We start from the raw sequence: 72,089 nt of genomic DNA, 5'->3' as shown, positions 1-72,089 counted from the left end.
TCAATACTCCATCATCAATCTTCATCTTTTGCAACTATTTTCGAATCGTGGATTCGTAATGGTACGGAAAACCATTTTTACACAAATAGACATAGACCCTTGGCCCAGCTGCGTGAACAGCAATAGCGGAGGAAATGTCTTGACATGACCAGTGGACGTTCTTTTGCGGATCTATAATTTTTCGGATTTGTCCCTCCGTAAAAATTAACGATTCATTCGTTTTAAGTTTTTCGAACTCTTTAACTCGCGCTCGCAATTCTTCAATTTTGATTTGAAGACCTGCCACATGACAATCTTCATAAGACCTAAAGCAAAAGATTAGCTACAAGGGATTTTTGTTATCTAATTAATATTTACTCAGTTTGAGTTCAGGCATCGACAAATTTCTAAGGAGTTACATGAGTTTCATCCCATTCAGATAGAGTTTCAACTGCTATCGGTAACGCATCTAACCTAACCCTTTTTGCATCTGTCCCACATATATAGTCCATAGCTGAAAAATGCAAAGAGCAAATTTTCGAATATGGATTTAAATTGACGCCGCACGATTTCGACCATATTTTTCTTTTTATTACGTTCGTTGGAACGTGGAACATCTTGATAGCTTCTTGAGTCCATGTTTTGAGACACAAGGCGCAACTTGCTTTTGGCATAGCCTTATTTAAATATTTCAACAAAAAGTTAAAATTGTTCAATCGAAGCGAATTATTAACAAAAAATACTTATAATATAATTGTTCTCCAAAAAGTATTAGAAATAGTTAACTTACAAATACAATATTAGAACTGACGTGTATTTGAGGATACAAAATGCATGCTATTATTCCCACAGGTGCAAGTGCTGCAATGCTGAAAAATCTGCAAATCAAAAGTATTAGAAATAGATAACTTACAAATATAATATTAGAACTTATGGGTATTTACAGCTATACAGGCGCTGGAATAATGCACTTGGGCGTCTATGAACACCTGCAAATAAAAGCTTTTAAAACAATTTATTTACAATTTACGTGTTTACTTACTCGAATGTTTCCAATTAAATGAACGGTTTTTAACGAGTATGAATAAAGCAACATGTCAAAATGGAAACAGAGTTGCCGACCAAATAATTTGTACCAAAAGTTTAGGTTTTACTGCAATTCAAAACTTTTTTTATGAAACATATACTTTTTTTGTAAAGAAACAACACGTTTTCGAACAAGGGAGCCGATTTGTCAAGAGGGAGCGGGAAAGCTGCTTACTTACCTAACCTTCTATAATTGAATCATGGACCACGGCACTTCACGGCGTAGCGACAGCCGAATTTTTCTTGTCTGCGAGTGTCGTCGTAAAGTCAGCTTCATAAATATTTTGAAAGCGACAAGCAAAACAAATGCGTTTTTCTTCATTTGAAATTTATTTGGCTATCATTTGTGTTTGGATAAGAAGAAATTAAATATGGTACGAACGAGCAGGAACTTCTTATCGCATGCCACATAACGAAATTTCTTTCCAAAAAAGAGAAAATTGCTTCAAGTAAAATTGTTTATTACTAAAAAGGAAATAATGGCCCTTATTATGAGCAACATTCGATCCTCGACTGTAGACGAAAGTGCTGATCGAACGAATTTTCATTTGGTATTATGGTGCTCATTCGTTGAAGAATAGGACTATTGTGAATTTCGATCGCTCGACGCATTTACAATAGATAATTTTTTCTCAGCTGATACAGCAAATCAAAATTTGTTGAAATTCTTTGCTAACTACATTTTAAAAAGTTAAAAAATGTATTTTTTGTGAAAATGAGTACAACGGAGTTGTGGTTCGACGATTCATCGGACGATGAAAGATTAGTGGAACTAGCTAGAAGTTGAAAACAGTAGAGGGGCGCATCCAACCCCCTAGAAATGGCTTCCACTGAGTAAGTTTAGAATTTTCAAAATGTGTTGACGTACTTAATATTACAGAAATTTCTTTACAGATTTTTAAAGAACTTTAGATTATCTAAAGAGGCGCTTATGAACCTACTGTCCAGTACAGAAAACCAGTTGCAGCAGTGCACCCGAGGCAAATCCATTCCAAATATTTTAAAGCTAGCCACAGTTCTGCGACTTTATGCTCAGGGATCGTACCAATTGAGCATTGGTAATGAAGGAATGCTAGGACTTGTTCAACCTACAGTGTCTGTTGTGCTATCGGAAGTAATAGATGTCCTGGAAAATTATATTTGCCAAAGATGGATACAATTTAGTAGTACAGAGGCTGATCGGCAACAAAGAAAAGCACATTTTTATAGCAAATACCGGTTTCCAGGAATAATTGGCTGTGTTGATGGCGCGCATGTTAAAATTGTCGCACCCAGGAAAGAAGTTCAGTATTTGTATTACAACATAAGAAATTAAATTCTTAGAATATTATAGAAAAATCTAAAAAGTATTAAATAGAAACCTTTACGCCACAGTTTGTGTTTTATTTTTGTTATAATTTTTCTTTATTCAATTATTCGTCATTCGAAAAAAAATATGTATTTCAGTTCCTCTACGTATTTCAGTCCATACCTGCCAAGGGAAAATAAAAATATATTTCTATAAACATCACAAAAAAAAAAAAAAACATTATTAACCTTAATCCATTTTGCTGCCGTTCTAACTGGTGGTCCCAAGCAATTCAGCTCCGTTGTAAATTCCTCCCATTTTTTTGCTGCTTGAACTTTGGTGCAAATCCCTTTTGCGAATTGTGGATTCTCTTCCATTAATGCAGCCAGCCTTTCTAATTGCTGTTTGGTACTCACGCCTTTCGACCTGCATAAAATTATCAAAATTAGTATATATTTATTATTTGGTTACTATAAAACCATAAATAATCGCAAACAACTTACACTTTAACAAGTTTTCCCACAATACGCTACACAATCGAAAGCAAAATTGCATTCGACTCTAAATTCGGTAAACAACGAAAATTTCGATAGGGTTGCACCGCTCATAATACCAAATTGGCATTCGATTTTCGATCTTCGACAACCAACGAATATCGAAGATCGCATCCAACTCATAATAGGGGCCAATATAGGTATATATTTATATGTTTAGAATTAACGGGCACTATTATCTACATTTGGCGCCTGCCGTAGCCGAATGGGTTGGTGTGTGACTACCATTCGGAGTGCAGAGAGAACGTAGTTTCGAATCTCGGAGAAACACCAAAATGAAGAAAAAGTTGTTTCTAATAGCGGTCGCCCCTCGGCAGGCAAAAGCAAACCCCCGAGTGTATTTCTGACATGAAAAAGCTCCTCATAAAGCTCCAATAATTGATGGCAGTAAATAACGGTATGGTTAATACTACGGTTAAGGTTATGGCGTTATGGTTTGACACCTCTGCTTTGATCTTTAATTTGGCAACAATCACAATTTGCAGTTTTGTAGCTTGAAGACGTGCCGTCAAAATAATTGAATTCATAAGAATGTGCGTACTTTAATGTTTGACAGGTATTGCCTGTCGTCTGCCGTCGTCCAACGGTTTATGTATACTATTACAGTGAACATATTTAAAGGTTAGTGATAAAAATTGCACTTTACAATTTCAATAATTACCCTCCGATTGACTAAGTCTGTAGCCTGGCCAGATGAAATAGTTTCAGCGATAGCTTTGCTACTCCCTGTTCCATGGCAAAAGCTTTGGTGATTTTTCAAATATAATAGGTAATAAGTAAGAGATCCCAAAAAAAACAAAAACGTTAACAATTAGTAAGTATTACAATAAAGTCCGAGCAACAGTTCTCCGTATTACATACAAATGTATCCCAAATTGTATAGCTCACCGACAATTCCGTCACTACAAGAATGATAGCTTACCACGAATGACTTCCGTGGAGAAAAGAATTGAAAAGGTGTCGAGGGTGATAGATACCAGGTTTGCTCGTTATGTATGGTGAAAAAAAAAATGTGTTTATGGGAACTTTGGATTCTACGCCATTCGTTTTGTGTTTCATAAAATTTAGCTTTAGCTTAGTGAAACACAAAGCGAATGTCGTCGGCATATCTGTCAAATTCGCTCAGACCCGAATAGCGGTCTGCTAGTTAGTACACCTTTAAAAATCTTTTCACCATGAGAAGGTGTGGCGAATAACAGACCGTTATCCTGATCTCTCTAATAGACTGACGTAACTGCGGTCACAATGGTAAATTGTTTTAGTAATATCCAAAAAAAAACATCAATACAGCCTACACTCATGTCGCCTCGTTGCCATCTGAACAACGACTGATTGGACAAGTGTGTGAAATGAGCGGGCCGAGTTCCCAGTGACGTGACAGCCGAAGTCATTCAAAATTCTGCCCGCTTCACACAATTGCCCAATCAGTCATTGATCCGACGGCAACAGAGTGATGATTGCGTATACTCGTATCACCAACACAATCTCAGTTTTTTCGTAAACAAATAACTATCATGACCCCAGCTACCTCCGCCAATCAACTGATTCCTTCAAATTCGCTGAGAGCTGATTAACGGTCCTATATTGGACACACCTTCTGAATTTTTTTCATCAAGACTTCACTACTTTTACCCTATGTAGAAATAATCATCCGTATGAATCGACAATTCAAAGGTTGATGAAAAAAGTTCAAGAAAATGGTTCTATTGAGGATGGACAAAAGACTGGCAGACCAAAAACTGAACGTTGAGAATATTGCTGCTGTAAATCAACGTATTGCTGAAGAACCTTCAACATCGATATTTCGACGTTCCCAACAGTTAGGCATTCATAAATCGACTGTTTGGCGAATTTTAAATTACGTAATTTTTCACGCATAATTGTTAGGAGTCGTATTTTGAATAAAAGCATGATTCAATTATAGAAGGTTAGCAGCTTTCTCGCTCCCTCTTGGCATATCGGCTCCCTTATTTGAAAACGTGTTGCTTCTTTACAAAAAAAAGTACATATTTCACAAAAAAATTTTTGAATTGTAGTAAAAACTAAACTTTTGGTGCAAATTATTTGGTCGGCAACACTGTTTCCATTTTTGACACGTTGCTTTATTCATATTCGTTAAAAACCGTTTATTTAATTGGAAACATTCAAGAAAGTAAATTCGTAAATCGTAAATAAATTGTTTTTAAAAGCTTTTATTTGCAGGTGTTCATATACGCGCAAGTGCAGTATTTCAAAATAACAAATATAGAATTCCAGCATCGTTTTCCTGTAAATATAAGTAATTTATAAATTGTATTTGCAAGTTATCTATTTCTAATACTTTTGATTTGAAGATTTCTTTGATTTGAAGAGGTGTTATTTTGATATTCAAATAAAAATGATATTTTTTAATGTAAATGATTGGATGTTTATTAAAGAGGAAAACCCTTTATTATATGTAGTTTTTGTTAATAATTCGCGCAAAAACACATTCAATTAAAAATATTTAAATAAGATGATGCATTAAGATTTTGTAGTCAGTATAGAAATACTAATAAAACATGAAATAAAATAGAAAACTCGATGCGCATTATAAATATTTTTTCTTACATCATTTAATTAAAAATATTAATTGCAACGATTTTAACTTTTTGTTGAAATATTTAAATAAGGCTATGCCAAAAGCAAGTTGCGCCTTGTGTCATAAAACATGGACTCAAGAAGCTATCAAGATGTTCCACGTTCCAACGAACGTAATAAAAAGAAAAATATGGTCGAAATCGTGCGGCGTCGATTTAAACCCATATTCGAAAATTTGCTCTTTGCATTTTTCATCTATGGACTATACATCTGGTTCAGACGCAAAAAGGGTTAGGTTGTCAGGAGATGCGTTACCGATAGCAGAGGAAACCCTATCTGAATGGGATGAAACTCAAGTAACTGCTTCCAAATTTGTCGATGCCTCGACCCAAGCCGAGTAAATATTAATTATATAATAAAAACCTCTTGAAGCTAATCTTTTGCTTTAGGTCTTATGAAGATTGTCGTGTGGCAGATCTTCAAATGAAAATTGAAGAATCGCGAACGCGAATCAAAGAGTTCGAAAAACTTAAAACGAACTTATCATTAATTTTTACGGAGGGACAAACCCGAAAAATTGTAGATCCGCAAAAGAGCGTCCACTGGTCATGGCAAGACATTTCCTCCGCGATTGCTCTTCACGCACCTGGGCCAAGGGTCTATGTCCACTTGTGTAAAAATGGTTTTCCGTACCCTTGCGAATCCACGATTCGAAAATGGTTGCAAAAGTTGAAGATTGATGATGGAGTACTGAGAATGTCATGCGAGCCGCGAGTGGCATACCCGTCGCAGATAGACTCTGCATAATGTGCTTCGACGAAATGAAAGTGCAATCCGTTTATGAATACGACCAGTCAAGCGACACTATTCGCAAACCAGGCAACTACGTGCAATTAGCCATTGTACGTGTACTTAAGTCTTCATGGAAGCAGCCGGTTTTCTGTGCGTACGACTGCAAAATGACGAAGGCAATTTGGGACAACCTCATTATTAAAATTCAGGAATCCGGGCTTACAGTGGTCGGTATTTTGTCAGATATGGGAGCAGGAAATCAGTCCTTGTGGAAGGAGTTAAAATTATCGAATGGTATGCGAACCTGTTTTGAAAATTTGTCATATCGTTTTGTAACCATATATTTTTTCTTAGAGCAAACGTGGTTTTCAAATCCAGTAGTGGATGGGAAAATATTTGTGTTTGCGGACGTTCCGCACTTACTTAAACTGCTTCGAAATCACTTCCTCGACACTGGATATACATACATATGTATAAAGGTAAACTGCTGACTTCAAGAACCATTGCTCAGTTGCTCACCTTAACGTCGGTGTCAGACGCTTCCATAACTCACAAACTTAGTGAGGAACATCTCACAGTTCATCATGCTGGGCGTCAAAAGGTGAAATTGGCTGCCCAATTGTTCTCACACAGCACTTCAAGCGCAATACGACGGGTTTATTCGCTAGGTCATGAAATGTATAACGCTGTAGAAACAGCGGAGTTTGTGGAATTTGTCAACGACTGGTTCGATATTTTTAATTCGAAATTTTCAACAATTCAGTCAGTGCCAACGAAAAAACCTTTTGGGATGGATTTGTTAAATCAAAACGAATTCATCGACAAAGTTGACGTGTGTATGAGAAATACAAGGGCCTTTGGACGCCAATCACTTTTACCCTTTCAAAAGGGAATCCTGATGAGCAATAATTCGCTCAAAGGTTTACATCGCTATGTTCAGGAAAGGTATGGCGTGGAGTACATCTTGACATACCGATTAAATCAAGATATAATTGAGCACTTTTTTGGAGCGATGTGAGCGAAAGGGGGTATGTTCGAGTGGCTTCGCCTCAATGACGTTTCAACGGAACGCTTAAAGACTTTCCTGAGTGATGATGAGGTGGTTTCTGAGGAATTTTTGTTTTCCACTGAGCTGGCATTTCCTAATGAAGTAGGACAAGAAGAAAATTTTAATGGCTTGCACGAAGACGCCTTAGAATATATAGCAGGCTATATCGTACGTAAACTAGGCTTAACAGAATATGTTTCCAATGAGCCTACGTTTACATGGATCGACGAATTATCGAGGGGTGCTTTAACAAAGCCAACAACAAATTTCCTAAATTTGATAAAACAGATGGAATCTGTATTTCGTAACTTGAATGGCGACCAAATTTCAAATATTCCAAATTATTTGGAGAAACTTTTAAAACTGTCTTCACACATAAGTGCCAGCATGGACATAAAAAAACTTTTTTTCAAAATGCGTATGTACCAAAGAATAAAAAAACTTAACAAATCATTAAGAAAATAGGAGCGCAGGTGAATAGCAGTGCAAAATATAACATATAAAAGATGCTAAAAATCAGTATTTATTTCAGGAATAAAAGTGTGTGAAAACAGTTATGAAATGTACATTTAGGTTCGTATAGATGACTTCTGTGCGTCGTATTCTTTTTAATAATTCGCAACCAACGAAATTTGTTATACATTTGGGAGAAGGCGTAAAAAATATACTCGCAAACCTACACAAAAGCGTATTTTGTTTACTAGCATTGTCATATGTATGTGGTTCTTCGGACAATTTCATGGACGATATTGAGCGTGCTTTGGTGATGGTGACGGTCGTTATGTGTCTGGTGCTGGTGCCACTGAAATCGACTTGGTTTCCGAACTGGCTGTCTCCGCCGATACCATACCGGGTCTAGAACAGTACGCTGTACGTAATATAGATCTACGATCAAATCTTCGCACTTTCCGTCTACAAGGGACGTAAGTCGTTGTTATATACATATGTATTAGAAGTTAACAATTTTTAAGACTTCTGGTTTACAGGTTTTCGGTTTCTGCGCAAGTTCAACGTCCCTATATCTGCTCGAATCAGAGCAGCGTTCCAACACCCATACGAGCCACTTTCCGCAATTTTTCTCATTGCATTTGATTAACGTAAATTTATGAATTATATCAGCAATATATCGCACCCTAAATACAAAAGGGTCACAACTCAAAATGAGCAGAAGCTCAAATATGAACGAGACGTTATCAATAAAACGGTTCGCGGATGACATATGGCAAACATAAATTTTTTGTTTTTTGGTAGGACTGTTATTAGCTTACATGGCAAATTTCAGCGTGATATGTCACATAGTTTGTTTTCTGTGCTACTGTAAACAAGTCAAGCTCGAGTGTGGAAAATTTTGAGTTGTGCCCCTTTTGTATTTAGGGTGCGATATGAAATATTTGTTTTACACCATATGAATACATTTTCCCAACACTTACTAATACTAGGGCCAAACTTTAAACTATAAACTGCTAAACTTGTAATAAAAAATATACTAATGTTTGTTTTAAAACTACGTACTAACTTAAAACACATACTTAAGTAACAAAACATAGTTCTGCGTGCTCTTGTGTTGTTAGATAAACATCGAAAATATTCAAAATAAATATTAAATTTGCTTTAAAAGAAAACAACAATTGTTTTATTGTTTTGTTTTAATATAGTTTAAATACCCAATATTCTTAGTTTTTCTCTATTTACAGGACTAATTAGCTACTTTACCTACTTTTTTACTACGTTTAGGCAAGAAGGGGAAAACATTTTTCACACTTTCTCCATCCTTCGTAAATGCAGCCCTAAAATGCGGGAGTGTCAAAGCGCCCTTGCCACTACTTACCTAACCTTCTATAATTGAATCATGGAATAAAAGTAGTGAAACCTAATAAAAATCTAGGCGTTTTATTGTAATGAAGTGATAGTTTGAATATACTATGAAACACAAAAATTTAAATTTCTGCTGTGCAATCATAGTACACGGCGCCTTTTTTTCGAAATTCAAATTTAAAAAATTTTTAAAAACTAAGCAGGCGAAGAATGAACATTTGTAAATATGATTCAATAATAAAGTGTTTGCTCACTTGTGCCATTCGAATTTTGACATTCCCTTACAAAAGGTAAAAATTGTAGCAAAAATGTATTTTTGAAACAAATTGCGAACGGCTTAAAACATAATTTAAAATAATTATTTCAATGAAATTCATTGTTCATGGACAATGTAAATCTATTTCATATGTAAGTATATAAGTAAACTAACAAACCCGGCCCGCTTCGCTGGGCACACTAAAATAGAATAGATATGGTTTAGAACAGAAAAGATATGGTTTTCATATTATTTATTTCTTTATTCTTTATTCAAGCGATTCCACTTCCAGTGTTAACGGCACGCATGATTGTATCGTATACACGCTTTTGTTCAGTATTTAAAAATGGTTCATTTGCTTGAACTTAGTTGACCATGGGTGAATACTGGTTCTTCTAAATTCACTCCGCATATTCCTAAAGTTTGCACATATGTATGTCATTCCATCTTGTGCATATTCATGCATGTGTCTCGGGCAACCTATATAAGACGAAGGTAATATAACCGCTTGTCCAACGTTTTTAGCGCTACCATCATTTTGAATGGCATCACGCAGATGAATGTATTCTTCAGAACGCAATTTACTTTGATTGAATCTCAAATAACTTAATCGTTCTGTTTCGATTTTGGCGTACATGTCTACCAAGTACCTACTGATGTAATAGTTGTCGACATTTCAAAATCGTATTCTCATCGTCGTCACGGACCATTAAACGATATGAATAAAAACTCATTGCGCTGACTTTTTAGTTGTTTCTTGACCTGTTAAACGAACGAAATATGTATATTAGCTAAAGTCAATAAAAAAATATTAAAATCGCTCGCCAGTTGATGGATTTAACATTCTGTAGTTGAAATGATAACCGTCATCACCATATGGGAACATTAATGGGTATTGTAAAGCATCATACGATCTATGGGTTTCAGAAACTGATTGCAATTGATGGTTTCTTCGATGAAGAATGATATCACGAGGTTGAGTCCGATCGCCAACAATGATTACAGCTATTTCATCGATGGTAGGTGCATTATATCTTCTTTGATGTTGACCTGTAGTTGTTTTGTCCGCTTGAATTTTTATTATATGATTGTCGCTAGACATACTTTCGATTGCAGTCGTAAATAATTGAATTAATGCCTTATTTTGGTGCAACGTCAGTTCTAACTCCCTAACCAAATTCCGATCCAAACTTCTTTCGACAGCTACAGATATTAGGTGCCCAGCAGTATCACCACCCATAAAATATATTTGGAAAAATTGACATTTATCATCATTGAATGGTATTAGAGTGCCAATTTTATGGTAAACTTGGTCTTGTATCTGTTTGGTAAAAAGTCATCAAAATGATTGTCATTGCTCAAAAAGTCATTGATATCAAATGATGAATTTACCTTAAAAGTTGGCATAAAATTATCTCTAATAATCTTCGTTGCAGCCAATGAAGTCATATGGTAACATGTATTATAGTTCCTAATTTTTTTCAGGAAATGTTGTGATTGTGCTGTTTTTCCGGATAATAATGTAAACAATGGCTCAGGTGGTACATTTAACGCTCGCAATTTTACTATGCCGCTCAAACAACACATTCCAACAGTTTCGTTTTTAAATTTCTTAGCATGGCAATGTTGACACATTTGATTCATTGGGCCAATTCGAACAAAGTTATGGTCACTGTAGTTAACTGTGTGATTGTATGCAAAAGCAGCTCTGTTCAAATTGATGTCTCTTGGTCGATTTGATCTGGACCGTGCCATTCGTTGCCGATTTGCGATTTTGTGAATTTGGTGTTGAATATGTCGAACCAGTCGTTCACAACAGGTATGAACTCGACTGTTTCAATCGCATTGTAAATAGCATGCCCTCATGCACAACAACTCCTGATTGCACTTGCAGTACTATTCGAAAAGAATTTAGCAGCCAACTTGACCTTCTGACGACTAGCACGGCGCACCTGAGAAGCTCCTCCGATATTTTATAGACTATTGAAGCGTTTGAAGCTGATGTTAATGTGAGCAACTGTGCTATTGTTCAGAAATTTATCTTTATAACTATATCCAGTGTCAAGGAAGTGATTTCGAATCAGCTTAAGTAAATGTGGCATGTCCACAAACACGAAAATTTTACCGCCGGTTGCTATATTTGAAAACCACGTTTGCTCTCAATAAGAGATATAAAGTACAATAACTATAGAGCATTATAATAAATATTGATGAACTCTCGCATACCACGTCACATTCAACTCTTTCAGTAACGATTGGTTACTTGCACCCATATCTGACACCATACCTACGACAGTGAACCCAGACTCGTGAATTGTTTATATTAAATTCTCCAAGATGCACTTTGTAATTGAGCAGTCGTACTGGTTGCTTCCAAGAGGATTTAAGTCCACGTGCGATCACAACTTGAACGTAGTTACACGCGCTGCGAATGGTATCGTTCACCGGATCGTATTCGTATATAGCTTCGACTTTCATTTCGTCGAAACAAATTATGCACAGACTATCCTCAACAAGTGCTTCTTTTGCTCTCCGCATTGTGTTTCAGGAAAAGTTGAAGACTTTATCGTCTACCTTTACCTTCGGTAGCCATCTTCAAATGGTCGGTTCTTGTAATAGTGCACATATGCTCTTGGTCCGGCTGCGTGTAGAGCAATAGCGTAAGAAATGTCGTTCCAAGTCCAGTGAAGGTTTTTGACGTGATAACGTCTTATAATTCGATTTAGCCGGCTGCACGCACGAAAAAATGTGTCGTTACCTTGCTCATTGTCGTTACCTTGAATGAACTGCAAGCGAGAGCGCGGAACGAACGACAAAGAGCACAATCGGCCCCCGGGTTCGGCAACGTTTCATTTTTCACGTTTGTGTAAATGTAACTTGACCTATCCCATTGCAATTCCATTTACCTCCTCCTCTATATCCATACAAAATATCTATCAAACAAATAAAATTAAAATTTTGTTTTGAAAATTGCAACCATTCCATCAATATTTTCTTATGACGTTGTCATGTTAAACTATCGTCAGTAAACCGACTTTACAGACAACCTCTTTTTTTTCTCCATCTCTTAGTTTACGCACTTGCCATTTTGTAAAAATGGACCGCACACTGGTTTCGAGCTTCTGATATTCAGCGAGTTTTTTTTAAGTTTCTCCACTTCTACTTCAACAAATGCTACTCGACAATCTTCATATGATCTAGAGCACAACCTTCATTTATAAAAAAAAGGCATGCTGTTAAATTAAATTATATTAATATTTACACGGTTTTGGAAGAATTTGGAAGAATTATTATTTAATTAATTCCAATTGCAAATGCTTTCAATAGCAATAGTAGAGTGTAGCGAGCAAAGTTTTGAAACAGGCTCCAATTCAACACCGCAGGACTCGGGCCATTTTTTCGTCTTGCATAACATGAAACATACAGATGTTTCCTTTTGCCCATGTCTTATGGCTTAATTTGCAACTGGCTTTTGACATATTTGGTTTACTAAATAAGAAACGGCCGTCGTAGCCGAATGGGTTGGTGCGTGACTACCATTCGGAATTCACAGAGAGAACGTAGGTTCGAATCTTGGTGAAACACCAAATTAAGAAAAACGTTTTTCTAATAGCGGTCGCACCTCGGCAGGCAATGGCAGGCCCCTCCATTTGTGGAACAACATCAAGACCATCACCACAAATATGGGGAGGAGCTCGGCCAAACACCCAAAAAGGGTGTACGCGCCAATTATGTATATATATATATATATATATTGAAATAATTTCTGTACTCTATGGTTTATATTTTGAAAATACAATTTTTTTTACTTTTACTTTAGAGAGTTCTGAACCTAGTTCACAAATCGAGTCGTCAGAAACAAGTTCTTTCAGTCAACGAAGTCTTCAGAGAGATCCCATTTTTGTAATGGAATTAGATGAATCGCCACCGTTGAAAAAATCCCGTGGAACAATCGATATTTTCACTCCCAAATTATGTACAATGTTGGATAAATATAAAATCAGCGATCGTAATTTGACTGGTTTAATGATAAGCTTTCTTCAAGCTGTTCATCTGGATGCTAGCCAATATGTTGTAAATAGAAATTCAATAAAACATAAGCGTGAAAAATTTCGGGAAAGAAGAGCTGCGGAAATTCAGCGGAGGTTTAAAAATTCAGAACTCAGCAGATTAATAATCCACTGGGACGGCAAACATTTACATGACATTACTGGTAGAAATTTTGTAAGGGTTGGGTACGTAGTGCTGTATGATACAATATTCTGTTTACAAAATGCTGTCTACAAAATTCTGTATTTCAGAATTCTGTATTATAGAATTCTGTTTACGAAATTCTGTATTTCGAAATTCTGTAAAAAGTATTCTGTATTGCCGAAATGCTGTATTGACGAAATTCTGTATTGACGAAATTTTGTATTGACAAAATTCTGTATTGACGAAATGCTGTAAGTAAATGATAAGAAATTCAACAAATTTTATAAAAACGTGTGCACTTTTTTTCTTCAGTTTCGATAGAATCCACCGTATTTTTGCGTAGAACTTCTTTTCGCGTGGGCGGCCTTCGGCCGCGCTTCAAAAAAAACCCTCATCAGTCCGACTCCGGCTACGCAATCCACCGTATTTTTGCGTAGAACTTCTTTTCGCGTGGGTGGCCTTCGGTTGCTCTTCAAAAAATTAACCCTCATCAGTCCGACTCCGGCTACGCAATCTACAGTATTTTTGCGTAGAACTCCTTTTTTCGTTGACTTTTGTCAACACAAAATTTTTTCAATACAGAATTTTGTTAATACAGAATTTCGTCAGTACAGAATTTCGTCAATACACAATTTTATCAATACAGACTTTTTTAAGGCAGTACATAATTTTGTTTTTACAGAATTTTATAAATACAGAATTCTGTAAATACAGAATTTTGTCACTGCAGAATTTTGTTACGTTAATTTACAGTATTTCGTACGGAAAGATTTTTGATATACAGCATTTTGTAGGGATCCCATTTTGTAAAGCGTCTTCCCATTATAATTTCAGCAGAAAAAGAAACTAAAATATTATCGATACCCAAAATCGAAAATTCCACCTGTCGTGCGATGGCCGATGCAGTTTTCGATGCTTTACAAGAATGCGGAATTAGTGAATTCGTAGTTGGTTTGTGTTGTGATACGACAGCTTCAAACACGGGACAATTCAACGGTGCAGCAGTGTTGATTGAACAATCATTGGAATGAAATCTCATTCTATTACCATGTCGACACCATATATTTGAAGTAATATTGAAGAAAGCTGTATTCGATTGTCAAATTTTCAATTCATCTGGGCCAAACGTACCTTTGTTTGTAAGATTCAAGAAAGAATTCGAATCTGGAATAAATGATCCGACGATCCATAATATGTTGCAAAATGATATTCTCGACATTCGTGAGTTTGTAGAGACTCAGTTAACTCTGAATCATAATAGGTTTATTTAGAATTTCTAAATTGACATTGATATTCATTGGAGTAGTATCCGATAATTTTACGTTTCATGTTCCTGGAGCTATGCATCAAGCAAGATGAATGGCAAAGGCTATTTACTCTCTAAAAAATTTTCTTTTACGATCTACGTTTAAGCTGAATTCAAACGAAAAAAAGTAATACTCGTAATATGGTTTATCGCATCATCATCGGTCAAAGCTCCCAATGTTGATTTTAAATTGCAATTTCCAATTAATTGACAAAAAAACGTCCTCTGCTGCTTTGAAAAAATTTTGAATCATTTATGGTACCTAGCTCCAGAAAATTGTTTAATGGCATTATTTGATGACGACGTTGATAAAGAAACGAAAAAAAATGGTTCAAAATTTGTTCGATACTTCTAATAAAGAAATTAATTATTGCTGCAAAAGATGTAATAGGACTATGAATAAGTTCGTGCGGTTTTACAACAGATGGCGTAACTTGATTATTATTCCATCGATCCACATTTCCAAACATTCATTGGAGAGCTACTGTCGTAAGGCACAAACGTCAGTATAAGTTTTTTATTTGAAGCGTAAACAACAATATTTTTACCACACTTGAAAATGTCGAATTTCGTGCCAAATAATGTGTTTTTGCGGGGAATTCTTCTTCATTATTTTAATATGAAGAAAAAAGCAGCCGAAAGTCATCGTATCTTGGTGGAAGTTTATGGTGAGCATGCTCTATCTGAGCGAACGTGCCAGAAGTGGTTTGCACGCTTTAAAAGTGGTGATTTTGGCTTGGAAGACGAAGAACGCGAGGGTGCGCCGCCAAAGTTCATGGATACCGAATTGGAGGAATTGCTCGATCAAGATCCGGCTCAAACGCAAGAAGAGGTTGCAAAAACTTTGGGAGTTGATCAATCAACCATTTCCAAACGTTTAAAAGCCATGGGAATGATCCGAAAGGTAGGCCATTGGGTGCCGTATGAATTGAAGCCAAGAGACGTTGAACGCCGTTTTATGGCATGCGAACAACTGCTTCAACGGCACAAAAGAAAGGGTTTTTTGCATCGAATTGTGACTGGCGATGAAAAGTGGGTCCATTACGACAATCCAAAACGTCGGGCAACGTATGGATACCCTGGCCATGCTTCAACATCGACGTCGGCGCAGAATATTCATGGCCTGAAGGTTATGCTGTGTATCTGGTGGGACCAGCTGGGTGTTGTGTATTATGAGCTACTGAAACCGAATGAAACGATTACGGGGGATGTCTACCGACGACAATTGATGCGTTTGAGCCGAGCACTGCGAGAAAAACGGCCGCAATACGCCGATAGACACGACAAAGTTATTTTGCAACATGACAATGCTCGGCCACATGTTGCACAAGTGGTCAAAACATACTTAGAAACGCTCAAATGGGATGTCCTACCCCACCCGCCGTATAGTCCAGACCTTGCGCCATCCGATTACTATCTCTTCCGATCGATGCAACATGGCCTGGCTGACCAGCACTTCCGTAATTACGATGAAGTCAAAAAATGGATCGATTCGTGGATTGCGGCAAAACCGACCGAATTTTTCACAAAGGGAATCCGTGAATTGCCAGAAAGATGGGAAAAAGTAGTAGTAAGCGATGGACAATATTTTGAATATTAAATTTGTAACCATTTTACGTCAATAAAGTTTCAAATTTCGAAAAAAAACCGCACGAACTTATTCATAGTCCTATTACCAAAATTATTCGAACAAGGATTAGAACAGTTTATTAACAATTTATGAACAAAGTTTTTTTACAGATTATTAAACGTGAGCATTGTGCGCTTAATCTGACTGTAATATTGTCCATTTAGAGCGTGAAGAACGCAAAAATAATTGCGATTTTTCATAAAAATTATTGATAAAAATTAATGTTTCAACAAATACAAAGTCTTTGAACGTTAAATCGGTAGAGTAAATATTTTTCGGTAACCGAAATAAATTTCATCAAATTATCAGTTGTAGTTTCAGAGATATTGATTTTACAAGAATATCATGCAAAAAAATTCAATTGTTAATAACATAAACAAAAAGCGAAATAAAAAAAATTATTCACAGCAATTATTATGTGACAAATTCTCTATCCAAAAATGCATTTGATTTTAAAATCGGGAATTTGATGGAAAATTCGGGGCCCACTTGACGTGGTTTGACTCTAATATCAAATATAACTTCATTAACTAATGTATTTAAATCAATACTTGTGAACAGAAGTTAGAAAATTGTTCATATTTTAGGAAGAGCAAAATTTTTAGCTCTAAATATGGTGATAAAAAGAACATTTTTGTAGAGAAATTAATTTCCTACAATGATTTTTTACGCAAATTTAATTACTGTGACGAATTAAAAAAAAAAAACTATAGTTTTATCGAAAAACTAACTTCAATTGGCCGTCGGCACGTGTTCTTTTTGTATTAAATATCAAATATATAAAATATATAAATATTTAATATATAAAACAAAACTAACATATATAACTTTTAAGCTAAAGAAAACAGACAAAATACTTACAAAGCTAACATTGTTAAGTACGGAATGAGTGGCGCTGTAAACAAAAAGGTCTACTCGTTAAATGGTTACACAGTCTACAGTTATTGGCCACTGGTTTGAACTTACGTGTTTGTGTCTGCATGACGCACTTGCAAAAGGGTTGCGCTGCCCTGGGAGGGAAAAAGGGTCAAATCAGCACGGAAATAACCTAATCAATATAAAAGTATAATTTATTTATGAAATAGGTCGAATTTACTAAAATACTTACTCAAATTCACGAATTCACAAATTCAAATGTTAGCGAATATGAAAAAATCAAATAGCAATGATGTCAACGATTATGTTTTTATTTATTTTATTATTATAAATTTTACTTTTGTTCCATTTTTACTTAAAATTTCTAGAGTTAGCAACACAGTTTCTTGCTAAAGGATTCGATTCGTCAAGAGAGAAGAGAAAACACGTCGTCCTTTGATAGTTTTCCAATCTGTTTCTGCCTGTGCTACGCTTGCACCCGTTGGCAAATATGGAGTCAATATCGGCATCAGCATTTCCGCATTTACATCTTGCAATCTGGTGATCGATTCGGCTTTCGCGATACTTGTCTTAAATTGCAGTTTTTGCAACACTTCCTTCAATTATGTAACTGTTAAGTGGTTTAGGTGCATCCCACTTCTGAGTTCTATCACCACGGGCAGATTCAGTACAACTAGCTTTATTCAATTCAATTTAACGGCTGCTTGTACGAGCACATTTCCATACATAAAATGAGTTCATATACTAATACATACAAAGAATGAACAGTGTGAAATAGCATGAAGAATAAATGAAAAACAAATAATATAAAATGAATATACAGAGAATATAATATAGATTTAGGGATGACACTATGCTTTCCGTCTTCACCATTTTTGCATTTCAATGTTTGATAATTTCAAAAAAATCTTAATTTTTTAATTTTTGCTTATTTGTGTATTTTGTACTTGTGCTTATACCGCCGTAGCCGAATGGGTTGGTGCGTGACTACCATTCGGAATTCACAGAGAGAACGTCGGTTCGAATCTCGGTGAAAACACCAACATTAAGAAAAACATTTTTTCGCGGTCGCCACTCGGTAGGCAATGGCAAACCTCCGAGTGTATTTCTGCCATGAAAAAGCTCCTCATAAAAAGATCTCCCGTTTGGAGTCGGCTTGAAACTGTAGGTCTCTCCATTTGTGGAACAAAATCAAGGCGCTCACCACAAATACGAGGAGGAGCTCGGCCAAACACCCAAAAAGGGTGTCAGGTTTCAAAAGGATATTTAATAAATAACCCCATTTTGTAAGTGGTATTAAAAGGCTCGAATTTGTGCTCTACAATTTCAATGCGCTGGACACAGCTTATTGCAAAAACATCCGTCAGCACTTGGTTGAAAGGAGCGCGGCTTAACCTCCGCGCGGTTAACTTTTCCAGAAGATATAAAACGGTTTTTTTCCCAATGTAGGGGTTTCTCGCGTCTTATGAACGGTGTAGATTCATGAGGGGAGTAGTGGTGGGCCTGTTTTTCGAATGAACGAAATTTGCGCGAAATTTTTATCATGTTTTCATTTAGTTTATCGTTTTCTAATGTACTCGAAAAGAATTTTGTTTAATACATATATTTTATGTTTTCGTTTGTCATTTCAAAACTAAGAAAACAGTAAAAAATGTAATAGTTGAAATCTGGTGAAATGTTGTGAAATGTTGTGGTAAGCGATATGTGGTGTTTTGAATATCTGTGCGGGGCAAAATTTAGTGGGATGTGTATTGCTGAAAACAGTGAACGACGTAAACGCAGTCCCCTGTCAGCTGTTACGATCAAACTAATGAGAACCCCATGTAAATGAAAAATTCCTTCCTTCCGTATCGTAGTATCGTAGATTTTATATCACGATATTTAAAAATTCCCGTAATACCCTGTCAGCTGATTGCTCTCTCACCACACAGTGTTGCCAACCAGTAAATTTCGAAATCATTTACAAAATAAACTTAGAAAAATTATAATTTTTGTTAAAATAGCTTAAAAATACTGTTGAATAATGTTAAATATAGATAAATGAACTTATGCTTTTGTTGGTTTTCGGCTTTGGTTTATTAAACAATGAAAAATTGTAATTGATAAGGCGGATGTGTGAAAAAGTGTGTAAGCAAAAATATTAATGGCAACATTGTGTAGATACAACCAAACACATTCACACACAAACCGATGTATTGTGTAAATATGTAATTAAAAGAACGCAGTTGTCCTCAGGGAATGAGTTTTTGTGTTCGTTAGGGGCTGCGGTAAGGGATTGCCTACGTTTTTCACTGTTTTCAGCATATCGCACTTGTTATGTTAAAGCGTAATAACTCAAAATCTGAACATTTTCAGTAGAGACGAAAAACTGTTTCCGTAAATATTAATAATATATTACAAGGAAAAAAATATGTAATTGCACGAAAATATCATTAAAAACAATATAACGGTTGTTTCATTCTTATTTGTTTAGTAGTTGCGCTAAAATAATAAATTTTTGAGTTGTTACTCTTTTCCTGAAATTTTTTTATACACTTAGTGGTGTTATTTTGAGTTGTCTCTGTTTAACTGAAAAAATAACACGTAACTTAAACAAACTTAGACAAACCGTTTGGTTGTAAACAGGCACAATTCAAAATGTTACACTTTATGTGACACAAATTTGTTCAAACACTTGGAGACAACTAAAAATGTAACTCTTTAGTTGAGACAAAAGAAGTCATTCTGAAAACAAAGAGAGAGTCATAACGGTTTTTTTAACGAAAGACTAGACAAACCACTGAACGATTTTTACAGTGGGTAGAGATGACCACTGTACATTGTTTTCTTGCAAAAAACTAAAATTTGGAAATTTTGAGTTGTTACGCTTTAACGTAACAAGTGCAATACGTCGTCGCTGTTCTAAAATCCCTTGCTACAAACCTTTCAAATCTCTGTACTAAAAATAGTTAACAGTAACATTTGCGCCTTCTCATCTCATTAACATTCTCTGCTCATATTGCCATTGGCAGTGTTTGTTGTCGCGCGGGCTCCACCTGTTGAGCGATAGCAATACTGCACATTGCCTGATTTTCTTGTTATGTCAGTTCGAGCACTGCCTTACCTACTTGAACAGCTGTTAGATAAAGTAAATCTGTCACTCCTTGTGTTGAGTATAATAAATTATGGCTTCAATTCAGAAATTTGGATCGCTATTATGCAGGAATATTCGATTCCCCAACAATATACAAGTAAGTTCTTATATTAATATATTCAATTTTATAATTAAGCGCCATTTCCCATTCAAGTCTGTGTCTGCTACCAACGCCATTCGACGCTCTAGCTACCTATCTTCACAAGAAGTAGGTCTCCGCGAGCAGTACCCTGAAATAGAAATTGTACATAATGCACCCGAATGGAAATATGTTGAGCGGTTGCTGCCACCAAAGACAGTTCCAAAACCTATTGCAAAATCCGAGTACCCCTCCGGCTGGAAGCCACAAACCGCTGCTACACTGCCAGATCTAAAGTATTTTGTGGCTCGTACTAAAAACCACATGGTACCGGTATATCTGCAGACAACCTTCCGTGGTCAGCGACGGATTACAGTGGTAAGACGCATTCAGGGTGACATATGGGAATTGGAAAAGGAGCTACGTATTGTAGTGGAGAAAGCGCGTAATGGGAAATTGTGTGCCAGTCGAGTAAATGAAATGAGTGGACAAATACACTTTCATGGCGATTATGTTGACGTCATCCGGGAACACCTCAAAGAGAAAGGATTCTAAACTATTTTGGTGCCTGGCGTTGCACATTAAATAAAACATTGTGTTTCTATAGAAGCGCAGTTGCACATGCCTTTACTGTCTTTAATTTATCATTCATTTTCTATAATATGTTAGTACTTAAATTAGAATTTCACTTATACACTAAGCATTAATTCAGGATAACTAAAATAGTAAAGAGCATCGATATTTCTTCGATTATACTAGTTTAATTATTATGCCCTGAGTAATTTCAACACGCCATACAACTTTGACATGGCTTTCTGGATGAACTACAACAATTCACTTTGATGAAAACGTATTGGAAACAGAAAAATTAAACTACTATATATAGTGTATCAGTGCGTTTTTTTAAATTATCATATGGGCGCAGCAGTACCTGTATGTGTTGACCGATTGAGGGATTTTCGGATTATGGTCCAGTCCTCCATGATTTCTTCTTCCCGTAGCATATATACAATGTAAGGACCGGTAACTGTGACCGGTTTTTTTCTACCAGGCCCACGAACTTTACTTGCACGTTTGTCAACAGCCCAGTCCGTCCAAGATATGTCGACATTGTTCCGGTCTTCTTCCAGACGTCTTATCTTGTCTACAATGTCTTCATCTAACTGATCCCGAAGGAGTTGTTTTTCGCTCTGAAATGAAAAATTATATTTGATACAAATTTTTCCATCAAAATATGTTGGAACAAAATTTCTGCAATTTTTTAAGAATTCTAGACTAAGTAATTTACACGAACCGATTGGAACATTTTCTAGGTCATATAACTGTATAGGCCTGTAAAGCAAACAGGGTCTGGTCACGTCGAAATATACGCGCGCACCTATGTCGTTTCAGCGAAGTTGCATTAAAGCAAATAATGTCGATCTTAATACATAATTTCACGAATATCACGTAAGTTCAACAGGTCAACTGTATTTTGGAACAGTTATTCTGAATTCGCTAGCATATTTTGATACTCAAAATGTTAAAATAATAAGCCCAATTATTTACCTCCAAGTTTTGCATTGCTGCTTGTTCTTCAGATTGATGCTTATGGTCAATATTTTCTAATCGAAATTGACGCAGTTTTTCTGCCACTTCTATCCGGTTGCGGAAGGCTTTGTCCAGCTCCTTCAGGGGAATTAAGTACTCGTCGGATCGTTCATTTCGTACGTCTGCGATTTGTCGTTCGATTAGTTTGCTACGTTCTTGGTAGTACTGCTCGCGTAATTGTTCAAATTGCAACTCGAGGCTAGCTACAAAGGTACAACATCTGGTTACATTACACTGCAAGACTACCGGGTATATACCTAACAACAATCAAATGGAACATACCTAAATCTTCGACGTGCTCAGCCCGCCTCCTCTCCATTTCTATGGCATCCATCTCTGAGGCATCATCCGACTCTATTTCGTTGGGTTCATCATCTGTTGATTCGCGGCCCTGACTAGAGTTCGAGTGATCTGATTCAGCTCCCGACACCTCCTCGGCATCTGTCACCTCCCCTTCGTTTTTAACAGGCATTTTGTTAGCGGGGTTGGGAACTATTCCCCTTTGCGAGCAAAAATATTACAACTATGACCTTAAACAGTTATTTTATTAAACTAAACAGTATTTTGATAAATTTGCTTAATGCGTCTCCATGCTATAAGGCTACTGCCAGCTCTAAATCGTATTGTTGTTAAATGCCATCCAAACCAGTGTTGCCAACTGTCGAAATTCAAAAAGCATCAAAACTTGAAAGATGTGCTTTGCCATGCTAAATAAATAAAAGAAGTTTTCTAAAAGTATTTTACAAGCTATTGTGACATCTTTAGAAAGTATGTTGAATGAAAAAAATCAACTAATTCAACTGTTTAAACATTTTACGAGTTTTATAAAGAAAACTTTAAAAGAGCCGATAAAAACTTGTAATTAAACTTTGATTCTTTAATTTCCATTTCAATTTTTTACGCTAAATAAATTATGCTAAAATAAATAATGTTAAAAATGTTTTTCCAGTTCCTTGAATGCTCCAGTTTTTATTATATTTTCGCCCAAAATTAATATTAACATAATACACTCACAACCACAACAGTACAACAGAAACGCTCATAAGCGGCTGTGTATTTGTTATTGTTTTTCCCATACAGACATTTCGTATGAGAGGAAACCATTACTCACATAAAATATCATAACTCAGGAACCGCTGCACCGATTTCAATCAAACTTCACACAAACCACCTCCTTAAAGATAGAAAAGAACTCTAAAATTGTTGTGTCAATCGGTTCGGCGGTTCTTGAGTTATAAGATTACCAAGGAAATGTAATATATAACGACAACTTGAAATAACCCAGGATCAGCAGTGTGGTTAGGAATTTCAGCTGATATAAGGCTATCGATTTGATTCGGAGTTATTTTATGTACCAGCCAAATTAGTATATGTGCGTGCGGCAATCCCCTTTTCTGCCATTCGATGGAGTACATATGGCAACGCAACTCCCCAAATACATATAATTTCACAATTAAATCCATAAGTGCTTTACATTTTTGCCGAAATGGATACTCATGTGATTCAAACACATCCTAGGGTTATCCAGGTCCACGTTTTGGTCTATATCTCGAGACCCTATTTACGGAGGGGCATTAAAAATACTCTATACTATAGAATCATCAGCAGCTTCCATTTGCTACCCATATTGTACAAACACATCCTAGGGTTACCCGGGTCCACGTTTTGGATTATATCTCGAGACTCTAGTCACGGAACGGTATGAAAAATACTCTATACTATAGAAATCATCAACAGCTTCCATTTGCTACCCATATTGTACGAACACATCCTTAAGTTATCGGGGTCCACATTTTGGGCGATATCTCGAGACCCTAGTCACGGAGCGGCATCTAAAATACTCTATACTATAAAATCATCAACAGCTTCCATTTGCTACCCATATTGTACAAACACATCCTAGGGTTAGCCGGGTCCACGTTTTGGATTATATCTCGAGACCCTAGTCACGGAACGGTATGAAAAATACTCTATACTATAGAAATCATCAACAGCTCCCATTTGCTACCCATATTGTACGAACACATCCTTAAGTTATCGGGGTCCACATTTTGGGCGATATCTCGAGACCCTAGTCACGGAGCGGCATCAAAAATACTCGATACTATAGACTCATCAGCAGCTTCCATTTGCTACCCATATTGTACGAACACATCCTTAAGTTATCGGGGTCCACATTTTGGGCGATATCTCGAAACCCTAGTCACGGAGCGGCATCAAAAATACTCTATACTATAGAATCATCAGCAGCTTCCATTTGCTACCCATATTGTACAAACACATCCTAGGGTTACCCGGGTCCACATTTTGGGCGATATCTCGAGACCCTAGTCACGGAGCGGCATCAAAAATACTCTATACTATAGAATCATCAGCAGCTTCCATTTGCTACCCATATTGTACAAACGCATCCTAGGGTTACCCGGGTCCACGTTTTGGATTATATCTCGAGACCCTAGTCACGGAACGGTATGAAAAATACTCTATACTATAGAAATCATCAACAGCTCCCATTTGCTACCCATATTGTACGAACACATCCTTAAGTTATCGGGGTCCACATATTGGGCGATATCTCGAGACCCTAGTCACAGAGCGGCATCAAAAATACTCGATACTATAGAATCATCAGCAGCTTCCATTTGCTGCCCATATTGTACAAACACATCCTAGGGTTACCCGGGTCCACGTTTTGGATTATATCTCGAGACCCTAGTCACGGAACGGTATGAAAAATACTCTATACTATAGAAATCATCAACAGCTCCCATTTGCTACCCATATTGTACAAACACATCCTAGGGTTACCCGGGTCCACGTTTTGGCCTATTTCTCGAGACCATGGTATCCGATTCTTAAAATTTTAAAACACAAACCATCTACTGAATAGTCCAAACAAAGCCTAAAAATTTGGTTTGGATAGGTGAGCCCGTCCTTGAGTTATAAGATTACCAAGGAAATGTAACTTCTTTTTATATATATAGATTTAACTATCTATGAGAAACGCATGTAGATTGCAATTAAGAAGAGAAAAAAAATCGAATAAGGCACTAAGTAATTATTTTGGCCCTATAGCCGAAGGCCATAGTAGCCAGTGCTTTAGCTCTTTAAGTGGAATAGTTATTTATAATTGTTACTCTTTTAATAAATAAATAAAAAAATTATTTTGGCGTTTTAATTTTCAGAAAGGAAGTTGGCAACTATGAGCCAAACGTCAAAGTATAGTATCAGCTGTCGCATGTGGTAGGTATGTGGAATGTATCACGGATTTCAAAAATCACGCAGGGGTGGCGCTGCTGACGTTTAGATATTTAGCATGCGAGTTGAAAAATGACATGCTATAAAACTTTATATTTATTCATTTTATTTATTTATTTACAGACGTGAAATAATAATACAATTATTCTTACACGTAAAAAAGGAGCACTGGCTGCCAGGACCCTTGGCTCGCTGATGTAAAAGTAACAGATAGTTAGCTTGAAGGTCTTACATGTAAAAGGAGACTAGAAAACTTTATTAATTAAGACTATGGTAAAAATATAGTAACTATGTTAGAGGAGCAAACTTCAAATCAATTTTTTCATTTTTTTGACATTTTTGTTATATATATTTTCTGAGGAAGTAGTTCTTAACAGTGTAGAAGGTCTTTGGTTTTGAAGATACTTTTCCTGATTTGTTCAAAATGTAGGTGGCAGACCGTTAAAGATGATGAGTGACAGTGTTGGCAGCATGGAGGGCTGGAACCATTGAAAACGTATGAATGTGTGGCGATTGTGTGCCCTAGACGAAGGCGGACAAATAGTTTGATATCGTTGGAACGCAATTTAATGGGTAGTTTGGTTTTATCCTGTTTCGATTATTTTCGACATAATGATGGGAAGAGGATTCCCATTTGACCATTTGTGCATTATAGTGCCTCTGATGTATAAATTTGTATGCGTCTTTTTTCGAAATATAGTCAAAAGCTTTTAATTAATTTATTTAAATTGAAACAATAATACAATAATAATTCAGTGGGGGAAAATTTGAATTGGTGACAACTAATTTGAAAAGTGGTATTTTTGTAAATCTGGAGGCCTCCCCTCTCCAAACATACCCACTTTTAGTTACCGGAAACTTATAGTTTTCGAGTTACTTGGAGTCGGAATTTACTTGGAGTGGATTGGTTACCCACAGTTAAAAGTGGGGAGGGGAGGATTTCAGCTTCCCCATAGTACCACTTTTTCTCGTAAAATCAGTTGTCTCCATGTCAAAGGCAATCGATTTAGTTTTATTTTTTTTTATAATAAATAATAAACTATTTTCCACAATTAAAATTATGTGACTTATCCACAAATCAGATAGTCAATTCATAATCAAATCATTTTCAGTTTGGACTTTTCAAAAGCGTTGGACAAAGCCGATCACTCAATACTTTTGTGAAAGCTGAAGCATTGTGGGGTCAGTGACAAATTTTTGGAAGTCCTGGTCAACTTTGTGTGGTCGTAAATTAATTGTAAACGTTAGATCCAAGACTTTAGTGGGAGCGTTTTCGGACATTCCACAAGGAACCCACTGTTGTCCATACTTGTTTATCCCAAAATAAAAAATCTGGTTGCTCATTTTGATTCCAAGTTACCATTCACCAAACACGCTGAATTGATTGTCTCTAAATCATACGCGATATTCGGTTTCATTCAAAGAAACACTGGCGGTTTAAAGACAATGGAAAAAGCAATGTAAATGACTGGCGAAGAGATAGGCGTTCCATTGAGGAGTTTTGCTCGGAAATGGAATCTGATAGAAATCTGGGTAGCCGTTGTACGAGAAAAAAACCGATTTGCGAGGTCGTCGATGAAGCTTTGTGAATCTGGTTTCTTCAGGAACGTCGTAGAGGTACACCGATTGGCGGCCCAATTTTGAAAGAAAAAGCTTTGGCTATCCACCAGAAGATTAATATTGGAGGTGACTTTGTGGCAAGTTGGTTGGCTTAATCGATGGAAGAAGCGACACGGAATTCATTTCGCAAATGTAAGTGGAGAAAAAATGTCTGCTGATACTTCTGGTGCGACAGAATTCAAGACTAAGTTTGGTGAAATGGTTAAAACAGAGAAATTATCTCCAGAACAAGTCTATAATATGGACGAGACCGGGCTAAACATTAAAATGTTACCAGAAACAACTTTTCTAGGCAGTCATGAACAGTGTGCCTCTGGCTTCAAAAAGAACAAAGAACGTATTACAGTGGCCGTTTGTTCGAATGCAGCAGGGACTCATAAAATTCCTCTTTTCGTTATTGGCAAGTCTGCTAAACCACGGGCATTCAAAAATTTGAATCCATCTTCCCTTCCGGTTTATTATAAGTCACAAAAATCAGCGTGGATGAATTCAGACTTGTTTAAAGAGTGGTTTAATTTGGAGTTTGTCCCAAAAGTTAAAAAACATTTAAAAAGTGTAAACTTGCCTATTAAAGCAATTCTTGTGCTAGATAATGCTGCAACCCATCCTCATGACTGCGCTGTAGATGAAATAAAATTAGTTTATCTTCCTCCTAATGTGACAAGCTTAGTGCAACCAATGGACCAAGGAGTGATGGAAAGTTAAAAAGACGAAACAGGCGTAAACTTGTTTCTGAAATTCTGCAACATTCGGAGAGTGAAGACAAAGGTCTTTTAAAAGTCATCAAAAAGATCAATATCAAGGACGTTATCTATATGTTAGCTACAGTATTTCAAGAAATGCCCTCTTCAACGTTTGTTAAGTCTTGGAGAAAACTTTGGCCAGATGTTGAGAATCTAATTGTGATCTCGAATATTGCAGGGACTGAAGAAGAAGAAAACAAATCTACTTTACAATACCTTCAAAAGTTATCGGGTAACGAATTATTGCAGGCAGAAGATGTGGGAAATTGGATGATAAACTGTGACGAACACCTTGAAAATGAATTTTTCAATGATGACGAAATCATAGATTTAGCAAACAAAGAACAAGAGGAAGATGATGAGAGTAGTGACGTTGAAGAGGAGAAAACAGTTTCTCATGAAGAAGCCAAAAATGTGATGGAAATTGCATTGAAATACATTGAGCAGCAACATGAGTCAACAGCATTAGCCGTTTTGGTGATTAGAAAATGGAGGGATGTCGCATTCAGAAATTCACTGAATCTTAAAACAGGAGAAAATCACAGACTTTTTCAAAAAATAATTATTACACTTATATTTTATTTATGTAACACATTAACATATGTATCTAAATATGAAATACATAAATATGTATTTGTAATGCTTCTCCATTTTTTTATATGTATGTATACAATATATTATACAAGTACACTTCGGATTAACCGGCCAAAACGGCAACCGGCCAGGTATGCAGTCCCGAGGTGACCGGTTAAGAGGAATTGTACTGTATTGGCCAAACGCTGCTCCCCATAACATAAGCCGGCGTAAGTTGCCGGGTCTGTAGTCATTGTGTGACAGAAGAATCTGCCTCCCATTAATTTTCGTCTGTAATGTTATTAACGGGAATATCACTTCGGTATTATCGATTCCAAATGAAACACAGCTATTTAACCCTCCGATGTTCATATGGGTCTGGCCAGACCCATTCGATCTTTAAATGTATGTAGATCCTTTATTTTTAATATCTGAGGCTTCTTAGTCCATGACTTCCTAAAATGTAGTGTGCTAAACACAATGAAGTAGCAAAATTAAGACGTTTGCTATATTTGTTGTAAAAATAATAATTTTAAACTAATTTCGTTAATTAAGCTCACATGGGTCTGTGCAGACCCATATAAGCTTCTCATGTAAATTGGTTGACCGTTAGGTGTAAACAACTAAACTGTTAGCGGAGGCAGCGGTAGATATAATTTTTTAGTTGACATTTGAAAATTAAAGGGAACACGTGTTTTTTAATTAGTAGGAAGTGTTTTTTAAATTAATTGGAACAAGTAAATATGGATGAAGTTGATGTGATGACGCGTTTGCTTCGTAAGCTAAGTGCAGCAAATGTGAGTCCGGAAGAACGTCAGCGACTTCAGGCACAAATTGAAGAAATTATGGGACAGGAGTCCGATCCATTTGAAACAAGTGGCGACGTAGAAGATGATGAATATTTTCCAGATGAAGATGACTTCGGTGAAGCATCAGATATAGAACAGGAAATCGAGTTAGAGGCTGTTCTGGATGAAAACCATGATGATATTGAGGATTTGTATAGGGAAGCTATCGCCCTTCAGGTTTCAACCACAATGGAATCATGCAGCACATCTATTACCCAGGGCCTTATATACAGGTCGAAAGATGGTAAGATGTGGAATTCAAATCCTCCACCACCTGGAAGGCCTCGTTGTCACAATGTTACAACTTTTACTTGTAAAGGGCCACTACGAGGAGCGTCACCGAGTCATAAAGCTCTTTTCAAGCTATTGCTGTCTCCTGAAATCGTAAGTATCATTGTGCGGGAAACCAACAGAAAAGCCGTTGAAGCGTTTCGTCTATGGAATGAAAAGCATCCAAGTAATAAACAGCGTTCTTGGGCAATGACTAACGAAGACGAAATGTATGTTTTTTTTGGGATGCTACTTATTGCTGGTGTATTCCACTCGAATTCTCAGCCAGCGAAAGAATTGTGGGCCAGTTACAATATGCCAATTTATAAGGTCACTATGTCATTGAATCGGTTCAAGAGCTTAACTACTTTCATCCGTTTCGATAACAGTGGTACTCGTGCTGAGAGGTTGAAGCAAAGCAAATCTGCTGCCCTGGACGATGTATGGCTCATGCCAATATATTCCGAGTAAGCCGGCAAAATATGGCATGAAAGTGTGGTGGATTTGTGACTCTGTTTCAAACTACCCTTTGAAAGGTATAATTTATACCGGAAAACCACCAGGTGGCCAGCGAGAAACGAATCAAAGTGAACGGGTCGTCATGAAATTGATGGAAAATTATATGGACAGCGGTAGGACTGTTTATGCTGACAATTTTTTTTCCAGATACAACTTGGCAGAAATGTTGATGGATCGTAGAGTGGCTTTCGTCGGTACCGTAAGAAAAAATAAGACCTTCATTCCGCATGAATTGCTTAACCCGAAGCGTGATGTTAAAAGCACTTTATTTTGTTATCACAAAAATAATATCGCTCTGTGCTCGTATATGGCAAAGCCGAAAAAGCCAGTAATTATGTTATCCACTGCTCATTATCGTCAAAGCACCGATCCGTTGAAAGGATTCAAGCCAGATCAAATTTTGGACTACAATACATTTAAAGCGGGGGTAGATACAATGGATCAAATGTTGACTGGCTATTCGTGCAAACGCTCGACAAACCGTTGGTCACTGGCAATGTTTTATAATATGCTTGATATTGCCGGTTTGGCCCCATTCATCATCTATGACGAGCTGAATCCGGCAAAGCAGAGTGATAAGAGGCGCTCATTTATCATTGAATTGGCACGGCAGCTAGTTATCCCACATATGACGAAACGGGCGACTAACCCATTAGTATGGAGGTTTGCTCATATAAGACAAGCAATAAATCTTTTCAATACCAAGGTGAGTATGAATTATGTACACACCTACATATATCTCCGCGTATAAAGATATGTGTATGCATGTATTCATATTTACTAATTTAAAATAAATTATTTCGCTACTTTTAGGTACCGGAATCTTGTCCATCCACATCAGATGCAGCACAGCAACAATCATATGCTCAAGTTGCTTCAACACGGTCATCGTGCTACCATTGTGCTGCTTCTTCTTCGAAAAAGCGACGTAAAACTCATTATAACTGCAGCAAATGTAATCGTCCCATATGTCTTAATGAACATTCCATTCAACTATATAGTTGTAAACCCAATTGCTCTTCGTAATTAATACTAATCCGTTCAAATAAATAAATAAAATTATTTTTAAAACCGTATTTCTTACATTATTTGTATGGGTCTGGGCAGACCCTTATGATGCACTTACCGCATCATAAGGCGCCGAACTTCGGAGGGTTAAGTTCTTCGTTACAAATTTATACGAACGCTTTATTCTGTCGAGGGGTAGACATGAAATAAATAAAAATAATTAAAACGAGTTATTGAATTATTTAAAGTGAACAAAAAAGTAAGGGAAATAGGATTTATTGGGAAATGGTGCAACATTTTGAAGTCAATAAGTCTCCAGACTCCGCCAATAACAGCGCAGTCATTACCAGAGCTGTATTAATATGCTGCCAGAAGGGCCAACAAACAATATGAGTTAGAAGTTCTTGTGTGCAATGCGTTGAAAAAAGAGAGAGAAGGTAGTAAGTTAAATTAGGCGTGCATTCATACGAATACGTGGTACTTAAATCGACGAGCAACTAATTTGTATGTGCTGAGGACACAGTATTGAACACAAAGTGCTCTTAATTAGTTCGAAAGCAACCGAACTCGTCAGATGCTACGTGTCGAGAGCTCAACTATATCGTATCGCCCATCAAGGATGGACAAGGGCTTCTGACACAAAGGTAATGTTACACATATCCCTAAAGAATAGAAATTGAATATTGTGCTCTTCGGATTCGCTTTAATTGGAGAGAATTGTTTGAGAATTTTGAGAACTGTTTAAGTTAATTACCAACTATATATTATATAATCATTTCTTTCTTTGCCTTGTTATGTGGGTTTTCATCAGCTATTTTGCTCATATAAAATTGTAATTCTGAGAACGTCCTCAAAAAAATAGAAAATAAATTTTCATTGGGGCTACCATAATGTGACAAAATTATCACGTTTGAAAAAGTGCCTCCAAATGTTGTTGATGGCGGGATATTAAACCAAGAATGATAGAAAGAAGATTGCGCCCATCAGAGAGTACGTGACGTCACGCAAAAAATTTTGCGAAAATTTTGAAATTTCGTGTTTATTTCTTTTTTTTAATTTAAAGTTTAAAGCTACCGAAACTTAAAGTTAAAAAAGAAACTGTATTATTATACAATAAAAGGTTAAAAACGGCCACTCAGAGAAGATTTTAGTGCTAATGAAAATTAGTTGGTTCTTATAAAATTTGATATTTTGAAAGTGAGAATTTAATTTTTTGCTCCTTTTAAGGTTTTGCAAGAATATTAAATGACCCTCTCTCAACTCTTCTTTAGATTGAACACTTTTTACACATTTTAAAAGGCGTTTGAATTTACTGAATGCGGATTAAAACCATAGAGGTGTAATCGTTTCTTCTGGCCATCAATCCTTAGTGAGACATAGGACATTAAGAGTTATATTCATTGTAAAAATAAGCCACAAAATACCAGAAAATACTAAAGACACCATACTGACGTTTTTAAAAAAGGAGTATCTTATATAGTTACATAAGGGGGCGTCCATAAATTACGTGAGGTGTTTTTTTAAATTTTTTTTGACTCGACCCCCTCCCCCCTTAAACATCTCACGTAATTTATGGACGCCCCCTAACCTCAAATATAGCAAATAAGTCGTTCCCTTAACAAAATAGACTCGCTTAACAAAAAAACTCATACATTAAATTATACATAAGCATAACACATTTATTAAAAAAACGGATATTTTAAAGACAATTTGTCACCAATACAAAGTTCATTAAATGATTCAATAAAAATTTGGTGTTTTATTTGGGCATTTTAGTGCATTTTTACCCATATCCAAAGCTAGGCAACACTGCAGTAGCGAGAGAGAGATTTGACTGCCGAAAGCAGAAGAACACCAACAACACCTGCAATCGCGAGCAATGCCATGTCATGAAGAAAGAACTAAAACTCCGAGACTAAATAACAAAACAAAGCTAAATCAAGTTACGAAAATAGTAATCTGGCCATACTGGAGCTAAAATCACTTGTTGTCAAATTCGCTGAGAGCGTAACGGGACAACGACAGGCGCCATCTCAGTATTCCTTCCATCATGAGCTACAACAACACCACAGATATTTTGGTTTCAAAATATTCAGAGATTATATTACTCAGGGGCGTATTCATAGTTAAAACTAAGTCTACACTAAATCAAATTACCCATTGAACCCGTGCAATTAACTTTTGTACCGATTTAGATTTTACTATTAAAATTATTTAGTATTTAGGTATGTACGTTACGTTCTCTCAAACTGGCGGATATTTTCAGATTTACCAAATAATCTGAAAAATTCTCACAGGTCTAGTTACATCTATTTCTATATTCTATACTATACTTTTCCTTCTGTCACTTCTCTCCTTCTCTCCTTTCCTCCTTGACTATCTACCCTTTCACTTTCCAGAGCTTTAAATACAATAAGGTTTTTAGACTGAGTGTTTTAGGAATTACCAAATCTCTCAGTGTTTCTTGGCTCAACTTTTCAAATTAAAGAAAAAACTCAATACTTTACATATAGGAAACAATCTAAATATAAGAGTTAATATATTTTATATTTCAAAGGACTTATATGGGGAAAAGTAGCCAACAACAGATGGTAACCTCCCTGGGATTCTGGGTAACTCCCAAAATTGTCCTTAATAGCGAACGAATAACAAAGAAGGTAACCAGTAAAACCATACACTGAAATATTCTTTGCTGATATAATCTCTAAGCTAGCCGCCCATAGCAGCCGGCTAACAGCGTTGGTACAGAACGAGCCCGATGCTGTTAACAAGCGGCGCTCAAGCTATGTAACCAATATGTGTGTTTATGAAGGGCAAGAGAGCCTCACACCGGCACGAGAAAGGTGGAGAAATTTGTTACTTTTTTCACACAGTCAGAACAAAGGTAACCAATTGTCAAACCCATACACGAGTGTCCGCTTATAGACCGTTATGTATGCTGGATAGCGCAGGAAAACTCTTTGAGAAACTGATAAAGCATAGGCTTAGCGAAGCCGTAGAGAACAGCGGCGGCCTCTCCGACTGGCAGCATGGTTTTAGAAGTGGCAGATCTATCTTAGGAGCCATCCGAGATGTAATAGCTAACGTAGAACATGCCCAGGCAGGTAATCGATACTCCAAGCGCTTAGTATTACTAGCCACACTGGATATTAGAAATGCTTTCAACAGTTTAAGTTGGGACGACGTAATTGAAACCTTAAAGGTAAAATTCAAGATCCCGAATAATCTATTGAAGATTATTCGCAGCTATCTAAGCAATCGCGTGTTCTTATACGAAACGCGAGCAGGGTGTAAGACCAAACAAATAACAGCAGGTGCGGCCCAAGGATCAATACTCGGACCTGAACTCTGGAATATAAGCTACGATGAAATTCTTCGAATATAGATGCCAGAGGATGTGCATTTAGTGGGATACGCAGATGACATTGCAGCTGTAATAATCGCCCGAAACACTGAGGAAGCCAAAAGGAAGTTAAATCAGGTGATGATCCGAGTTCAGACATGGCTACAAGACCATGGATTAAAGCTGGCCACAGAGAGAACAGAGCTAATCCTTCTAACGAACAGACGTATCCCATTAGATGTAGACATACAAGTACTCGATGCCACTTTATATATGGTGCGAAGGCATTTTTAAACCAACCTCACGGCCAAAAAAAAAAAAGACGCGAGTGAATGGGCATTTAGTTAACTTGGTAATTATCGCTACCCGTCTTGTAGGAAAGCGAGCAAAGCCAGAAAAGCAAGCCCAAATTGGGCTAGCACCTTCAGACTCTGTTTGTTTAGCCTTAAATTTAAGGCATCGTTGATAATTCGTTGATAATTTATATGCATTTTCCAGACATTTATATAAGTTCTTGTAGTGTAACAGTCTCGTATGGTATTAATCGGTTTACTCGACAAAAGATGAACGGCTAATTTGGCATCTTGTCGTGAGCATTTTTTGGCATCAGGTGGTCAGAGTGGGAGGACGAAGATGGGATAGTATGAAACCTGCAAACTGCTTCATAACTTTTGCATTTCGCTAATATTCAATGCTGATGGTGAAATGTAAGTTCACGGATTAATGAATTACATAACTAAACATATAGGTACACTAGCGTACCCTTGCCCGCTTCACTAGGCGAAAAATTCAATGATTTGCTGAAAGAGAATAAAATTAATACGAAACAAAGCAAATTCTTTGATACAATTTCATTCGAACTTTATTGTAACACTTTTTGGTAGACAACGTTTTTGGTTTTTCCATCTTTCGCGTAAATGAATAATGACGATGGTTTGCCTACTCGTGAGCTAGCTACATACAATTGTCCATGAGAAAAAATTGGGTATTCTAAATTAATACCGCACATTTGTAGAGACTGTCCTTGCGCCTTATTAATTGTCATAGCGAAGGCAAGGCGAATAGGGAACTGCAAACGTTTGAAATCGAATGGTAAATCCGTCTGAATCAGTGGAATTCTGGGTATCAAAACATCTTCTCCTTTGTACTTCCCTTTCAAAATTGTTGCTTCGATAACGTTACCCATTAGCTTCTTCACAGCGAGTCTGGTACCGTTGCAAAGTCGTGGCACATTAATGTTGCGCAGCATAATAATCAGTGCTCCAATTTTTAATCGTAAATTATGAGGTGGGAGACCTGGCAAATCGAGTGAGTTTAAGAATTCAGTTGGATAATTTACGTCATCATCTTGATCAGTAATAGTGTCCATTGACTTATACGCAACTATGTCACGAGGTATTTGATCTAAAATAGCTGAATTTATATCATTGACCTTCTTATTTTTCCCAGCTAAAATTGCTCTTTCGCTGAGCCAATCATGGTTTTTGTAATGTTGAACTGTGTTTGGAAATACAGTCTGTGTCAATGCCTCTTTAGACTGTGCAAAAGTGCAGAAATTGTTAGGCAATGTTATCATTCCTGTTGTTTTTGAAAAAAGGTTTATTTTTTTGGTTAAAAAGTGTTTTTTTAAGTTTTGAAAAACACTTCACTCTAACAAATTTCTTCTCAGTTAATTGCTGAAAATTAAATATTTTGAAAAAACTATTGTATTTTTTTTTAATTTAACGTTTTTGAGAAAATGATATTCTTGAAAAAATTTCATACTTTTGTAAAAGTTTAAATTGATTTGTTAAAAAAGATTTTTTTCCGCTTTGAAAAACACCCCCTCGAAAAAATGTATTCTCTATTAATAGTGGAATATGAAATGCTTTCAAAACACCATTTTTTTTTTTAATTTTGTTTAGTTTTCAGAAAATTTTGTTTTGAAAAAATTTCATACCCTTGAAAAAGTTTTATTTCATTTTATTTGTTTAAAATTTTTGAAATTTTTTTTTTGTAGTTTAAAAAAAACACCTCTTCGAAGAAATTTCTTTTATCTTTTTGGTTTTGAAAAAAATTTCAAGCTTTCGAAATTTTTTTATTTTAGTTTATTTCTTCAAAATTTTTGAAAACAATTTTTTTTATATTTTTGAAAAACACCCCTTTGAAAAAATGTTGTCTATGTGTCATAGTGGTATTCTATTAACTTTTAGGATTATAGTCAAATACTTGCAAATATCTACGCTTTCACAAATAGCAACAATAAACAAATTTCCTCAAAACGAAAAAATTTACTTTTTTTCTAAAAAAATTCTAAACAAACAACGTAATAAATTTAGAATTTTGTGTTCACTTGTGTTCACGAAAAAACAGTATTGTTTTTATTGTATTAACTGAAAACCAAAATGTTGCAAAAAATCAAAACAAAACTAAATTATTTTTTTGTGTTCATTTGGCCCATATGTTCCATAAAAAGTTGATATGGTAAATAATATGCAGGGTCTGATACACGCAAATTTCCATTGACCATTATAGTGACAAAATTATCGATCACCAATTCCAACAGGATTTCAAAATCAGAGTTGGAATGAGTTGTTGTGTGGTGTACTTCTGAAAAAATGAGAAATAAACAAAATAAATCTAAAAATTCGAATTCTAACTTTATCTTGTGTATGTTCTTATTACCTTTGAATTTTTCCAATGAAGCACCATTCATTTTAAATGTTCCAAGAATTTTTTTTATCATTTCGTGTTTCTTTCCTTTTTCATTCGATTCCAACATTTGTTCATAGCCGAAAACATCGTTTGCAAACGCATTCATTTCCATATAGAATTGGTCAAGGAAAGCATTGCTCAATTGAATTGAAACATTATTTTCATTCGAATCATTTGAAATTTCTGTATTAGACTCTTTAATTACAACACGACACAAATCGTTTCACAATAACGAAAAATTCAAAAAAAGTTGTACACATAAAATGAATGTCGATTCGAAAATGAATGTCGAGCAAGTTTTGTTTTGTACAATATTTTGATTTTTTCTTTTTTTATATGAAGAAAATATTTAAAAAAAAATTTTTTTTGCTAAAAACCTTCCCCTAGTGGATCCCTATAATATGAAAAAAAGAACGAATAAAATTGGCCTCGTTTCGGGCCAAAAAATTGGGTACAAACGAACATCATTTCATTTTTATATATATAGATATGCATATATGTATATATGTATATAAATTCGTGCACATATGCATATACATATCTATGCTTGTACTCGTACGTAGCTTCCAAAATACTTTATTTCATTGATGCGCCGTTCTCCAAATAAACAATAATAATTGAATAATTTACTATGAATGCATACGAGTGTACAAAGTAGATTCACATATATTTATATACAACTGTTTGCCATGCTAATTTACATCTGTAAGTACATTCACACATACATGCACTTGCTTGTATCTATATGCATATATATTGAACCAATTGATTACTCCAATCTAAGGCGGCCGTAAGCACTTCTACGGAAACATGAACTTCTTTATTTGATCACGCATACAAATTAGGAGCGCATATGACGCATCACAATTATTCTTGATTCCATTGGCAGCGTCTTTGCAGTTTGTTAAGCCATTGCGGTACTCATCCTTGTAATCATCCGGCATCAGCAAGTCGACCTGTTTCAATGAGCTTTCTAAGAGAAACTTGCCTTTCTTCATCTAAGTGGGGATAAAAAAATTCCAAAATTATTCTGAATACTGCTTGAAATGGGTTTTTCAAAGTAGTTCTAATACCGTCTGCATCATTTCCATAACACAATTAATATAGCATTTCACGTCTTTTGTGTCGGGAACATTACCCAGCTTGATGCCATCGGCCACTTCTGCAAAGGAAAAAAAAAAGTATTTGGAGTAAAAATGTTAATAATTTTTCAATTTATTTCCCTGCCTTTGGGTAGATTTTTAAGTTTTTAAGCTTTTGAGAAATTGTATTACTCAATTTGCATTTCGAACTATGCTTACGAACTTATGCATCCATAAAAAATAAATAAATAATTGGAGCGTGCACTTCTGTTATTTATATTGTTGTTATATTGTTTCGCAAATGGAGTGTCCCAGAATTTTATTCAGATGTTTTTCGTGCGGAGGTTTTTCATGGCAGAAATATTCTTTCATTTGGATCTATGGTTGGTTGGGTTGGTTTAAGGGTGACCCCGCATCGGAGTGCCACATAGACCGCAAGTTGGCTCCGTTGTGTTGCCCTAGAGCTCATTATATTGTATGATTTCCCCACCTAACCGAGATTTTTTATTATAGATTTTGGTCAAAGATATTGATTCGCTTCGAGAATTTGATGAGAGATTCGATTCCGAGAGTATTGAAAGATTGCCAATTGTTGGAGAGCCTAGAAGAGCGAGTCGACTTCTGGCTAGACCGGGCTAGACCTGCACAGCAAATGCCTGCTCGATACTTCCTCATCTTCGTCCTCGCAGTATCTGCACAGGTCGTTTTGAGGAGCCCCGAGCCGACGTGCGTGAGTGCCCAAAAGGCAGTGGCCGGTGATAAGAGATATTATATGCCTTAGTTCGTGTTGCGAAAGACTTATAAGGGGTTTTGTCTGTTTCAGATTGTAGGATGGCCAGATTTGTCTGGTCGTAACGCAAGTAGTTTCCACTCGCCACCTCCGATCAGCAATGCTATGAAATTCTCGATTAATGATCATTTTACATGTTGAGAGCGGAATGTGGATTGTGGGCCAGTTACTAACATTTGATTGCGCAGCTCCAGCTCTCGCGAGCTCATCAGCTTTGCAGTTACCTTCGAATCCACTGTGTCCCGGTATTCAGATAACTTGGACAGAATTCTGAACACTTATCTCGTTAAGAGATAAGAGACAGGATCGAACCACATCTGAGTGGGTATAAGAGGAGCTGAGTGCTCGAATGGCCGCGTTGACTGTCAGTGAAAAAGCGGATATCCTCTAGTGATATTCTCTTTTCTAAGATAGTTTTCGCAGCATTCCAGATAGCGCATACTTCCGCTTGGAATTCACTACCGTAGTCGGCTAATCTAAATGATAGATTGATGTGAGGGGAATTGGAAAAGATTTCAAATCCCACTTTAACGTCTTGTTTTGAACCATCTGTATATATAATCAGAGGGCCATCGATTTCGGTAAGATTTGTCTTCCATTCTTCCCAGGTTGGGAGTGAACAGGAGAATAGCAAGGGTGGTGATGGAAGACTTACATGATAGTCTATGTCGGAAGAGATAATAGTGTTCCTATTCAGTATGGCCGAATGGCCAAGATACTTTTCCATTTCGATATGGCATTCATGCGTGTCGCTGCTTTCGCTGCAATCGCTTTGCCAGCCAGATCGATAGGGAACAAGTGAAGCAACTTATTTAGAGCCTTAGTAGGTGTTGTACTTAAGCATCCTGTTATCAGGCGGCAGGCTGTTCTTTGGACTCGATCAATTGTGGCTACTCTACACCGTTTTTCGAGTGCTGTCCACCATACAACCACACCGTAGAAGAGTATCGGTTTGATGATCGAGGTATATATCCAATAAATGATCCGAGGTGAAAAATCCCAGGTTTTGCCTATAGCTTTCTTACAAGTATAAAGAGCTATGAAAGCTTTTTTACATCTGTTTTCAATGTTCAATTTCCAACTGAACTTCCTATCTAGAATAACTTCTAGATATTTAGCTGAATCTGATAGAAGTAATGATTCCCCTTTTAAAGTTATTGTTTGCAGTGGAGGAAATTGTTGTTTCCTATTGCTGGATTCGCATTTAATCCGCATTCGCTATACCATTTTGACAGAATATTGTTTGAGCATTGTATCAGCTCAGTTAGAGTATTCAGGTGTTTGCCTGACACGCAGAGAGCAATATCATCTGCATAGGCTACAACCTTGCAGCCTGCTTTTTCGATATTTCGAAGCAAACTGTTTACTTGGATCTGTTTATTTGGATCTATACTACCCATTTGAACTATTGGGTGTTCCAGTATTACCATATATTTTGAGAAAGTAGTTTGAAACCTCGGGCATGAAATACCAATCAATAGAAACCGTTTTTTCTAATATAATAACGGTCGCCCCTGGGCAGACACTGACAAAACTCCGAGCGTAATTCTGCCATGAAAAGCTCCTCATAAAAACCATGTGCCGTTCGAAGTTGGCTTTAAACTGTAGGTCCCTCCATTTGTGAAACAACATCAAGATGCACATCGAAAATTGGAGGAGAAGTTCGGTCAAGCAACCAACAAAAGATATAAGCATACATTTTATAAATAAATTATATACACACATGGCCACTAAAATAGGTACACCCATGTTCATATGGAACATGCAAGTTTTTTAAATTAATAATAACAGATATTTAATAGCTCATGGGTTTTATTTTAAAGATAAATATAAACAATGTAAATAATAATTCAAGGATCTTTTAAAATTTAAACTAGGGGAAAAAGGAAATATTCATGAGTCTATTAAAATAGATATGAAATAGGAACGATACAAAAAGAGCTTAGTTACTTTATTCTTTGAGTGTATAGGAATCAAGCCCTTCCTTGCTATGAGACAACACGCCATCAAGGCGAAATCCTCGTTTCTGTGACCAATTCCAGGAGACTTCAATACACTTCTCCTTGAATATAGCGCAGAAGGAAGGCAGATGCCCTCAACCCAAACCCAGCTCTATCCTGAGTTTAATAATAGATTGCCAATGACTGTTTGTGTTCGATTTGATAATTTTACGGTAGGTTTCTGTAGCAGTGAAATACCACAGTTCTCTGATTTTTCGCCATAAATCCTTCTTATTTTTGCATGCTTTTTTTTTAGTTCGTTTTCATCCGTAATGCATTACCTCACACCCAATAAAATGTTCAAACAAATGGAGAAAGAGCAAACTAGTAACAACTAGTAACAGACTAGACTAGACTAGTAACAACTAGTCTGCTTCTTCTCCATTTGTTTGAACATTTTATTGGTTTTGAGGTGATTAAGTTCTATTCCAAGCAAAGACAAGCATCACCAAATCATTATGTATCCGCCGGTCAGAACTCTTGCCCTTTGGGACATCTGAGATTTCATCCAGCATCATTTCCAAATAAATTTAATTTTGTTTCGTTGCTCCAAAGTATTTAATACCATTTTTTCACACCCTCTGGTCTACACCATGGGGCAAGTCATGAGTCTTGAGCAAAACTTTTCCTCTTCCTTAAATTTGCCTGCTTCAACAAAAGAACTTTACAAGCTATTCTGCCTGGTAGTTTCATGTTGTACAATCGACGCCCGTACAGTTCGACGCCGTACAGTTCTTGTTGATTTCAGCTGAAATGACCTTTGGCTTTAAAATTTTTTGAGCGGCACAAGGAAATCGATAGGCAAAGACATCGTATCTATTTTAATGACCATATGTGTATATATATGTATGTATATATAATAAAGATAAGCATAAGGATAACTACTTTCTATATTCATGTCATCGTCGAAAATGTTTTGGAAACTCTTTACTTCACTTAATATGTAAAGAACCCAGTAGGCCACAGGTCAGTTAATTTACGTGTAGATATTAGCATCGTCAACAAACCCATTTATACATATTTTCAATTTAAGTGTTCAAATTGTTTTAAAATTCAATTTAAATAATGCATACTCGTTACTTACGTACCTGTTGAAACTTTAGAAAATTTGGGCAGGCAGACGTCCCGCATTAGTTTTCCAGCAGCAATCATTTGTTCTTCCGTAGCCTTAGAAATATATAATTACGTACGCATGTATAAGTATGTACATAAGTAAATATGAAAAAAAATGTATCAATTAATTTTAATTAATATTAATATATATTTTTTCATTATTAATCAAAAGAAGAACTTAGGAAAGAGAGAGGAGACTAGAATAATTGTACTGGCAAATCACAATGGGGCCACGCCAGGTGATATTCTTACTGTGATTGTATAACTTCAGACGGTTTAAACGCTTTATTCACCTCTAGTTGCTTACACTCATTTTACGGGCCACCGACAATTGCAAAGCCATTTGCCCAGGCCCCATTAATATGGCCGACCCACTTATGCGACTCCGCTTTGTAGAAATCCTTTAATGCAATGACAACTTGAGAAGACAACACCAAAAGGAGGCCAAAGGAAGGTCACTTGCGTTGGCTATAAATTAATGTTCCTTAGTTTTTATAAGAGCATGGGCTTTTGGGCGAAGTAATGCTAATGGTTTCATGGGTTAGGCTAAGGCGTTTATGCGGTGAGACCAGATTGATCTATTGTGCGCCCTAAGTTAGGTTAGGTTAAATGGCTGCCCTAGCTAAGGGCTCACTTGGACAAATATTAAAAAAATCCTCCGTTGTGGTGCCATACATGGGAGAGGAGAAAGGAGAAGGGAAGGAAGAAGGAGCCTTGGGATTAGAGACGATGATGACCATACATTTTACGACGACGTCGACGGTGGCTGATTTGCGTTCGTAGTTAGCCGCAACAAGCTACTGATGAACTTCACCAAATTTATGATATTTACACCTGCTATATCCGCAGGCGTAGCGAAAAAGTGAGAGCCCAGATGTCTATGTATTTGCCAGACGAGAGCAGGGCAGCTGAGAAGAAGGTGTTGAGATGATACCACCGCGTCCTTCGGACAGTTCCTGCAGAACGGACTTGAGTCATTCCCAAGTCTCACGGCGTGAACACTTAACGGACAATGTGCGGTAAGGATGCCCACCAAATTCGAGAGCTGGGGCTTTGTTAGCCTTAGGAGTTCTCTTGAGCGTCCCCGATCTACCCGTGGCCAGAAGGATCTCGCGACCTTGCACGTTTGCGCACTAGCCCAGCGCTCGCTGAGTTGACTCGAGGCCCATCCTTCCAGGAGCAGACCACAGGTTCTCAGGGGAACCCCAATTCTCTCATTTCGCGACGAAACCGTCTCCAAAGTTCCCTGTCTAACCAGCTCATCAGCCCAGCAGCTGTGCCCGGGAACCCAAATGAGCCTGATGACGAAGTATTCGGATGCAATCGAGAGAGAAGCCAGACATTCCCCGACCAATCTCGAACGCACAAACAGCGAGCCCAAGGCTCTAATTGCCAATTGGCTATCGGAGTAAATATTTACTTAAAAAAAAAAAATAAATAATTGGCGCGTACACTTCTGTTAGGTGTTTGGCCGAGCTCCTCCTCCTATTTGTGGTGTGCGTCTTGATGTTGTTCCACAAATGGAGGGACCTACAGTTTCAAGCCGACTCCGAACGGCAGATATTTTTATGAGGAGCTTTTTCATGGCAGAAATACACTCGGAGGTTTGCCATTGCCTGCCGAGGGGCGACCGCTATTAGAAAAATGTTTTTATTAATTTTGCCTTCACCGAGATTCGAACTAACGACCTCTCGGTGAATTCCGAATGGTAATCACGCACCAACCCATTCGGCTACGGCGGCCGCCGTACTTCCTTAACGGTAATTACCGAATTTAGAAACCGCAGTTCCTTAATTGCGGATACCTCCGCTTGGAAAACACTACAGTGGTCCGGGAGCCTATATTTAAGTTTGATGGGAGGCTCCTTACAGAATACTCCCCCACCAACCCTTCCGCCCAATTTCGAGCCATCCGTGAACATGTTTGCCATGCCTTGCCGCCAAATGTTGCACCCCGCCCACTCATCCCTTGAGGGAATGTGAGTAGAAAAAGGTCCGCTTGGACCTAGCGTGGGTGTACAGTGGTCCAGCACCATGGGGATGAACTCAAAGTTTAAAGAATGCTAGAGTGTCCGTAATTTAAGTCTAGCATATGGCCCGAACACCTTAATCTGATTGCGGCGCGTGCAGCGGTAGTTTTTCCTACAATGTCCACGTGCGGCACATTCAGCATAGCGTTAAGCGCTAGAGTAGGAGTGGTACGGAGCGCCCCACTGATTCCAATGAGGGCAGACCTTTCTACCCTCTCCAGCTTCTTAACTGCTACCATCCTTTCTAGCGAGTTCCACTAGACAAGGACTCCGTATAGCAAGATTGGTTTTATAATCGTGTTATAAAGCCAAAAAGTGACTTTAGGCGAGAGGCCCCATCTTTTGCCGATAGCGCCCCTGCAACCATACAAGGCGACTGTTGTCTTTCTGATTCTCTCCTCAATGTTTGGCTTCCACGTAAGACCTCTGTCAAGGATGAGTCCCAGGTACTTCACCTTGTCAGAGAGCACCAACGGAGCGCCCGCTATTGAGGGGGAAAAAGTGTGCGCCCTAAGTGCTTAACTTTAATATTTAGTTTTGCGGGGAATTGAGCCAGCTCCTTAAGAGGGTGCATCTGTAAGTCTTTATCCTCTAGTAGGTACGAGCCCAGGATTGTGTGCCTCCTGTGACCTTATGCTTCACAATTGGTGTTTAAATGTTCCATGGACTCCTCTTTATCACAGCAGAACCTGCATAAACTAGTGCTAGATAGTCCTATTGTATTGAAATGCTTATTGCTGACAAAGTGGTAATTTGAGGCCCTTTTTGTTCCAGTGTTCCAGTATTCCATGGTTTTAATTTGGATCTATTTTTTGGTCTCCTATTTCAGGTTGTTTTTGATCAAGCCGAAAAATGGGGTTGGTTCAATAAATGGCTCTAAGGCCCCTTTTTCGACTTAAAAGTCTGCCTTCTCGTTTTCTTCGTGTCCCTCATGTCGTGGTACCGAAATAAAGCAAACCTGATTAAGAGTCGCCAGTGTTGTATAAGGACAGTTGCATTAAACGTAAAGCTTTTTAAGGCTTTGCAGCAGGAATAATAGAGCCTAGAGCACACAAATGTTTAATACTGAGTACAGATACAACATACAATCCGTCCTTGTAGTATCTGTACTCAGTGTTAAACATTTGTGTGCTCTAGGCCCTACTATTCCAGCCGCTAATCTCTGAAGCGAGTCATCATGCAGCCATGTTGGGCTAGTGTTCCACTCTTCCCTAGACGGGAAATTGCTGTATCTTCAACCCTGTTTAGGATATTGAAGTGTTCAGTAAAATCTCCTGGTTTACATTTTTCTTTCATACGAAGGCGGGCCAATAAGTCCGTGACTTTTTGTATTCCTGTCAACAGGCATCTGTCAATTGACTCCTGCCAAAATTTGAACGTGCTGCGTCAGTTAGTTTGTGTTTTACAGCTACCTTTATCCGACTACCCAGTAATTTGAGGAGAAAATGGAAAAAACTGAATTTCGTGTGCTTATTAAGCTGATTCACCCTTAGAAACCCACTGTTGTTTGGTCTCTGGTCCACGTTTCGTCCACGGTTACAAAACGGCGCAAAAACTCCTCCATATTGCGATTAAACAACGCCAAACCTTCCTGTGAAGTTGTTACACGATTGCGTTTGTGGTCGACTGTGAGCGCTGAGTTCCAAATGGAGTCATCCAACTACTTTATTAGATGTGTTGGTTTTAACGCAAGACCAATGGGACTCATTCTGATTCGGTCTCTATAAGACGCACTCACTCAGTTAAAGTGCCGATTCCGAAGTGATAACGGCTGCCGGAAGTGGAGTGCTCCTCACCTTAACAATCATCTGAAAGATAAGATTCTTGAAGCTCTTGGGATAACAGGACATTTGAATATCAACCTAGCAACGACCTCTAATACGTTTTATTAAATTCAGTGTTGTGTTCTCTGGACAATGTTTACGGACGATTTTGCTTATCCTTAAACTTTTGTGAAAAATATTTTTTGCTCGAAGTATTGGCTAACTGTTTGAGTTTATTAGGGTGTATTCGTTAGCTAATGAACCTTGATTCTTAGTAATTTGAACTTTTCAGCTAAAATGTATGACATATTTGTATCACAAGTTTATAGAGAATCGGTATAACTACCTGTGTTATATAATATTATATTCTATTTTGGGAAACAGTAATTCCATACTTTATTTTTTTCATATTTCGGAATTTCAACTAAAGCGCAAGATTCTTTGACTGCGATCGTTTTTTGGTGGTCTGGAAACTTACAAGTTTAGTTGAACTGAGAATTATTCCGATTAATTGAAAATTTGCAAGGTTTCTTTTCCTTTTCAATCATTTCATTTCAATCATTATGTTTATGCAAGGTGAAGTCCAAAATAAACAAGACTGGCGTCATAAAAATGTTTTTGATGGCGCCATTATTTTAATGAGTTAGTGTGTTGGAAAATATATTCCTAGCTGACTTCAAGTGAAAGCTTGCTGACAATCGGTTCAGTGGAAGCGAAGTTATTGGGTCTAAAGTGTCAGTATGGTATGTTTGTGTCATCGCTACCAAAATGAGTTTCGAACAAAGAGTTAATATCAAATTTTGTTTTAAAATCGGTAAAACGTTTATCGAAACATTTGAATTGATGAAAAAAGTGTATGGCGATGATTGTCTATATCGTGCCAGGACTCATGAGTGGTTTACATGTTTCAGAGATGATTGTGAGGACATAAATGACAATGAACATACGGGCCACCGGAAATCAGTAATAACCGAAATTCTTCGTAACTTTATCAAAAATGAACCGAAATCATCGTTGAAATTCATGGAATCGGAGTTGACAAGTTAACTGAGGACCAAAAATTGCTCAGAATTCATCAATCGAAAGACCTCATTAAAGAGGCGAGAAAAGACGAGAACTTCCTTTACAACATTGTAACTGGTAATGAAATGTAGTGTTTCCAACAAGAACCTCCACCCAAAAAATCGCATTTGGAAGAGACAAAAATTAACTCGATGCTCATTTGTTTATACGATTCCAAGGAAATTGTCCACAAGGAGTTTGTGCCAATGGCTCAAACCGTCAATGCAATTTTCTATAGTGGCGCTTTGCAGCGTTTGTTTTATCGCATTTCTCGAATTCGCTTTGAATACCGCGAAGCAGGAAGCGTGCGCTTATTGCATAATAATGCACTATCTCATCTATCCACTCTTGTGACTGATTTGTTTATTATACTAGAAATCACATTTTAACCATCAATCACTCACCGTTTTCGCCTGATATGGTTCCCTGTGACTTCTACTTATTCGGAAAATTGCATTTAACCACGAAAGGAAAACGATTTGTGTCCGTAGAGACCATCCAAAAGGCGTGTACCGACATCCGGTCAATGACCTGAAACACTATTTCGCAAAGCTTTTAGATCGCGCAAAACAGTGTATCGAGGCCAAAGGGGACTATTTTGAATAAATAAATTCGAAGTTATCAGAACAAAGCTCCTGTCGTTTCTATTTTACTTCAGTCTTGTTTATTTTGGACTTCACTTTGTAAGACAGTTGTTTTTTTGCCTTCCCTAGTCGGATTTTTCTCTCGACTGCTCTGCAACCAGGTGACTAATAGGGTTTTGTATCTACAACAAAATGTTGCCCTTCAGCACAAATTCTTTAATGTTGTAAAAACGGTACGTTTTTGCCTCCTCCGTTTGATACCCGATTATGGCTAGACTTTTTCGACTTTGGACGAGAATTTAATATATTTCTAGTTCAGCTAACGACTTGAGCTTCCAGGTTGCTTCCTAAAATTTAATTTTCTATCGATCGTTTTAAGAAGGATCCACGAAACGGACGACAAAAGGTCAGACCCTGATGCCTAGCCTAAGATTTCAAAGAAGGTGTCCAACGGAAGGTTAATATTTTGACTAGTCAACTTATTTTCAGGGCAACCAACTCCCCTTACAAAGCTTCTGAAGAGAAAAAATTTGCCTATTTTGCCTCCGTTGAGTGTGGCATTTTTAGAATCGAGCACAGAATTTTCTTGCTGGATTACAATTATTCTAGAATCGAACATGAAAAAAGTAGAGGACCACAAAAAGGCAAAAATTTTTGAGATAAACGAAATCGTCATAAGCCATTTACAGCACTGTTAGCGCAGAGATGTAGAGATCAAGACAAGAACATTTTTTTGCCACAGCTTCCTCGACAAAAAAGTTAAAGATATTATCTTTTAAAGGCTCGCAATTAACGATGAAGTTGAGAGCATGCCAGCGCATGAGAGCATGGCAATCAAAAAGCAATGTTGCACATATGGATGCTGTTCTGATGAATAAGTTCTCGAACTTATTACAATAAAAAGAGAACAATGGATGGAGAAAATACGGAAGAATCTTGCTAAGTGTAGCAATTTTATTACCTGCAACCGCAGACTTTCAAGTTTTAAATTTTCTGACCAAGTAATAACTTGACATCAATTGCTTCTAGAGAGAAAAACTTTCTGTATCCACTCCAATCTTGCTGTAGGTAGATGATTGCAAGGTCTTCAAACAAATATTCATATTTTATCACCATATTCGAGATGAGAACGAACGAAACTCGTAAATAAAAGTTTTAACTTGTACGGATCAGTAAAATTCGCAGTGTTTCGACGCACGAAAACCAAGTATAGAGAAAGACTTCGCAATAACGAAATGAATGTGACTTTTATTGTCAAAAATAAGTGCCTAAGTCTATGTCTTTAGTTTCGAAACTAAAAAGCAAACTTTGATAAATATTACACTTGGTGTGATATTTAGTGAAACAATAGGCAAGATGCATCCCGGGTTTATTAGGACACGTAGGTCTCACAGTAATACAACATTCCCGCCTATCTCCAAGCGTGTTACGGTCAGAGCAAATCTTACCCTTACAGCCCTTTTTTGGACCTTTTTGGCTAAGACCATATACAGCGTCGCTCGATTTAATACTTGGAATAACTTGCGCCATACCAGCGCCGCTCAACTGCAAAGTGTTAATTATTGTAGACAATTTCAGATAATCTGCATATAGTGAAAAATCGCCATGACAAAAACAGTATTTTACGTGAGTAATGATTTTTGAGACATAAAGCCCATCTCCTCATTTGAAGACACAAAAATAACAACCTTTAACACTAGATTGCCCAAAAACAGTCATTTTGACTAGTTAGGAAATTTTAAATAATCAAATGACTCTTATTGAATTGAGTAAATTTCTTATATCACCAGTCCGGCTCTGTACTGAAATAACAGTTTTCATTTTACCGTTAGAGCATTTTTCGGTTGCCGCCACATAATAATTTGTCGATTTGGCAGTATACTTGATAAGTTGCAGTTGCTCAATAAGCTAAAGTAGTACTTCTTATTCGAATCTTTATATAGTGATACTTGTTCTAAGAAATTGTTTATTTTATTTCTTTTGTTCCCTAAATTCATGAAAGAAATGTCGAGTAGAAGTGAGGTATTGGAAAAGCTAAGGAACATAAGTGAAGAGTGCTCCGATATAGAGTCAGATGCGACAAATTCTCAACTATCATCTGAAGATGAAGCGGATTATATTCAAAGTGAAACATCTGATACTGAAAATAGTGATGAAGAATCGATCACCAATGATGAAAATAAAAGTGTCATCAATATGCCCAGGAAAAGGTGTAGGGTGTTAAATAGTGCAGACTCTGATGAAGAAACTGAAAATATCTTTCAGGAGACCGAAACAGCTGCCGATGGTACTGCATGGTCAAAATTTGACGAAGGTGGTATTCCTGCAAGGTTACTATCTATTTGTAGTTTCAAGGGTGTGAAAGGCCCAACAGGCTACGCAAAAAGGAACATTATGGCAGATAATCCAATCAGTGCATTCTCGTTGATAATAGATAACTATATTATCAAACATATAAAAAACTGCACAGAAGAAGAAGGCCGCCGAAATTCGAGGAACGATTGGACAACATCATTACCGGAAATACATACGTGCATTTATTGGGATTTTATATCATCGTGGATTTAAAGCCGAGTTATTTATGGTCAGCAAAGTGGGGTCCCGAATTTTTTAGAAAAGCTATGGCCAGAGAAAAATTCAAGCAAATCCTACGATTTATTCGGTTTGACAGAAGAAGCGAAAGAAGTAGACGCCAACAAACAAATAAATTTGCCTTGGTTCCGAAAATATGGGATAAGTTCATTGAAAATAGTCAAGCTTGCTATCAACCAGGGCAAAATATAACAGTTGACGAGCAATTATTTCCGTCAAAAGCCAGGTGCAGGTTTACCCAGTATATGCCTAATAAACCCAACAAATTTGACATCAAATTCTAGCTTGCATCAGATGTTAGTAGCAAATATATTTTAAATCGTTTTCCTTATTTGGGGAAAGATGAACAACGACCATCGTCAATGCTTCTCAGTGAACACGTTGTTCTGAAACTTGTCGGGTCATATACAAACTTTGGAAAAAATATCACGACCGATAACTTTTTCACCAGCTTGTCACTCGCGACAAAATTATTGGCCAAAAAAACAACTTTAGTTGGAACTATTAGAGCAAACAAAAGAGAACTACCCAAAGCAGCCAAACAAAGGCTTTGCTATATAAATCAGAGAATTGTATTCTTACACTATATAAAAGCAAACTAAATAAAAGAGTAGATGTTCTAAGTTCTAAGCATACATTTGTGAAAATTCATAAAAGTAATAAAAAAATGTTACCGGAATCTATACAATTTTATAACAGCACAAAATGTGGAGTTGACGGATTAAATGAGCAGAAAATACGCAGTAAAATCTAGTTCTTGTATATTAGTTCTCCAAATATTTTTCAATATTTTACATTTGGCTGTAATAAATGCTTGGATCCTTTACAAAGAAACGACAGGAATACAAATACAACGAAAAAAGTTCTTGTTTCAATTGGCAGAACAGTTTTCCACTGAATACAGAGCTGCGAGACAGAAAAATTCATCAGAACATGAAGACCCAAAAAGATTAACTGCAAATGCAACCCATTCTAACAAACGCAAAATTTGTCAAATACGACTTTGCCACAACAACAAAACAAATAATATATGTGCAAAATGTCAAAAAGGAATAAGTTGTGTGCGGAAGATGTACACATAAAAAGATTTACACCTTAATTTGCATAAAATGTACAAATAAAAATGAATAAATTATTTTTTTTATTGTTAATGTGTACTAATAACTGTAAATAATTTAAAAAATATTAAAAATTAACTTTAAACAAATTTCTTTACATATTAGTTATTCTTTCATAATGCAGTTATTTTGACTGCTTTTGGGCAATATAGGTATATACTAACTTTCAGTCTTTCTAGTGTTAATTGAATTTCTCAACACGAAAAAGGAACTAACGGTATTTGCAACCCCTGAAAAAAGAATTAAAGCCAAGGCACATTAGAAAGGCTGTAGGGTTGCAATTTAAATTTTTTGGTCTCTAAATTGCCAAATTTTATTTAAGTTACGCTGAAGTGTTAATCTTTGTTTATAGATTTTGACATTCTAGGGACCAAAAGAGAGAACAAAATACATTGCCTTTCTTGTTTTTGCTCTGCTTATACTACCTGCTCAATGCGCCTTGAAACAAATTTTAATAGCATAAATGCTTACGCTTTTTCTTGAATCGCGGGGTGTACTCGTATATGTATGTATATACAGTCACTCACACCTTATTCGATACGGATACGATTTTTTTTAAGTGCACTATATTTCATAATATTTAGCGAAAATGGAGAAACAGAGTATGCAGATTTGTTATTTCTTTTGTTTTATTTCATTTTTCAACATAAAATACAAAAATATGTGCACTCGTTTCAGTGCAGTGCAAAACAAAAAAAAAAAAAAACATACAGAGAATTCACCCCACGGCTTAAATGATACAGTTAAAAAGGAGCAGCTTTTAATTCTAATTTTAAAAATTTTAAGGTATTTAATACTTTGCTGGCTATCCTTTTTTATCAACTACAGCTTGAAGTCTACGTTGCATAGAGTCAACCAATATTTTTGTGTATTCTGGACTAATTAGGTTCCACTCTTCAAGTATCGCATTTTTAAGATCAGATTTTTTATCAAGGTCATATTTTCTTCTATTTATATTCAAAACTGACCACAAATTTTTGATGACGTTCAAGTCCGGTGATTGAGTAGGAGTATTATTAGTGACTTATTTTGACGTTATCTTGATAAAAGCGAAAGTCATTTGCAATTTGTAATTTTCTAACGCTTCGAACCGAATTTTCGTGCAGAAGTTTTTAATAAACATATTTGTACATTATTTCTTCTATGAAGGTAAAATTTTCAACTCTATTTAATGGCAATCATGCCTAAAACATAACGTTGCCTCTGCCGTGTTTTTTTAGTAGCTCGTAAATTTTGGAGTTTGAGCTGCGAATTGGCCTCGCGCCATATAAAAGCTCTGCCATCTGGTCCGAAAAAGTTTCTGTTTACCTCGTCTGCAAAAAGAGCGGGCCTCCAAAATGCTGGGGTCTTATTTAAATGGTCACGTCCAAACTGTACTCTTTTTTTTTTTTTTTTTTTTTTTTTTTGTCGGGACAACTAGCAAGTGCAGCGCTCAGACATTAATTAAGTCCATTGTACTACACTTGGATTCCCTTTTAATTTTCTTTAAATCTACCCGATCTCCGAAGAAATCTGTGTAGATCTTGTGGTGCCAAGGAGCCAAGATGGTCGCTTCTTAACACATCAGTGCCAAAGACCTCACTCCTGTTTCGAGCGAAGGCGGGGCAGGCACACAGGAAGTGGTTCGCCGTCTCATCCCCCTCTTCACAAGCTGGGCAGAGTACACTGTCTGAGATGCCCAACCTTTCCATGTGCTTTGCCCACAGAAAGTGGCCCGTCATCAGTCCAACCAGCCGTCTGCACTCCCCTCTGCTTAATGACAGAAGGGTTTGCGACAGTCGATCGGATAGCGGATCTCGATAAGGTCCTCCTGACTCCCACTAGAGAGAGTCTACTCATCCAGACCACTGATGCATAGGTGATAATGGGTCTTATTATAGCTGTGTATATTCATAGGACCTTGCTAGGAGAGAGACCCCACGTTTTCCCAAAGACACCTTTGCACTGCCAGAAAGCTGTCAGTGCTTTAGATGTCTTTGTTTCAACGTGTGATTTCCATAGGAGCTTGCTATCGAGGATTACTCCAAGATATTTAATTTCCCTGAATAGCTGGATTGTGACTCCTTTTAGCTTAGGCAGAACGAGTCCATCAAGCTTCCTCCTTCTGGTGAAGAGGACAATACCAGTCTTGGCGGGATTTGTCGATAGCCCATTCGCAAAGCACCAAGTGTCAATCCGATCCAGAGTTTTCTGCACTTTCCCGCAGATGTTCATAGGCGAAGTGCCTGTTACCAAACAAGCAACATCGTCCGCATATGCTTGTGCGTAGACTCCCGAATCGTTTAAGGTGGTGAGTAGAGGATCGATTACCATGCACCAGAGCAATGGAGATAGCACACCGCCTTGGGGGCAGCCTCTATTAACCCCAGATGACACCAGCAGATCTTCCTCTGCTCGCACCGAAACGATTCTTTGCGCCAGCAACGAACGAATCCAATTTACTAGCACCCGGTCTACGCCGTGCCTACTAGCAGAGTTACACATACTGTCAAAAGTGGCATTATCAAACGCCTCCTCTATGTCTAAAAAGATGCCCATAGCGTAGTCCCTCCTGTCGATGGCCAGCTCTACCCTAGCAACAAGGTTTTGCAGTGCCGACTCGCAGGATTTTCTACTCTGATAGGCATGCTGAAATGGAGACAGAGGGTGAGCCTTCAGCGACTTCTGACGTATGCGCAATTCCACCAATCGTTCGAGACTTTTCAGCATGAAAGGGGCCATGCTGATGGGTCTAAAGCTTTTGGGGCTGGTGTAGTCGTCTTTTCCAACCTTTGGGATGAAAGCGACCCTCACCATCCTCCAAGAGCGTGGTATGTAAGCCAGTGCCAGGCATGCCGAGAATATTTTCTTCAGGGCTGCTGTCACGGACTCTGCACCTTCCTTCAGCATGGTAGGATATATGCCATCTGGTCCAAAAGATTTGATGGCAAATCGAATGGCGGCCTCATTCACCACAGATCTGGCAACGAACCAGTCATGCCGAGAAGGTGTAACAGCTTTGACATACTCTCTTACTTCTATTCCTGGCACTTACGAGAGGTTCATTACCATTAACGGGCTATTCACTTGGCGCACTAACCACTGACACGCCTTCTCTGCGAAAGTTTTATTTGGGGCCTGTCGTTCCTTATTCACCAAACAATTTTCATGCATAAGGCGTTCAATAAGGTGCTGAACTGTTACGAACTTAAATGGACAATGTCAGCTATTTTACGATGCGACATTTCTTTTTTGAACTGCTCCAAAACTAACTCCCGCTTTTCTGTCGAAGTACGTGCCCCCAGGATAAAAAAAAACAAGCGTACGAATTTAATATTGCTTGATGGCAAACTCACTCTACAAACTTTCGCACAAGGTGAAGCTATTAAAGGTTTAAAGGTGGTATCGGTAAATCAGCTGCCTTATTTGGATGTCAGTCCAGAATGAAATAAGACGAATTCATTCTTTGTTTCCTACTTTGCTTTGACAATAAAACGTACAAAATATTGTTGTTGTTCCAGTGCCGCCATCTTTAATGAATAAGCCTTGCTTTCGCTTACTAAAAATACAATTTCATATGCGGAAATTTGCGCTGGGAATAGCGGTACTTTAAAATACATCATTTAAGCTGTGGCGGGAATTCCCTGTATGTTGTTTTTTTTGCATTCCAATGAAACGAGTGGACACTTTTTTGTATTTCGTGTTGAGAAATGAAATCAAACAAAATAAATAAAAAATCTGCAAATCTGCAAACAGGGTTTCCATTCTCACAAAATATTATGAAATGTAGTGCACTTTGCAAAAAATAGTATCTGTATCAATTAAGGTGTGAGTGACTGTACATTTTTATAATTTATTTGAGACTCACACCGCCAGAAATCCGGGTCACCTGCAGCACCAATATGATAAACACAGTTATAAGGATACAAAAAATTAATTTACGTGACATATCGACTTAATTGCTTCTTTTTTACAATAATATTCACAAAATATCTTCCGTTTATTTTTAAAATATGTACTAATACATATGAATATGTATGTATGTACGTTTGTATCACAACGTAAAATGTTATTCGCGCCTAGTCGCGTTGAAATGCTTCAAAATTTATTAAATGCTTCATCTGCTCCCGGAAACTTTTCTTTTATATCTGCCATGACAGATGTAAGTATGGAAAATTTGTATTTGTATGTATGAGTGCGTGTGTGTAACCAACCAATACGCTTGATTTCAAGAGCTAATAAATGTGCAAGTTGGGGCGCATACAAAATTGTTTGGGATGAAACGTTTAGCTACTTAATAACGGTTTACAGTTGTCATGAAATGATTGAATTGAATACCAAGGAAATGCGCATGTGCTGAAAAGTGATGGAAACCGATTACAAACGTTCAATTAGTAGTGAAAATGTGCATGAGTGATAGAAAAGTAATTCAGTTTTTATACGCGATACATTACAAATGCAATAGGATTTTATAACTCAGTTTACATAAAGATCGCTTGCAATCGCTTAACGAAATCGACAGATGTGTATGCAAATGCGGTTGTCATTACATTTTTTGCCATGTGAAGACCTCCTACTCTCCAAAAAATTTGTTTGTCAGATGGTGTTCTAACATTTTTTTTTATTATTTCTGTTATAACAATCTGTTAATATTAACAATAAGTAATTGGTGTACTGAAGTAGAGAGTGGCATGAACAATAACGGTAGCAACGGTGGAACCTCTAAGGTACAGCTGGTATATTGCTAGTCGGATAGTGACAAGGGAATCGATAAGGTTTTCCTTGTCTTCCTTTGAGAACTTTAAGTCCCCTGCACCTGACGGAATATATCCAGCAATGCTTAAAAAAGGAGGAGACAGGCTGATTGAGGCCCTGAAAAGGATCTTCACAGCCTGTCTTGCATTTGGTTATATACCATCCCAATGGCGACGCGTAATAGTAGTATTTATACCGAAACCAGGAAAAGATGACTATTCCCTAGCAAAAAGTTTTAGACCAATCAGTTTGACATCGTTCATGTTGAAAAGTCTGGAACGAGTGGTGGAGAAACATATTCGAGTGGGGGTATTGCGGAGAAGTCCACTTAGTAGAAATCAACACGCTTACCAGAGTGGAAAATCATGTGAAACAGCCTTGCACGATCTTGTTAGCAAGATTGAAGCCGGGCTGGAAGCTGAAGAATACACAATGGGCGTGTTCGTGGATTTTGAGGGGGCTTTTGATAATGCCACTTTCGGCTCGATACTCGTATGTTCTTCTGCCGAACGACACGGAGTTCATCAAGCCATTATAAAATGGATATATTCCATGCTCTCTGAGAGGCTGTTAACCGCTGGTGGGAGCAGTGACGAACAAATCACAGTCAAGGCCAAGCAAGGATGTCCCCAAGGGGGAGTTCTTTCTCCGCTGCTGTGGTGCTTCGTCGTAGACTCTCTATTAGTGGAGTTGCAGGAACTCGGTTTTCACGTCCAAGCATATGCGGACGACGTCTGTGCGCAAACATCGGATAAATCCTTAAGGAGGCTTTGCACGAAAATGCAGAGGGTTCTTGACAAAATCGATGACTGATGCATGAAACAAGGTCTTTCCGTTAATCCGAACAAAACAACCATAGTTTTGTTTACGAGAAAACGGAAATTGGATGGGCTCAGTCTTCCAACACTGAAAGGTGTGACACTTGGTCTTTCCAACGAAGTTAAATATCTAGGAGTAATCTTGGATAAGAAGCTGACTTGGTAGACACACGTTACACTGAAGATGAATCGTGCATTGAAGATTTTTCAGCAATGCCGTAGAGCCTTTGGCAAAACCTGGGGTTTGAAACCTGCTGCGGTCCTATGGATACAGCACTTATCAGACCAATCATCACTTAAGCTTCTGTGGTTTGGTGGCGACGGAGCATGGTTAAGTCCACAATCCGGGAACTATACAGGCTGCAAATAAGTATATGTTTATGCATCACGGGTGCCATGAGTACAACCTCTGGTGATGCTCTAAACGCTATGCTTGATTTGCTCCCCCTGGATCTTAAGATGCAACAGGAAGCAATAAAAGCAATGTGTAGACTCCATTAATATGGTTTCTGGCACGAAGATGGAACTTCGGGACACAGAGAAATCTTTAAGTTGCTGTCGGAGCAGTATCCACTGTTTTTGGCACCTAAAGATGACCTGATACCCACAGTTTCATTTAGAAGGAAATTTGATGTCAGAGTGTCTCCAGTGTTCAAGGAAACGAAATTGCCGACGAATTGGCTAACCGTGGATCAGCGGTGCCTCCATAGGGGCCAGAGCCAATAATCGGAATCAGTTCCGCAGGAATCAGGAATTGGATCAGCGATTATGTAGGCAATCTACATAAAGAGCGATGGTCCAGTCTAGAACGCTGCAGAACTCCAAAGTCCGAACAGAAAACTGTTAAACTTTCTACTAAAACTTAGAAGGAAAGACATTCGGTTGAAGGTCGGCATCATTACAGGACACAACCCATGGGGTCAGCATATGACCACCATTGGAATCATCGAGAACCCGTTATGCCTGTCATGCTTGGAGAAGGCGGATAACACTGAGCACTTTCTCTGTGAGTGTCCTGCCTTTACTAGAGCACGGCTACGAGTATTGGGTTCCAATGTCATGAAAATGAGTAATATTCGTTCTCTAAAACTGGAGGATATTTACAGATTTGCCAAAGAATCTGGAAAATTCTCGCAGGACTAACTATCTCTATCTCTGTCTCTATTCTTTCCTATCTCTTTCTCTGATACTTTCCTCCTTCCCTCCTTGACTATCTACCCCCTTTCCAGAGCTTTAAATACAATGGGCTCTTTAGCCTGAGTGTTTAAGGAGCCACCAAATCTCCTTTACTGCTTCAGTGACTGTCTCTATGCCGAGGCAGTGGTGAATACCGTAATTTTTTTCGTTTTTTTTTCATAGGCGTTGTGGTAGCGCGCTACCTTCAAGTGGCTTTCTGAAACCAGGCTGTTTATTTTCATCACTTCTATCGCCATATTTCTAGGCTTTGTCCATATCGTTTATATTACATGTTGTGCTTAGTCTGGATTGACCTCGATGCAGAGTGGCACAATTTGAAATTCATGATGAGGGCTCCAATATGGCCGACAATTTAAAAGAAATTTAAAAGAATTTGCTGAAGGCGCCCTAAAAGCAACTTTTTGTTTTATAGACTTTACATTTCAGGTACCCCCACAGGAAAGAATTCCATAAGGGTAAGCTCGCATGACCTGACTGGGCAGGATATGCCACCGAAATGGCTAAGCAGTTTGTTAGGGAAGAAATCACGCAGTATCGCCATGGTCTCTCTGTTTGTATGCGTCGTGGCGTCCTTTTACTGAATCCATGTATATGTACTGAAGAAAGAATGTTCTCTTATTATTGACAGAAAATGATCGTTCCGTACGCACCTTCCACGCTGTCCAGAGAAATTACTTGTCCACTACGGTTTTCAAAAAAATATGATCCAATTATTCCGCTGCTTAGCAGTGCACATCAAACCACGGATGAAAGAATACCAAGGCGGATTGAGTATCGAAGGTGGCGCCATTGAAAACAATTACTTTATTTTTCGCGATTTTGACAAGTCTGACGTCAGCTCCCTTGGCAATACAAAGTAAAAGAACAAAACGAACAAAGGCAGGATAAATTACATTTTGTGTAAGTACAATGAATGGCTTGGTAGTATTGTAATTTGTGAGATTTAAACTAATTAAATTAATGGAAACGAAGTACCGCGTGTTAAATTCTGAATGCACAAATTAGTATAAAGCCTCCAAATTCAGTTTGTTCGCGTTTTTATGCGGCAGCCGCCGTGGCAAGAAAGTATTTGTGTGTGTCTCTAATTTCTTGTGTTTGGTTGTTTCCATTGCTTTCTACTCTTCTTCTTTACAAATAATTAATTCCCCTTCCTTTTGCTTGTTGACTCATGGTCTTTTACGACACGGCGAATTCGGAAGGCGCAATCGTGTATTCTACCATTCTTAAGGTTGCGTCTTCCCAATCAATTGTGTGATCAGGCTCCATGCTTAAACAAACAAAAGGAAGAGAAATTACTTGTTTGCGAATAGGAAGAGTAGGCGAAAGCAATAGAAACTACTAAATACAAGAAATTATACACACAAGGAAATTGCTCCAGCATTTTCTCACATAAATTTTTACGCAAATTATAATCGTTAGGCTTAAGCGCTGGCACGATTTGAATTTTGAATGAGAGAAATCTAAGATTCTTCCTCAATATTTCATACATAATTGCACAATAGCAGCCGCTCTCTTGCGCACAGACTGACGAGGCTAATCGTGCAAACTTGTAGCGACTTCGTTTTATTTTTGCAATTCATTTGTTACAATCAATTTTAAAAATACGAAATTTCCAAGCCAATGTGGTGGTTCTAAACTGTTATTATTCTAAACTGTAAATCGTTGTTTATAGATTTTGACATTCTAGAGACCAACAGCAAAAACGAAATGCATTACTTTTGTTGGTTTTGCTCTGCTGCTGTTACCTTTGCCTTGGTACGTGCATGCGCTCATTGCTTTTTTATAAAATAAAAAAAAAATAAAAAAATCCTATAAGGAGCTTCCCGGAGAAGCGCAGATTTCTTTGAATGAAATATACACTCAAATTATGGCATGACTGTAGCTTCCAGGTCCTGCAGTTTCAACGCCGCATTGGGCTTCAGCCAAAATTTCATTTAGGAAGAAGTCATTTCGTCACTACCGAACAAGTTAAATTTATGAATTTCGCCCTTTCGACTTCTTATTCTTCTTCTTTTTGGTGACCTTCGCAGTGGTCACCGGGGCATCATTGCCAGGGGTCACCTTGGCGGCCTTACCAGAGGCCCCCAAGGAAACCTTTCCAGAGGCCGCCTTGATTACCTCACCAGAGGTCGTCTTGGTAACCGACTGGAGAAGGCTTGGTCTTAGAAGCGGGGTGCTGTGTTTTGCACCGCTCGAACATGGCTCGACGATCGTTTCATGGCTGGAGGCCAGAAGATCGTCCTCGGAGAGAGTGCCCAGCACACTCTCCGTTAACTCCCTAACTTCTTCTTTTGTTTTTGTATTTTTAGAATCCATTAGCTTTTTGGTCCCACGAGTAGGCACGGAAGGGGTGGTCCGCCACGGCAGAGCCGGCATGCCGTGGTAAGGCACTTAATACAACCGACCTAGCCTGGGCGTCGGAGGGGACCGTTAAAGACTGGTTATTTAGACACTACCTCGACACCTTAGCTTAAAGTGCTGACAAGGTTATACCGCCTTGTCACCGGTCGACAGAGCCTCGTTAGCGAAAACAGGGAGTACCAAGTCCAGGGCATCAGGTCCTGGACAGTGGATAGAGGGTGCCAATTGGAGAGGAGTGGCTGTATTGTTCGCAACACTTTCCCATCTAACCCCCCTCATCTACTGGTATTATTTGGAAAATTTTAACTGACGATTTGGGTAAAAGAAAGGTGTGTGCACGCTTTGTTCCACACCAATTAAATGAAGATCAAAAAATCGCTCGTGTTGAGCATTGTAAAGGCATCATTCCAACAGCTGAAAAAGATCCAGATTTTCTTGATTCGATCATAACTGGTGACGAAACATGGTGCTTCAAATATGACCCTGAAACTAAGCGACAATCTGCAGAATGGAAGACGAAAGGGGAGCCAAAAGCAAAGAAATTGCGTTTTCAGAAGTCAAGAATCAAAATCATATTGATCACGTTCTACGATTCCAAGGGTATTGTACACAAGGAATTTGTTGCAGAAGGTCAAACTATTAATGGAGAATACTATTTACAAGTTTTACATCGTTTGTGGTCAAGAGTTGTTCGTGTAAGACCTGAATATCCAGAGGGGAAACAGCTGTTTTTATTGCATGATAATGCACCACCTCACACAACCAAAAATGTTCGTGAATTTTTGATGCAAAAACATATTTGTGTCATCGACCACCCTCCGTATTCTCCTGATCTATCACCATGCGACTATTTTCTGTTCCCTAAATTGAAAACTGCCATGAAAGGTGCGTTTTATGATGAGATTCCAGCCATTCAAGCAGCCGTGACACAGGTGTTAAAGAACAGTCCCTTAGATGACATAAAAAAGTCCATGCAGAACTTGGTTGATCGTTCTGAATGTTGTATCGAGTTAAATGGAGATTGTTTTGAATAAAAAATAACTTTCAAACACAGTACGATACGTGTTTTATTCTACATCTGAAAAGTTATGTTATTTATTGAACATACTGTGTAGATATGTATGTATGTAAGTGTGTTTTGTAATAGTCTAGAATTTGCTCACTTCATTTCCACGTTTTTTTTTCTCTTGTTTTGTAGGTGTTTGACCTAATAATGAGCTGATTAATTATTTTTTGTGATTTTCTTTTTAATCAGACTCAGACAATTTTTAATTGACTTGCACCCGTTAATTTAGCAATTTCTTATTTTTGGTTGTCACTCGTGCGAGTAATTGCCAAAAATTCCTGATATATTAAAACAGAATTTCTAACTCTTTTTCAGTTTCAATTGAATTTTATTGGTGGTGTGTGCGGCATTCTTCTCTTGAAGCTTTTAACATGAATTATTCTAAAGTTTTGCTAACATCTTTCATTGCGCTTTTTTACGCTTATCCAGCTTTCGCAGGTGTAAGTTGAAAAATTCTGTGGCTGATCAATAATTTCTATTTTGGGGTTAAAGTACCCATCAAAGGGAAATATTTTAAACCAAAATTGCTAAGTGGCAGGTCAATTAAATGGTAAAAGAGTTAAGTGAATAAAGAAATTACTATCCAACAACAAACCGATTTGAATTAAAATTTACGCGTTTACACAATATACAGCAGACTGAAAACTTTTTAATCTGGTGTGAAATGGCATCGTTCTCAAGCAAGAGGTTTCAAATATATTTTTTAACGAAATTCGCCCGGAATCTGCTTAAGTTAAATAGTACATGTGTAAATATTGAAATTGAATGCATTGAAATTAAAAATTTTATAAAAAGTGTTAGTGAAGTATAATAAATACAGGCATACATATCGCTCATTTACTTCAATTATGTCATAATCCAAAAACCCAAATTTTGTGGAGAAAAAGGTTTTCAGAGGTTTCAATTTACTATGCCTCCCTAAGTAAAATGATCGTTCGATTAATCTAACTATTCATTGCGGCAGAGCTTGCATTAGGCAATTCGCAAGAAAGGTAAGATCTGTAACATTTACTATTCATGCCCAAGAAAACTGGTCAACAAATGTGTTTTTGGCCAAGTGGCGAGTCGAAGGATCTGCTCAATTGCCTAATGCTCTTTCCTGAAACCGGTGCTTTAAATTCACGTTTTAAATTATTTGTTTGCGTTCAATAACAACCAGCAGAAAAAATGTGCACACTCATTTTATTAGCTGAAGGTAGTTCATAAGGGCGGAGCCTGGTTTATGAGGTCCAAAAATTGCATCTCTTTGCGATTTTTTTTTAAGGAAAAAATTAATTAGCACTGCAAAGTTTTTTCTATCTTTTAATGAACATTTAAAAAGTATAAAAAATTGTTGTACTGGTTAAAATAAGTTGAAAAAAATGTTTAACATAGAAATTAGTAGAGCGCTGCAACGCTGGAGTTTCCAACTGGCGTACAAGATACAGCTCGTAATTATTATCTAAAGCAAAAAATTCCAATGGATTTCTAATTATCATGACTTTTTATTCTAGATGAACTAAGAAAACTGAGAGAAATTCCAAAATTTCAACGTCTTGAAGGTTTTAAGGAAAAAAATGGCTTTCTATAAAAAAAAAATTCACTTCAACTTGGTATAAAAATCTTGAACATTTTTTTTTATCTATTTTGTTAGATCAAATAGAAGAGAATTTGATATTGAAGGGAACAAGCTATGATTCATTTCAAAAGGTTCATTAGTTTTTTTTCATTCATGTACGCCAATTCAAAGAAATCATAAAAATGAAAAGTCGAGAAAAGAAGATAAAGTTTGTACTATAGCTGTCCGGTCACAGCGTAACTACCTAACGCTCGCCTACACTTGGCTTTGTATCTACGGAAATATTGAGAACTAGGCTCTGTAACTTTGTGTGAATATTCTGAAATATATTAGGAATCGCTTAAAACGAAAAGAAAAAAATTGATTTTTCTGACCTTATAAACCAGGTTCCCCCCTTAATTTAATACGGATCGCCAAAAATTAATGTTTTCGATAAATTCCATGGAGACTTGCATAGAGAGATTTATATGTGGAGTTCATGCTTGAGTTTACTGTTTCACAAGTATGTAATGAAGATTCTTCCCTCGAAAATAATCATAATAACGGAATACAAGATTCTCCGAATTGTAGTAGAAAAATTAGTGTAACTTTGCCGTGTCGTATAATAATTACAAATGAGATGTGTGAGATATACGAAGAGAGTGTCAAAATAGCGAAAGTTTTAGGTTTTTATCTACAAGGAAGTTAATACAAAGGTTTTACAATTTGTTTGCTAACCAAAATCCAAAAATTACCTTAGCTCAACTGCTGATTCTGTCATAGTCAAGTGTGGAAGGTTTTGAGGAGAGGTTACAGCTGAATGAACAAGTATGATAGAATGCAAGACTAGGCCTTCCCAAGGGGCGTGACGGAAATATAATCAAACTAAAAGAAGAGCAAAAGTAATCGAAAGCAAGTGACAAACATAAAAAATAAAAAAAATAAATAAATAAAAATAAATAATTGGCGCGTACACTTCTGTTAGTGTTTGGCCGAGCTCCTCCTCCTATTTGTGGTGTGCGTCTTGATGTTGTTCCACAAATGGAGGGACCTACAGTTTCAAGCCGACTCTGAACGGCAGATATTTTTATGAGGAGCTTTTTCATGGCAGAAATATACTCGGAGGTTTGCCATTGCCTGCCGAGGGGCATCGCTATTAGAAAAATGTTTTTATTAATTTTGCTTTCCCCGAGATTCGAACCAACGACCTCTCTGTGATTTCCGAATGATAATCACGCACCAACCCATTCGGCTACGGCGGCCGCCATAAAAAATTACCCACACAAATATAAATTGTTGGCACGGCAACAGCGTTCAAGTAAGCGTTTTTGGCACGAAAAACGAACAAAAAACTGCATTTGGAGTTTTTGTGTTCATTCGTGATTTCACAATTTCGCAACATTTATCGCAACAATATATCGAGCAAACCGTGCTTAAAATATTGAATTAACGAATTTTGTTAACAGATTTTGCTTAGAATTTTTGCTACAGTGCAGGAGAACTGCTGGCGATAATTTCTGCGTACTTATCTCGAAATAAAATTTTTTGGACTATGATACTCTTATTGCAAATGAGTGATATTTACATGTAGAAGACCTGCAAGAACATATAAAATTTATAAACAATCATGTAAATTTATTAAGCCAGGTTTTTGCTTATTGTGGCGATTCCTGAACGGGCTTTAAAAAAGTAATTAAAAACGGATGTTCATTTTTTGCCTTTAATTTACTTCTTTGTTTCTAGTTCGGTTTTGAAATCTAATGTTATCGATTTTTAATTCATTTTTTATTTTGCATTTTTAAAACTTATTTTCAGGTCACTGAGGCACAAATGTGGACCACAGCCAAATTAATGCGAGATGTGTGTTTGCCAAGATTTCCAAAAATTTCTATAGGTAAAATCATATTTTAATATTATTTTTTATACTTACTATTTTTGGTAGAAGAATATTTCACTTTGTTCAATTGAAAAAGGCAGACCCGCAAATTAATTAATATTTTGTATGGCTTTCCTTGGCTTATGCAAATTATGGTACATACAACGCGCTTTTTAAGACATAAAATACGGCAATTAAAGCACTAGACTGACGCTCTAGAATATTTTTTTGTTTGATTTCGTTCATAACACTGCGTTACAAAAACGAACTTTTTTTCTGCCCTATGAACCAAATATACTTTTTCGGAAAGGGGAGAAAAAATAAAAATAACTTGTATCGGCGATTTTCATGTACACGTCAGAATTTTTTTTTTATGTATAAAATATAGAGCTCGTAGCCCGCTTGTGTGAAAAGCTTTGGATCAATTTTTAACCCTTTTTCCGTGATCCAATCACGCTGAATTTCTGCAGGCAGACTCGTGGAAATGTTTTTATTATGTAAAATTAAAAAAAAAAATTTATCAATTCTCAGATTTTCTTGAATTTTTTTTTTTTCTAAAAAAAAAAAAATGTTTTCTAAATTTTCGGCATAACTTGAAGGGACTCCAAATTTTTAAACAACTTATTAACCTTTAATTTATTGTTTCATACAACACACTCTGTTTCGTTTGTGTGTTTGTTACAGTTCCGGAAGTTCCGATCATCTGACAGTTGACAATTGTTTTAAGTTCTGTTGCGCGAAAACGTCTTTCTGTATATTTCATCTTACGAAAAATGCAGTGCCCGACTCGAAATAACTTTTGTTACGTTTGTGGCTTATTCGCACCATGTAAAAATTTTAAAAATATTACGAAAACAGTGGTGCAGCCATCTCAAATCATTTTGCCATCACTACACATTAAGCTCGGTGTCGTATCAAAATTTGTTAAAAAACTGGATCGTGAGGGCGAGGCGATTGCAAGTTCGCGCAATATTTTTCCGAAACTGAGCGGCGCAAAGATTCATGCAGGTATTTTTTTTACGAAGGCTTTTAGTAACTTTATTTTTTTAATGATGTGTATAATTTAAGGTGTTTTCAGTGGTCCGCAAATAAAAAAAATAGTTGCAAGTTATGAATTTTCATCAAAATTGACTGCTATCGAACAACGTGCATGGAAAGGCACAGTTGCCGTTATTGAGCAGTTTCTTGGCAACAAACGAGCTGACAATTATAAAAACATTGTTGCAGAAATGATTTCGGCATATGGCGAAATGGGCATATTAATATCGCTAAAGATCCATTTCCTTCACAATCATTTAGATTGCTTCCCTGGTGATTTAGGAGCTTGTAGCGATGAACATGGCGAAAGGTTCCATCAGGACATTGCGGCTATTGAAAAGCGCTTTAAAGGACAAGACATTCCGCATATGCTTGGCGAATACTGTTGGTCTATTTGTCGCGATACTGACACAAATGCTTACAAACGCAAAAATAAAAGGTCTAAGTTTCTTTAAAAGCATTCAAATTTTTAATGTAACAATAATAATAATAAATTAATTAATATAATAAAATTAATAAAAACATTCAGGGTCTTAAAAGTTTTTTTTGGCATGGATGTCGGTACAAAAGCTAACTTATTTTTTAAAACGATTTCTGCGATTTGCATTAACTTTTTTTTATTTATTTATATATAAAAAAATGTTTTTCACTGCTTCTGTGATTTTATTGATACTGTGATCTATGCTGAAGAAAATAAGCCAAACCGTATTGAAAAATATTAATATTTAAAAAAGTTACAAGGGTTTTTAGAAGTTTATACTTTAACTGCTGTTTTCTCGAAAATTTATTTTCGCACGTAAGGTACCTTTTCGTAGACCAGGTCACAGATATTTTTTCAACATACATACCTTAAATTATTTGATCAGATATGTACACGCTAAAGTATTATTCAATGGGTATAAACTTAACTATTGCCTTTGGTTTTGTTACTAATGACATAATATTTAAGTAATTTATTATTTATTAAATAGTAGGAGAGGTTCCAACATTTTTTTCATTTAATTTTTTTCGAGATAAGCTATTGCAAAAAATGTAAAATTTTCAATTCGCAGGACTAATGCCGGGAGAACGGGGTTCCAATAACTGAATCCCGAAAATCCTAGAATTGTAAAAATTGGCACCCTAATATTCATGGTTGCCTGCTGGAGTTAAGGTCCCAAGAAAAGGGATTCTGAAATTTAAAAAATAAAAAAAAATTGTAAATAAAGTATTTTTTGAGGAACTTTAGGAAATACTGAAGACCGTCATCAATCAGTCTATAATATTTTCCTCATCGCTGTCATGCAATTACCTTCAGAGTTCAAATTAAATTCTAAAGAGCTTTAATAATCACATTTCGCCTTGAAAAACTGTTTATGTAGTCCTAACATTTGCTCTAACTGTATAAAAATGTAACTGAAGTACAAATGTTTTTCAGAACTGGCCGACCAATTGCGTGATGGCAATATACCGGACAACAACAAAGATGTAAAATGCTACATTAATTGCGTTTTAGAAATGATGCAAACGGTAAAGTACTAACAACAGTTGCTAATATTAATTTAGATTTAACAGATAACTGCTTTTTTTCGAACCACAATTATTCTATTACTACGTATGTAGATGAAAAAGGGAAAATTTCTGTACGAGGCCTCGTTAAAGCAGGTGGATTTAATATTGCCCGACAACTATAAGGATGATTACCGCGCCGGATTGATGAAATGCAAGGATGCCAGTGTGGGCATAAAAAACAATTGTGAATCGGCGTACACAATTCTAAAATGTTTGCGTGGTGAGATTACAAAATTTATATTCCCTTAAAATATATGTAAAAATAATATTGTTGGAAGAAATGTGCAAAAACTTTTATCAAATATAACTAGTTGAACAAATAGTTGCGTTTCAATTAGCTTCCCAGTGGTTGACAATTGTAATAATGTCTGTTGAAATCAGGTGTGAGATCAGCTCATTTGTGAAAGCATAGGCAGGAGTTTTTACTTGATTTTAGAGAAAGCATTTCCGCGACCGCAGTAGCCGAATGAGTGCCTTCGGTGGTGCCATGAAAGCCAATTGATGGAATACCGGTTTTTTTAATGCGGTCTCGGCAGGCAATGGCAAACCTCCGAAACTTGATAGAAGGGAGAGCATGATCAAATATCTGTACGCGCCAATTTAATAAATTTGGTATAAACATCCATCTAATTTTTTTTTTTTTATTGAAATGTTATAGATTTTTATTTACATTCCATAAAGTTACACCTACTATAAAACTAATAAGTAATTTCAATTTCACAATTTGAAGTGTATCATAAACCATATTGACAACTAAGTCTTGAGGTTTCTTTCTTTTTAATCTTCTTTTTACAGTTGCTTCATCGCTTAGTACGGAAGCTTCTGCGTTAATGTGTTTTTTTAACTTTTCAGCATGCTTAACTGCACAGAGATTGGCTGTGTCTGAGACGGTTTTTAAATTTAAATCCTTGTGCAGATCTTCATTACGCTTTAACGATTCCCCTGATTACTCTATTTTGGAGGCGCTGTATAATGTCGATGTTGGTCTTTGCAGTACATCCCCATAATTGAAGATCATAGGTCCACACCGGCTTTAGCACTTGGTTGTAAATGAGGAGTTTATTTTGAGTTGATAGCTCAGAGTTTCTGCCAATTAGCCATTGGAGTTTTTGCGTCTTTAGATTCAGCTCAGCAGCTTTGATTTTCACGTGCTCTTTCCACTTGAGCTTTACGTCTAAAGTCATGCCTAGGTACTTTGCACTATTAGCATTTCTCACTATTTCTGACAAAATATGAACTGGTTTGTAGATAATTTTTTTATTAGTAAAATCCACGTGAACTGATTTGGTTTCATTTAGCTTTATGCTCCAATTTTCAGTCCATGTGACTACTTCCTCAATGGACTTCTGCAGTTTCTGGATGGATTCGTATTCAGTTGAACCAACAGCTAAGATGCATGTATCGTCAGCGAATGTAGCTACTTTGCACATTTTCGGTGCTGGCAGGTCTGCGGTATAGAGTAGGTACAGTACTGGGCCGAGTATGATGCCTTGTGGTACTCCGGCCAATATTTGTTTTATTTCCGAATACGCCTGCTTTTGCTTTACTCTAAAGTACTTATTTGTTATATACGATTCCAAAATGTCAATGAACTGCAAGGGAAGAAGGGCTTTTAATTTACAAAGTAGTCTTTCGTGCCATAATTTCTCAAATGCCTGGGCAACGTCAAGGAATATTGCTGAGCAGACTTTATTACTCTCTAGCGCGTCTTCTATTGTATGTGTTATCTTGTGTATTTGTTCGACGGTAGAGTGTTTTTTCCGGAAGTCAAACTGATGTGAGGGTATAATGTGTCTACATGCAATTATAGATTTTAAGCGTTTGGAGAACAGCTTTTCGAATAGTTTACCCATTACTAGAAGCAGAGCGATTGGCCGGTAAGATGACATTTCATTCGGATTTTTGCCTGGTTTAGGTATCATTACTATTTCGGATACTTTCTATTGGAATGGTATATATTTCCAATTTAGGCATGCATTCATTATAAAAGTCAATTTCGTTAGCGCCTTAGTTGATGTATTTCTCAAAACTTCGACGGTTATTAAGTCGAACCCTGGACTCTTCCTTAATTTTAAATTGGAAATTTCGGTAGCAACTTCATCTATACTGAAATGCTTTATTTTAACGAACTCTTGTACAGTTGATGGCGGAGTGAAATTTATTGTTTTTCGGTGCGGTTGAAAGATTTTCTGCAGGTGGTCGGCAAATACGTCAGCTTTTTCTGCATCGCTTTTAGCCCAAATGTGAATACCATTTTGCTGTTTTATTGGCGGATTATGTTGAATTGGTCGTTTGACACATGTCATCGCTTTCCAAAACGAGATATCACCTGTTTTTTCTGCTGAGAAGTTTTTCAGAGTGTTTTTTATGATATTGTTTTTATGCTCCTGTATTTTTCTCTGAGCAATTTTGTTAATCTGTTTAGTTCAGTTTTCTTGGAGGGCACCCTTGTTGATTGCCTCTTTTTTCTTACTTTTCTTTTTTCTCCTAATATTTCTAATATTTCTTGTGGATATCTTTGTTGATGGTTATCTCGTGTTTGTTTACTTGCTGGTGTGCTTATCCAAGCTGCTTTCTGAATATGTGTTGTAGGTTTTATTGTTTCGTCTTCAATATCTTCTTCGTTGGTAATTGTGTCGGTATTTTCCATATACGTATCGAGTTTATACTTAAAAAAATTCCAGTCGGTCATTTTATTTGAGAGTACGGGACTTCGTTCGTTAAATTTGGATTGCCCATTAAGATAATATACATAAAAATAGGTGAATGGTCTGAGTTCAGGTCTACGCCGTTTTCTACTTGGGTGATATGGTTTGGTATTTGTTTGACTACAAAGAAATCTATAGCTCCATCTAATGAAGTGGTTAAAATAATTGTGTTTGCTTCTTTTGAAATTTGTTCGAAACCATTTCAATGATAGTTGGTTTATCTTCAACGGTAATAATTATAACATTTTAAACTCTAAAGCAAGTACTTCATTCCTCCTCCAAATCTGGCATACCTCGATCTGGCGTTTTGCATTCCAGCAACTCTTATTTCGCTTTTCTGAGACCGAATTCTTCGTTTAAACCACTCAGATTTGAAGGTTTTCATCTAAATTGCTTTTGAGGAAATGTATAAGTAGTTAGAGCGATCAAATTTGTGGAAGCGCAGCATAAGTTGCTCAATGTATTGGGAGGGAATTTCTCAGACCCAAGTTCATTTAGGGTATTTAGGCCATAACATATTGCCACTGGAGGGAATTTCTTGGAGCTTTTACATTCCTTTAAAACTGAACCAATGTGTGCGCTTTATGCGCAAATATTTGTCGCTAATTATTAGTGAACAGGGTGTGAACAGTGGCAGAGGTAGTTGACAACCTTTGTACCAGAAGCTGCGTTAGAAATTGTTCATTGAGTCATGTCCTACATTACTCATTTTTTGTGAGAGATTTTGTTTGTGTTTTCTTTCCCAGCTCAATCGAGGTGCAGTTTCATTCATAACGACCAAAAGCTCAGATCACGCTAGTGAGACCTGCTCGTTCAAACTTTCATAAGTTCAATCGTTACCTCTTAAATTTTTATTTTTTTTAAAAAATAAAAATATGTTTCGCAATACGAGTATACAAGTATGCAAAGAGTTATAACTAAAAATCTGGACTACTTAGCATTACTTCTAGTTTTAGCCTACTTTGTTCTATTAAACAGGCATTGCGTAACTGAATAATTGTGTTTTTTTCATAAGCCATAACAGCATACTCGTTACAATATCCTTGGAAACGGCATCAATGCAGTAACATCTCCGTGGGCGTATTCAACCTTTGTGGCTTTTATCAATTATTGTTCGTTAACTCCAATCTTTAAATGGTTTAGGAATTTAATAACATCTCACAGAGCGTTGATATAGAATTTTCATTATCAAGCTCCGCATTTAAGTCAGTATCGGTGGATGTGCACAAATCGTATTTTGTATAATGAGATTATTTTCCACTCTGCGCTGACACAAATACCAGGAAACCATATATTTTGTCCTGATATCAAAAATAAATATCAGAACATGTTTGAGCAAAATGTACTGTATAATATGATAAAGGAATTTCGCAGCTCTACTTCAAGCAAGTCTACTGGCAATCAATTACACCATCTATCAAAATACTGTAGGTCTCGTTTGCGGACTATTGTTGTGCGATTTTGAAGTTGTGCGGTTTGTATTTTATACGAAAATTTCTTGGACAATCATAGAAAAGTTTAATTATCGATTACATTGTCAGAAAAGAAAGAGCTACACAGTACGGGAAGTTTGTGAAAGCGCGAGAGTTTGTGAAAATCCATCGCCTTTACCGCAAATATAAGTATGGTATATTGCAGAGACAGTCTCTGCTGATGATGAAGGCGATTGGAACCACTTCGCAAACGATGCAAACCATTATCAGATAGCGATTCGATGATTCAAAAATTTAAAACTATATGACTTTTCAATAAAATACTTAATTCATTTTATTTTATTTATTTTATTTGAATAAAACTTTATTTTAAGCTTTTATATGACTTTCTTTCAGACATTCGAAATAATTTGTTGTGCAGGCTATTTCTTTTAATTTCTGCAAATTTTTTTATGCGGCTTTAAGTTAATTTTAGCTCGTTGTTTTGTGCCATAAAAGAGGGACTTACAGAAATAAAAACGAGAGTATTATCCACAAATGAAGTCTTCATTTACTCGGACAGTCAAGCGGCAGTAA

General features: G+C 37.0%; 4 protein-coding genes across 4 annotated transcripts; 2 read left to right on the top strand and 2 right to left on the bottom strand.

Annotated features, from left to right (window-relative positions):
* The first annotated feature begins 20,496 nt into the window (after positions 1-20,496).
* Positions 20,497-21,221, top strand: LOC128858731 (probable 39S ribosomal protein L49, mitochondrial). Its single transcript, XM_054095211.1, has 2 exons — positions 20,497-20,613; positions 20,671-21,221. Exons 1-2 carry the CDS (start codon positions 20,548-20,550, stop codon positions 21,148-21,150), a joined length of 546 nt encoding a protein of 181 aa, XP_053951186.1. The 5' UTR covers positions 20,497-20,547; the 3' UTR covers positions 21,151-21,221.
* Positions 21,204-22,801, bottom strand: LOC128858730 (breast cancer metastasis-suppressor 1-like protein). The gene is made up of 3 exons (XM_054095210.1): positions 22,468-22,801; positions 22,144-22,388; positions 21,204-21,785 (listed from the first exon to the last, which is right to left on the bottom strand). Exons 1-3 carry the CDS (start codon positions 22,655-22,657, stop codon positions 21,507-21,509), a joined length of 714 nt encoding a protein of 237 aa, XP_053951185.1. The 5' UTR covers positions 22,658-22,801; the 3' UTR covers positions 21,204-21,506.
* A 14,829-nt stretch (positions 22,802-37,630) lies between these two features.
* Positions 37,631-55,274, bottom strand: LOC128858728 (general odorant-binding protein 19a-like). The gene is made up of 4 exons (XM_054095208.1): positions 55,042-55,274; positions 42,022-42,100; positions 38,135-38,223; positions 37,631-38,059 (listed from the first exon to the last, which is right to left on the bottom strand). The coding sequence occupies exons 1-4, from the start codon at positions 55,120-55,122 to the stop codon at positions 37,862-37,864; spliced, it is 447 nt and encodes a 148-aa protein (XP_053951183.1). The 5' UTR covers positions 55,123-55,274; the 3' UTR covers positions 37,631-37,861.
* Positions 55,275-64,722: 9,448 nt separating this feature from the next.
* Positions 64,723-67,657, top strand: LOC128858729 (general odorant-binding protein 19a-like). The gene is made up of 3 exons (XM_054095209.1): positions 64,723-64,801; positions 67,239-67,330; positions 67,424-67,657. Exons 1-3 carry the CDS (start codon positions 64,738-64,740, stop codon positions 67,619-67,621), a joined length of 354 nt encoding a protein of 117 aa, XP_053951184.1. The 5' UTR covers positions 64,723-64,737; the 3' UTR covers positions 67,622-67,657.
* The last annotated feature ends 4,432 nt before the right edge of the window (positions 67,658-72,089 follow it).

The sequence above is a fragment of the Anastrepha ludens genome, chromosome 3 (genome assembly GCF_028408465.1).
Source record: "Anastrepha ludens isolate Willacy chromosome 3, idAnaLude1.1, whole genome shotgun sequence".
Lineage (NCBI taxonomy): Eukaryota > Metazoa > Arthropoda > Insecta > Diptera > Tephritidae > Anastrepha > Anastrepha ludens.
This window is presented reverse-complemented; position numbering and strand designations above follow the sequence as displayed.

What these genes read in the sequence shown, in the direction of transcription:
- LOC128858730 (XM_054095210.1), bottom strand. Translation starts at nt 22,657, where the DNA reads ATGCCTGTTAAAAACGAAGGGGAGGTGACAGATGCCGAGGAGGTGTCG. An exon ending in TGAGCACGTCGAAGATTTAG is followed by an intron (nt 22,389 to 22,467) that starts GTATGTTCCATT and finishes GTACCTTTGTAG; the next exon opens with CTAGCCTCGAGTTGCAATTT. An exon ending in CAGCAATGCAAAACTTGGAG is followed by an intron (nt 21,786 to 22,143) that starts GTAAATAATTGG and finishes TTTTCATTTCAG; the next exon opens with AGCGAAAAACAACTCCTTCG.
- LOC128858729 (XM_054095209.1), top strand. Translation starts at nt 64,738, where the DNA reads ATGTGGACCACAGCCAAATTAATGCGAGATGTGTGTTTGCCAAGATTT. An exon ending in ATTTCCAAAAATTTCTATAG is followed by an intron (nt 64,802 to 67,238) that starts GTAAAATCATAT and finishes AATGTTTTTCAG; the next exon opens with AACTGGCCGACCAATTGCGT. An exon ending in TTTTAGAAATGATGCAAACG is followed by an intron (nt 67,331 to 67,423) that starts GTAAAGTACTAA and finishes CTACGTATGTAG; the next exon opens with ATGAAAAAGGGAAAATTTCT.
- LOC128858731 (XM_054095211.1), top strand. Translation starts at nt 20,548, where the DNA reads ATGGCTTCAATTCAGAAATTTGGATCGCTATTATGCAGGAATATTCGA. An exon ending in GATTCCCCAACAATATACAA is followed by an intron (nt 20,614 to 20,670) that starts GTAAGTTCTTAT and finishes TTCCCATTCAAG; the next exon opens with TCTGTGTCTGCTACCAACGC.
- LOC128858728 (XM_054095208.1), bottom strand. Translation starts at nt 55,122, where the DNA reads ATGTCACGTAAATTAATTTTTTGTATCCTTATAACTGTGTTTATCATA. An exon ending in TGACCCGGATTTCTGGCGGT is followed by an intron (nt 42,101 to 55,041) that starts GTGAGTCTCAAA and finishes TATATTTCTAAG; the next exon opens with GCTACGGAAGAACAAATGAT. An exon ending in ATTTTCTAAAGTTTCAACAG is followed by an intron (nt 38,224 to 42,021) that starts GTACGTAAGTAA and finishes TTTCCTTTGCAG; the next exon opens with AAGTGGCCGATGGCATCAAG.